At 42.4% G+C, this 69232-nt stretch overlaps 2 protein-coding genes and 1 long non-coding RNA gene across 5 annotated transcripts; 2 read left to right on the forward strand and 1 right to left on the reverse strand.

Moving 5' to 3' along the window:
* Nucleotides 1–32043: 32043 nt before the first annotated feature.
* EGR2 (early growth response 2) lies at nt 32044–58041 on the reverse strand. 3 transcript variants are annotated; one of them, XM_065551888.1, is made up of 3 exons: nt 56848–58041; nt 34319–44061; nt 32044–32549 (listed from the first exon to the last, which is right to left on the reverse strand). In XM_065551888.1, the coding sequence occupies exon 2, from the start codon at nt 44054–44056 to the stop codon at nt 42875–42877; it is 1182 nt and encodes a 393-aa protein (XP_065407960.1). In that variant the 5' UTR covers nt 44057–44061; nt 56848–58041; the 3' UTR covers nt 32044–32549; nt 34319–42874. The 3 variants fall into 3 exon arrangements, with proteins under 3 accessions (XP_065407960.1, XP_005294377.2, XP_065407959.1); XM_005294320.4 differs by lacking the exon at nt 56848–58041 and adding an exon at nt 44626–46061; XM_065551887.1 differs by lacking the exon at nt 56848–58041 and adding an exon at nt 44626–46061 and having other exon boundaries at nt 33847–44061.
* Nucleotides 34596–38522, forward strand: ADO (2-aminoethanethiol dioxygenase). Its single transcript, XM_005294319.4, has one exon. The coding sequence runs from the start codon at nt 34596–34598 to the stop codon at nt 35316–35318; it is 723 nt and encodes a 240-aa protein (XP_005294376.1). The 3' UTR covers nt 35319–38522.
* LOC135972743 (uncharacterized) lies at nt 47721–53486 on the forward strand. Its single transcript, XR_010589236.1, has 2 exons — nt 47721–47993; nt 48536–53486. It is a non-coding gene; the product is annotated as an uncharacterized LOC135972743 (long non-coding RNA).
* Nucleotides 58042–69232: the final 11191 nt, after the last annotated feature.

Consider the following 69232-nt stretch of genomic DNA (forward strand, 5'->3'; position numbering starts at 1 on the left):
TTTCATTTACACTATCTACAAACATTTGTGCAATTGAGATGAAGCAGCATGAACGTCTGCAGAAAGCAAATTTCAAAGTTACACATTTGAGTTTTCAGGAAACTATAGATTTGCTCATGAGTATTTGTTCTGGAAGTGACTGCGCTTTCATACAATCAGGAAACAGAAACAATACCATATTACTTATATGACCATTCAAAACTAACCAAATAGTGTGGGTACTGATTGCTTGCAGAAAATAGTTCACAATCAATCCACAGAATTTTAAAAAAATTACTTTTTTTGATTACTTTTGAGTAAGTAAATGTTGGGAAATTGTGATCTGTTCACAGATATTCTACAAGCAGAAAGAGAGGCTAGATTCAATGGATAAATTATTCATGTAATGTGAATTATTCACTCAGCTCAAATAATTACTCTTTTCTTTTCGTCTCACCCTATCAGCAAGGACAGAGAGGCTATATATGAAGGAAAAAATCTTGTAGAATTCTGAGAAAGCAATTTGCTAAGGATGTAGGTTTTGGAGAAAATAAACAATTGATTATTGTTTGTTTAGTCTGAGATAACTGAAAAGTCCCTTAGGAGCTGCTTGTAAAAAGTAAGCCAATCTCATGTAATCTGGCACAGTAGTGAGAATCATATGCCACTATTAAGTGGATTTTTCAGAGAAACTATATAGATGCCGATGTTTTATAAATAGTCAAGTTGGGACAAGAGAATGAGAGTGAAGTGTGGACATTTTACAGGAATCTGGATTAAGTTGAAAAACTAGGGCCTGATTCTCATTTACAGCAAAACGCCTTTACACCATTCAGACAGTGCAAATGGAAATTTAAAGTGGGTGTAAATGTAATTTCTCCTGCTATGTAAACTCTCAAATCCAATATAATGCACAGTATTTAGTTTACTGAGATGTTGTGACAGTTTGGGGAATATGTCTATGTAAACTGACAATTTCTTTTTTGCTTTATGAATAGCATTTATGTTTGCAGCTTTCAGTGTGGATTAGAAGTTCCATATTATGGCAGGAACAAACCATGTCTGTGAATCTGAAACAGCTCCGTCAAAGGGACCATCATCTTTCAGTGACTCCCCTATGAGAACAATGGGTTTGCTAAAAAGAGGGATCAGGCTAAAGGAGGCTGGTTCTACCAGTTTGCCTCCAGGGCACTGGGACTTTAGCCATTTGACAAGAGCTTTGAAGTCGGTTAGCAAGTCACTTGACAGAGGGGTGTGAAACCAGGGTCTGTTCCAGAGTCTCACTTTCTCACTGGCTGAACATTGCCAGGAAGCAGAAGAACTGCAGGAAGAAGAGAGAGGGAAGGGCCTACCCACTTCACACACGAACTGGGCCTAAGGACTCACAGAAGAGGTGAGCATAGGCTCAAGAGGAGACCAAATAGGTGTTTGTTGGTTTTATATAGATCTGCATATCTCCTCTATTGTCTAAGAATAAAGCGTAAGAGTGTGTGTGTGTGTGTGTGTGCGTTCCTTACTTTATCTGCTACATGTCTCTGAAGAGTTAAACTATACAACACAAGGTGCGCATGAGAGTAGCTATTGAGTAGTGTGCATAAGCTATAGGGGGAGACTTGGGAGGTCAGCACTGGTCTTGGGGCCTAGGCAGCTAGAACCCAGGATACCCCATAGAAAGGATGGGTTGCCAGACAAGGAGAGTGCACCCCAGGAGTGTACCTAAGCGGCCAGACTCAGAGACAGTGTCTGGAAGCTGCTCAGATCCAGTGGGCTTGCAAGTATGTAGGATCCAAAGGTTGGGTCCAATACAGCAAGCTGGCAACCATCCACAGGGGGGACTTAGCCAAGGCTGGAACAGACGTAATTTGAACTCTTCTTGTCTTCAATACTGTAGTTCTTGTGTGGGTTTCTGGACTTTTTGATTTCTTATCAAGACTTATTCAGATTCTTATTGCATTTCTGTAACAATGAAACAACAGATTCTTATTGCATTTCTGTAACAATGAAACAACAAACAAACCCCACCAAACACTGGGGCATTACAAATTGTTAAGCCAACTACAGTGCCCCAATCTAGCCAAAAGAACATCCAGTTCTGGGTAACCAAGTGATACACAGAATTACTTTCTGATGACCAGCAAGCCAGGAATAAACAAAAAATTGACTAAAAAGTCAATATCATTATAACCATTTTTAGAGAAGGACTGAATCTCCAATAGAGATGATTCAACACATGGCTCAGCTATGAAAGGAATAATTGTCAGCATGGTCCCTAGAGAGCCCATCTTGAAGAAGTCAAGCTCCAAATAAAAAGCGCAGCAATGTCTTCCTCTGAAATCATAACCAATCTATTTATCTCTAGTCAGTTACTGAAAGAAATCTAAACAAGCTACTTATGCAGTCACAGGTTTGTTGTCCCACAGAACATTTCAGACAGGACATATTTCTCAAATAGAAATCAGACTACTCATTCAACCTCAAAGGAAATTCCACATAAATATACAACTACAGTCTGAAAGCATGCAAACATTCTTCCTTAGCTTCAGTCAAAAATCTGTAATTTGGCCAAGATTCCTCTAGTAGCTTTATTTCATTCTTTAAGAAAAGAAGAATGGCCATACTGGGTCAGACCAATGGCCCATGTAGCCCAGTATCCTGTCTTCCAATAGTGACTGGTGCCAGATTCTTCAGAGGGAGTGAACAGAACAGGGCAATTTAATGAGTGATCCACCAGCTGTCTTCCAGTCCCAGCGTCTAGCAATCAGAAGTTTAGGGACATCCGGAGCATGGGGTTGCATCCCTGACCATTGATGGACCTATCCTCCATGAGCCTATCTAATTCTTTTTTTAACCCAGTTATACTTTTGGCCTTCACATCCCCTGCCAACGAGTTAACAGGTTGACCATGCATTGTGTGAACAAGTACATTCTTATGTTTGTTTAAAACCCGATGCCTATTAATTTCATTGGTTGACCCCTGGTTCTTGTGCTATATGAAGGGTAAATAACACTTTCTTATTCAGTTTCTCTATACCATTCATGAATATATAGACCTCCGTCATATCTCTCCTCAATCATCTCTTTTCCAAGCTGAACAGTCCCATTCTTTTTAATCTCTTCTCATATGGAAGCCCTTCCATACACCTAATCATTTTTGTTGTCCTACTCTGTACTTTTTTCCTATTCTATTTTTTTTTTTAGATGAGATGACCAGAACTGCACTCAGTATTCAAAGTGCTAGGCGTACTATAGATTTATGTAGTGGCATTATGATATTTTCTGTCTTAATATCTATCCCTTTCCTAATGGTTCCTATTAGCTTTTTTTGACTGCTGCTGCACACTGAGTGGAAGTTTTCAGAGAATGGTCTCTTTCTTGAGTGGTAACAGCTAATTTAGACCCCATCATTTTGTATGTATAGTTGGGATTATGTTTTTCAATGTGCATTACTTTGCATTTATCAACACTGAATTTAATTTTGTTGCCCAGTCACCTAGTTTTGTAAGATACCTTGGTAGCTCTTTGCAGTCTACTTTGGACTTAACTATCTTGAGTAATTTTGTATCATCTGCAGACTTTGCCACCTCACTGTTTACCCTGTTTTCCAGATCATTTATTAATATGTTGAACAGCACTGGGCCCTTTACTGGTCCTTGGGGAGACCTACTTTTTGCCTCTGTCTACTGTGAAAACTAACCATTTATTCCCACCCTTTGTTTTCTGTCTTTTAACCAGTCACTGATCCATGAGAGGACCTGCCCTCTTATCCCATGACTCCTTACTTTGCTTTTGGTGCGGGACCCTGTCAAAGGCTTTCTAAAAGTCCAAATACACTATATCCATTGGATCGCCCTTCTCTACGTTTGTTGACCCCCCTCAAAGAATTCTAATAGATTGGTGAGGCATGATTTCCCTTTACAAAAGCCATGTTGACTCTTCTCCAACATCTCGTGTTCACCTATGTGTCTGATCATTTTTTTCTTTACTATAGTTTCAACCAATTTGCCTATTAGGCTTCCAGGCTTGTAATTGCCAGGATCACCTCTGGAGTTTTTTTTTTTTTAATCAGCATCACAATAGCTATTCACCAGTCATCTGATACAGAGGCTGATTTAAACAATAGGTTACATACCACAGTAGTAGTTCTGCAATTTCATATTTGAGTTCCTTCAGAACTCTTGGGTGAATATCATCTGGTCCTGGTGACTTACTACTGTTTAATTTATCAGTTTGTTCCAAAACCTCCTCTACTGACACCTCAATCTGAAAGTTCCTTAGATTTGTCACCTAAAAAGAATGGCTCAGGTGTGGAAATCTGTGACATTCCCAGAAATGAGAATGTGAGTGAATTTAAGAAACATGGAATATTGTTCTTTGAGACAACTAACCAGTAAAAACAGCACAATTATATCCCTTAAGCTTCTACACATCAACAAGGCCTATAAACATTTTTAAATAAATAAAAAACAAAATCAGAAAACAAGCTTGGATACGATCCACACAGTCCACACTGGCTGAGTCATCATGGGGTAAAACCACCATGTCTACAGATGGAGAGCCCAGAACTATCTGGTGTCTAAAATAAAAAGCATATACCACTAATTTGGTTTTGACTTTTGCTGGTAAATTCCCCAGCACATGAAACATGGGCAATATCTATGTATTAATTTTGTGCATCAACTTTTTTCTCCTGATCTATCTCAAAGCACATCTAGTCTTTTTCACTTTCATCATGGCATTTTCCTTCTGGAGGGTGTAATTAGAGATCTTCTGAAGGTCTAGTCAATGAGTCAATATGTCGAGGAGCAGCGATGCTGGCACCTCCCTTCACAAACCTTCAGCTTCTCTTACCCCCTCCAGAACATGTACATTATTTATTCAACATGTCCAGTTTCCATCCAGAGTTTCCTTCAATAGTCTCTGAGTTGCTTTTTGCTATGTGATTACTTCAGGGGAGCTATACCAGCTGAGAATATGGCCCACTGTTCTTGTATAAACAAGTACAACAAGCAGATCATCCAGCAGTGGCACACAATCATTTCAAAAGAGGCTGGGAATTTCTTTGATATGATTGTTAAGATTTATCTGAACAAATGGTAATGAAATTTAGTAAAATACATTTGTATTCTGCTTATGCACTGTAGCAAGCTTCAGAAGCCAAACTCTTTTGTATGCTCGTGGCTTGTAGGAAAGGTAATAACTGCTATTGACAAGATCTGGTTCTGTATAATTTTTTGCCATGATGATTTTCAAACTACGGCACACACACCCAAGCAAAAAATATTCTAGGAATGTAATCCCTTTTTTTTACTGAATCAATCATTATATATATACACCAATTATTTGATATATTACTGTCAACTATCATAGGAAGATGTTCTGCTGACTCTTGCACTCAGCTGATCTCTATGTCTGCTACGGTTCATACTGATGCTTGAAGATACACTCCTTATTAAGTCAAGTATCAGGGGGTAGCCGTTTTAGTCTGTATCTACAAAAACAACAAGGAGTCTGGTGGCACCTTAAAGACTAACAGATTTATTTGGGCATAAGCTTTCGTGGGTAAAAACCTCACTTCTTCAGATGCATAGAGTGATGCATCTGAAGAAGTGAGGTTTTTACCCATGAAAGCTTATGCCCAAATAAATCTGTTAGTCTTTAAGGTGCCACCAGACTCCTTGTTGTTTTTACTCCTTATTAAGGCACTCAGTTGTAACTCTTTTGCAGATACACTGTAAACTACAGGAGGAAAGGCTGGCTGGTCCCATGATTAGAGTGCTAGTATGGGACTCAGGACACCCAGGTTCAGTTCCCTGCTCTGTCATAAATTTCCTGTGTGACCTTAGGCAAGTCATTTAATCTCTCTATGCCTCAGTTTCCTATCTGTAAAATGGAATTTCCCTACCTCATAGGGGCATTCTGAGATTAAAGAATAAATTAGCCAGACACTATGGTGATGGGGCCATATAAGGATAGTAGATTCTCCCAGCTCCATTGTAATTACCTATTATAGACCACAAATTGTTAGTGTTCAATAAATATTTCTGTTCCGTATTTGGGGGGGAAACGGATGATGTCATATCATAGGACAACACTCTTTCCATTCCACTCGTATCTCAGGAGAATGTTAAACAGCAGCAAGTCTGGATAACTTGCATCCAAGAATTTTAGAATAGTTGGCTGAGGAGTTCACTGGCCTGTTAATGTTGATTTTCAATAAGTCTTGGAACACAAGGGAAGTTCCAGAAGACTGGAAGAAAGCTAATGTTGTGCCAATATTTCAAAAGAGTAAATGAGATGACCCGGGTAATTACAGGCCTCCCAGTCTGACATTAATACTCAGCAAGATAATGGAGCAGCTGATAAGGGTTTTGATTAATAAAGAATTAAAGAAGTAATATCATTACCACCAATCAACATGGGTTAATGGAAAATAGATTCTGTCATACTAACTTTTTTCATGAGATTGTAAGTTTGGTTGATAAAGATAAAAGTGTTGATGCAGTATACTTAGATTTCTGACAGGCATTTGACTTGGTACCCGCATGACATTTTGATTAAAAAACTTGCAAGCTATTCAATTAACATAGCACATATTAAATGGATTAAAAGCTGGCTAACTAATGGGTCTCAAAATGTAACTGTAAACAGGGATTCATCATTGAATGAGTGTGTTTCTAATGGTATCCCACAGGAAACAGTTCTTGGCCCTACATCATTTGATATTTTTATCAATGTCCTGGAAATCATCACTGATAAAGTTTGCAGATGACACAAAGATCAGGGGAGTGATACATAAAAAAAGAGGACAGAACAACCTGGTACAGGGCGACCTGGATCACCTGGTAAGTGGGTGCAAGCAAACAATATGCATTTTAATACATCAATGTACATGTGTACATATAGGAACACAGAATATAGGTCATACTTACACAATGGGGATGCTGGGAAGTAATGACTCTGAAAAAGATTTGGGGGTCATGATATAATCAGCCGAGCAAAAGCTCCCAGTCCGACACTGTGACCAAAAGGGCTAATGTCATCCTTGAATGCATAAACAGGAATCTCAAGTTGGAGCAGAGAGGTTATTTTATCTCTATATTTGGCACCGGTGCAACTGCTGCTGAAATATTGTGTCCAGTTCTGGTGCCCACTATTCAAGAAGGATATTGATAAATTGGAGAGAGTTCAGAGAAGAGCATGAGAATGATTAAAGGATCAGAATACTTGCCTTATAGAGATTGAACTCTAGGAGTTCAATCTATTTATCTTAACAAAGAGAAGATTAAGAGTCTATAAATCACAGTCTATACATACCTACATGGAGAACAAATATTTAATAATGAGCTCTTCAATCTAGCAGAGAAAGATGTAACATGCTCCAATGGCTGGAAGATGAATCTAGACAAATTCAGACTGGAAATAAGGCATAGACTTTTAACAGTGAAAGTAATTAACCATTGGAACAACTTACCAAGCGAGGTGGTGGATTCTTCATCACTGACAATTTTTAAATCACAATTGGATGTTTTTCTAAAAAATAAGCTCCAGGAATTATTTTGGGGGGAAATTTTCGCCTGTGTTATGCAGAAGATCAGACTAGATGACCACAATGGTTCTTTCTGGCCTTGGACTCCATAAAACTCAACATGTTTGACTCCTAAGATGTATGTTACAGTGAAGACTACTCACAAAGCTCTGAATGAGCAACAGAATTTTTTCATAAATCATATCTGAATTGAGTTCAGCTTTATAAACATGAACTTTAAAGGCCTCATTTATTATGGAAACGATATTCTTTCAAAACCATAATCAGTTATCTATTGAGTTAACTGACAAATGGCAATAGTGTTCTATCTTAACACTGAGCAGTACGAACTGAGCAGGCCCTTTAAAGTACTGTAATATGTTCCAGTATTGTCTGATCCCTAAAGAAAAGGCTAGAAAATCACACAGGTTTGTCTTGTGTGCTTCTCAATAACTCTTAGCCTTTGGGCTATCAGCTTCAATGGGATTGCCTGGGCTGCATATCAGGACAGTATCAGGCCTTAAATGTTTAGTTACATTTACCTTTAGCCAGGAACCAACTTTTCGTAGGAGTTTTAATCTTTAGGAGGATGCAGACACTGCATGTCTTTAACTAGCTTGACTGTCATTGTGTCCTTCATTCAAAAAAGTATAAAAACCACATCTCCTTTATGTTCCCTGTTAAGCTAACCTATGTCACATATTCTATAAGACAAAACCATCCCTTAATTGTCCCTATGAAGCTTCCTCCACCCAACGTTCTAAATCAGTCCTTGCTACCTCCCTCTTTAGTACTCTGGCTAGGCAAGGTGGCGCTGACAAAAGCTACTAAAAAATCCCTGACCAACCATACGAGAAAAACAAAATTACTATATTGTCAGCTCTGCATAACCTATCTCCACTTCTTGTAAGTCTTACTTCACCTATCTGCAGACCAGTTAGCTCCCAACAGCTGTTTGTTCCGCTGCCACTTCTCAAAACCTTACCCTAAACCTGCCTTTGCTGCTAGATAGGAGGCAGCCAATATAAATAAATTAATTAATTGAGATATCCTATCTCCTAGAACTGGAAGGGACCTTGAAAGGTCAAGTCCAGCCCCCTGCCTTCACTAGCAGGACCAAGTACTGATTTTGCCCCAGATCCCTAAGTGGCCCCCTCAAGCATTGAACTCATAACCCTAGGTTTAGGATGCCAATACTCAAACCACTGAGCTATCCTTCCCCCCACAGCTAGCACTAGCTATGGTGATATGCCAAAGCTATCACCAGCTCAGTATTAACATTCACTGCTGCTTTATCTGATTTGTAAATTAAAGGGACAATGTCTGGTTACAAATCAGAAATTCTTCTTTAAAATAAAAAAATTCCTTTACACAGCCTTGCAGCAACAACATTAGTTATTCTCCTTCAGCCACAGTCAATGTGATGCTTTCTCTGCACCACTTCTCCTTATGACCTCTTTGCCCATGGTATTCCTTGTGGTTTCCATTTCTCTCAATTCTAAGGCCTGGTCTACACTAGAAAATTAAGTCGGCTTGACTACGTTGCTCAGGGAGTGAAAAATCCACACCCAGGAGCAGTGTAGTTAACCCGACCTAACCCCAGGATAGGCAGCGGTAGGTCAAGACTGAAGGGCTACAATGGGGCAGCTGTGCTGCTGTAGCAGCATAAGTGTAGACATACCCTAAGTGCTGCTTGCATCCTTAGTAGGACTGAGTAAGACAATCTAGGTGAATTCCTGCATTCTAACCACTTCCTACCCAGGCTTCTTAGAGTCCCAGATGTTTGCTCTCTTAAAAGAAAGCTTACTGAACCCATCTTACTCAGCACTAGTGACTGAAACCTTGTCTAGGGAGAAGCATTTTACAGGCTGAAAATTGTATATCTGAGATGAAAAAGTCTGTTCTGAGCCTCCTGCTGTCAGTTCCCAATCCTGCCAAAGAGACATTTATGATGTGAGCAGTATGGGACCCCAGCAAACCTATCATCACCTACTTTAAGTTTAACAGACATACAAAGAACTTTCATATTCCAAAAGTTAAACCTTTCCTTCTAAAGCAGCTTGGGAACTGATTTTAAGGCTTACTTGGGCACTCAGACTGCCAGTGTCACAAACAGAACTTTTCAGTCCAAGTTCCAGATGCACGCTTGTAATTTTGTTTCAAACCCAACATAGTAGGTTCATGGTAAGAAACACATTTTAATATTTCAGACAGTTATTATTTATTGAGTCTGTCAATAATAATTTAGATCCCTGTCTGCATTCTCACATTCTATTTAATTACACACTTCTTCCCTTTATTACTGCCTTTCTCCTCTCTCTATTCTTCTCCTTCTGTTCTTTTACAGATTTTTGCTTTTGTTTTATTTTGTGATTTAAATTATTAATAAACTTTGGGGGCACAGTTACACCCAAATAAAACTGGAGTAACTCCCCTGACTTCAGTGAGTTATTCTGGGTTTACACCGGTGTATCTGACAACAGACTTTGGCGTTTAATATTGAAATAAAAGAGAAAAATATTTTATAATAAACGTCCAAAGTTGCAATACAGCTTGCCTTATTCTCTGTGAGCCCAACCCAAAATCCAGTGAAGTCACTGAAAAGACTTCCATTGACTTCAATGGATATTGATTTAGGTGCTAAATTTGTTAATGAAATTGTTCAAACACTGATACTACTCACAGGCTACATTTCAATGTTAAACTTTGTGACTGTATTGCATTCACTATTAACTATGTAAGCACTGTATCTTTTGTGATTACATGTTTTTCAGTTATGCAACATGAAAAAATACTGGTTTGGGTTTAATTTAATCCAAAGAATCAAATTTAAATATGAAACCTTTTAGAAAACCGAGACCCACCTCTAAATGCAAAGAACAAACATTTGCATTACCTATTTATATTAAAATATGCAGAAATTTCCTAAGTACTCAGCCAACTTATAAATTTTTATAACTTCTTCAAATTGTTAACATTTTTTAACACACAGCATTATTTCAGCTCTGTGAAGAGCTCAATAACAATCCTTCTGGTCTGGAAAAAAAGGAAAGAACATTAAAATAAAGAATGCAGAATAAATAAAAACAAAACAGTACTAGCCGTACAGCCACACATACAAAGACAACTTTCATGGTGAGCTCTAAGCAATTATAATAACACAATGTGCTGCATGTTGATTTCACCAGTGAAAAGAATTTCTCTAGTTATTGAAGACTTTCCTGGCAGAGTTTCAGAAAAAAATTCTGACATTCTCCAAACTGACTTCTGTGCAATGCAAGTCATGCACATTTTAAACACTGATGAATAATGCTGCCATTCTTCTATGAACTGTTAACAGCTGTAGAAACTATTATAGCCTGCTTAAAAACATGTCTCTGTAGTCAATAGTCTCCAGACACTTAGCAATACTAAAGCTATTCCTGGGGCTAAACTAGAATTGAAATGTGAATACAAAGTTTGATTTATGTTGGAAATGAAACAACAAACATCTGATCTTTCCTTTTTTTAATAGCTATTCATACAAACATGAGCATCAGTTGCATAACTAGAAAGTGATGTACCAAATTTACTGAAATTAGAAAAAAGGGAGACCACCCACAGTTACTTTCAAGAAGAAAAGATTTGTCAGGAATTAAAGGTCTCTGGAGATGATGGTTGGTACTATCATGACTGCCTAGTATTCCACTCAGCCCCAGGGAGAGCATGCGTCTCTGTAATGCGAGGTTGCCCAAATCAAATTTTCCAGTAGTGCGAAGAATAGAAAAGTGATCATCAGTTTCACACCATATCATGGAGCTGTTGATTTCTAACTGATCACAGAGTCAATGGATAAATTAGTTCTGACTCATCCAAGGGGAATGCATCAATCTTGTGCAGTGTTGCTGTTTTCCTTCCTCCCCCACCGCTCCCCCCAAAGCAAAAAGTGGGAGCAAAAGGAATGCTTGGGCTTTCTCTGATACTTCTTGGATAATGACTTGGAAAAGGTGGGACGAGACCTGGATGGGGCAGGCAGAAGAAGTAAGACGTCTGAAGTTTCTAACACATTCTATCAATTCCCATACTTCATTAAACTAGTACAGAAACTGCATGCAGAGTCCAGCCTTGATTCCTCACTCAGGTAAACTCCCGCTGAAGTTCTTTCCTTTCTTCCTGTGTCAATGGCTGACTTCTGAAACTCAAGAAATTAAAATCATTATCATCATCATCTTGAATTTCTGAAAGATCTGGGGAAAAAATAATTAGATCTTTACCTGGGTAGTAACATAGCTAACAAATCACAGCTACCCCGCTTCCTAAAGCAGAAATGCACACAACCCAAAAACCAGTTGGGGCTACAAGTAATGAGCACCTGAAGCTCCTGGTGACTTTATTATGGGTGCTCAGTATTTCTGAGTGAACAGGAAAGATGGTCTCATTGGTAAGTCACTGATCTGGGATTCTAAGATCTGGGTTAAGTTCCCAGCACTGCTTCAGATTCCCTTCTCAATCTTAGGCAAGTGACCAAATCTCTCTATGCCTCATCTCTAAACTGTGGATGATAGTTCCTTTCTGCCACCTATTGTCCCTCTATCTAGTCTGTTTAGATTGGAAGCTCTTCGGAGAAAGAACTCTTACTCTGTGTTTGTGCAGTGCCTACACAATGGGGTCCTGATCTCAGCTGGGGCCTCCAGGTGCTACTGTAATGTAAACAAACGTTAAGAATGATGAGGCCAATCAGTCCCTCAGAACTGGTTTGGTGAGCCAAACATAGAGCCCACTCCTGCAGTTGTGCTCACTCAGACAAAACGCCTACCACATTATGAGACTAGTAAACTGCTAAGTCCAAATCCCTCTGAGGCAGTTGGTCCAGCCAGCCATCTCTCCTATCACATATGGAGTAGCTGTATTTAGCAGAGAGATCTGTCTTAGGCCCTAATTCAGGAAAGAAATTAATCACGTGCTTAAATCTAACCCTAATCAGGAATTTCTTAAATACATGCTCAGTTGTTTTCCTGACTAGCGATGCTTTCCTGAATCCAGGCCATAGTGAGTTCCTATGTTGGAACATCACTTGAGTATTTCAGTTTTGATGTTTTTATCAGTTAATGAACTATGTGTCTTTGAATCTTTCAGGGTTGAAAGACTGATCCTCAAAATGCTCCCAAACAATTATATTGGAAAGTGGCTTCTTCCTACACACTTTTTATTCCTCAGCAGCTATTTCTAATTAATATCTGGAGCTGTGAATCTCTTTTTAACCAGTAGCTGTTAGAGTGATTGTAAGGCCATGTTCTAATTTCTGTCTGATTTTGGGAGGCCGCCATGGCTAGGAGAAGGAAAGGAGTTATTGTTACTGCTGCTGCCAGTTCTAGGTTTGGTTTTGTAAATTAATTGTTTTAAAGCATCACCCTGGAGTTTTCCTAGCAGTGCTATTTGATTAGTGAATTTCCAGTGTGTCTCTTTTCCCCCATATGTGCAAGGCACTCCTCAAATTTCTCCAGCAGAGCGGCAAGCAGCTGAGTAATCTCTGTCTGCCGTCAGGACTGCTTAAATGTTGTCAAGCAGAGCTCTCTATACACATTCCTACTGCTTGGCTGGGGAAAAAGCTGTGATCTCGTCCCACCCATAGCAAACTCTGGGCAGGTCCACTGGGAGCCATCAAAATTAACCTTATGCTGGCATTGGTGAAAGGTTAGGACGGGGATAAACTCTATCAGAAGGACTGAATATTTATTGAGTGCACCAGCTGACTTCAGGGAAAATCTTGCTCCCTTGATTGCCTCCCATTAAAACTGTGCAAGACTGGCAGTTGTCCAGTGTCGTGAGCTCTGGCTAACACTAACATTGCCAACAATTGCTCTCATGTGATCAGTTAGCTCCCTCAGAACACTGATGACCCATGGATGTGATGGAACTTCAGGACCCTGAGACAAGGCAACTATTTAATATATGGGCCCAATTGTAGCACAGACATATTGTAGCTCCTATTCTCTATAGCATCAAATTCAAACTCTTACAGCCTGATACAGAGCCCACTGTGTCAATGGAAAAAGTTCCACTGACTTCAGTAGGCTTTGGATCAGTCATCTACAAGACCATACATCAGGGATTGGCAACCTTTGGCATGCAGCCCACCACAGTAAGCACCCTGGTGGGCTGGTCCAGTTTATTTACCTGCCACGTCCGCAGGTCTGCCAATCGTGGCTCCCACTGGCCGCGGTTCGCTGTCCCAGGCCAATGGGAGCTGCGGGAAGCGGCGGCCAGCACATCCCTCGGCCCACACCGCTTCCCACCGCCCCCACTGGCCCGGAGCGGTGAACCGCAGCCAGTGGGAGCTGCGATCGGCTGAACCTGTGGACGCGGCAGGTAAACAAACCAGCCCACCAGGGGGCTTACCCTGGTGGGCTGCGGGCCAAAGGTTGCCGATCCCTGCCATACATAATCCTGTTCTTACCTACATCTTTGCTTTCATTTCCCCCTACTCACACTCCAGCTCCCTCTGCTCTTCCCTTTTACCAGCTGCTATTTTGTCTCTGTTTCCCATCATCAGCAATGTGCCATATATATATCATGCTGCTCTCGATGCCCAGAACACTATTCCTGGACCTGATTCAGCTCTCACATCACTGTAAAACTGGGATAACATCTCTGCCAATGAAGCTATATGGATGTAAAACTGAATCAGGTCCTGGTCTTATTGGCCAAGCATCCTCTCTCTCCTCCTCTAATCTCTTCAGGCAACCTCTCCTTGCCTTTTGCTCATAATTAGTAACTACCAGATGCCCAACTCCTTAGCCATTACTGGATATTTTGTCTTGTGTTTGTTATTCTTGCCTTATCTAGACTGTAATTTTTTCAGAGTATGGGGCTTTTTTGTGTTAATAACAGAAAGAGATGATTGGATGGAGATTAAAGCACTGACAGCGGGGGGGAGGGAGGGAGAAGGGACATTAAGTAGCAGATTTCTCCCCCAGAATTGCAGGAGTTGAGGCAGACAGAGCGAGAGTGAGTGTTTTTGGGAGGTGTGGGGGGGGTCACACACTGGTTCTTGCAGCTTTAATGGACACCTGAAAAATAGTGTAGATATTCAGAAACCATAACAACCTGCACGTTAGAGAACCTTAGAGATGGATTAAAGTACAGAAACGGCAAAGGAAAAAAAACCAGCAAGTTTACTAGCAGCCTGGTCTGGGGTTATTTAGTCAATTTCAGTTATGTTTCTGAGTACAGCACAAACATAATGCAACATTGCTATTAAAATTCTCAGAGCATTTGCAAGTGAAAAAGAAACAATTAACTCAACACATTTCCACAGCCACTCATTTGCAATTGGGATATGGGGTACCAAATAACCCTACAGTAATTACAAAATAAAGGCAGACAGTTCCAAACAGTAAATTCTCACAGGCATTCGTTCCCTTAACATCAACCTGATTTGAAGCTTGAGTGCATGTACAGAATCTGAGCTGTAGTGTATCAGGTTAAACTAAGTGAGAAAAAAGATCAGTTTGTAGAGTTTACAACGGGAGGCTGACCTTGGACCAAAGGAATTATTAGCAGGTAAGGACTGAATGTAAAACTTATGCTTAAAAAGGGAATATCAGAAAGAGCAAGAGGGGTCTTTTGTAAAATAAATAATATGGGCCATATAATCAATGCTGTATCATAATTCATACACACAAGGGGCAATGGCATGGGCAATATTCATTCAGTCATTTCCTAATTTGAGAGTGTTTGACTATGCAACCTTTTAATCCTTTTAAATCCAGAACTTTGTATTTCCTAATTTTTCATTGTCTAATTTATAGATGAGAGAAACCTTAACTAATGTTAAATGAAGCTTTTTGTTTGTGGATTTCCTTAGTTTTTAAAAGAAAGAAAATCTTTTTATATAATAAAGCACTTATACATTTGTGGTCTTCAATGTGTAATTTGTTGCCATTGTTATCTTTGTGAAGTTTCATATTTCACCACTCAGTGCCATGTTGACCAATATATTGAAAGCAATGAAACTATATTCAAGCAAAATATGTTGTTTAAAAATGTAATGTCTGTTTTACTGCAACTTCTAAATGACATTTTGTTTTAACTGTGTAACAGAAAGTGGAGTAGGGACTCACAACTATGATACCTATAGTTTAAAAACGTGGGTATTCAGAAAGCTGGAGCCCCCAATTTGTAAGAAGCAGATAAGCTATATCCATGAAAAGGAGCTGGAATTTTGTATCTTATTTTTCATGTAACCCTTTTGAGGAAAGTAACACACGACCCTCTGTATGGTGTTACTTACCCAGTACAAACCCAGAGGAGCACAGCAGGCGCTTAGCCAAACTCAGCCTGCTTTCCTTATAGTCCCTCCTGGGACCCTTTTTGGTAATCATGTTCTGGGCAGTCAGAGGTAAATCAGTTATCAAAGGCAGCCGTTGCCAGGGCAACCAGGGCAATAGTGACTTTCCCCCAGTATGCAAATAAAGTGATGGGAGTGAGTGCGGAGTGGCTGATTATCTCTGATGTCACAGTAATACTGCTCAGGCAACAGCAATGGGCAACAAATGTGCACTGTGTAGAAAAATCAGGCGTTTTCAATGTTCCAGTTTTCCCAAATATCCTAAAAAACCAACACCACAAAATACACAGTGGAGATCATTCATTACATGTATTAATTAGTGACTGAAATTTGGTTCAAATTCCCCATGGCATGTTTACAAAAATGGGTTCTAAAAAAAGGTGCAACACTGAGTTACAGACACAGTTAAAAAAATGGATGCAATCTTAACTCTGGTCTTGCCATACGAGACCATAATGTATCTGTGTAGGTATTCAGACTGCATTCATCACTGTATTAAAGAGTTATGCATATGCACATAAGGCTCATAACACTACCAACACTTCCCAGTCTGACTAGCAATATTATATTATTACAGTCCTCTGTCTTCCATGAGCAGACATTGCTATCTGTGACAAACTATCCAATAATTCTGGGAGCAATAATCTCTGAAATCTTATATTGACAATGTTACACACTGTACATCACTCTCAGGAAACAGTCATTATAAGAAACTTAATTCTAAAATATCTACTTTCCAATGATAAATCTATTAACTAATAATATTTCACATTTTACTGTAAGCCTTAAAAAGAAAATATTAGTTATTAAAATCAAGATACACAAATTATAGTTTAAAAAACACTCCACATATCAGAGTTAAGGGTTGTTGTGTTTGATGGAATGTGTGTTTCTTTATGGTTGATAACAGTAGTGGCCTGGTTCCACAGCTGAGGAAGCAGATGGGCAAAGATCGTTCTAAGCCTCCTTTGTAGCTCCTTGACCCTGGGGCTAGCTAAAGGCTGATGACAGTGGAAAGCAACCTTGGGTTTCTCTTGGGCCTGGTCTACACTGGAAGGGGGAGAGGGGGATCGATCTAAGTTACACAACTTCAGCTACGTGAATAACGTAGCTGAAGTCGACGTACTTAGATCGACTTACCGTGATGTCTTCACCGCGGTGAGTCGACTGCTGCCCCTCCCCCGTTGACTCCGCCTGCGCCTCTCGTGGCGATGGAGTCCAGAAGTCGACAGGAGAGCCCTCGGGGATCGATTTATCGCGTCTAGACTAGACGCGATAAATCGACCTCCGCTGGATCAATCGTTGCCCGCCGATCTGGCGGGTAGTGTAGACATACCCTACGTTACACCCTGCTGCCCACAAGAGATCAGTCCAGCTCTGGTCATCATCAGAGCATAAAGGTGCCCTGGCCACACAATACCCCAAAAATGCCCCTTGTACTGGATTTCCATGAGCCATTACACCAGCTCTATGCCGCCTGAGGACTTCCCTTTACACCATGGAAATCCTCCGGGAGCCAGTTATCCAACTTTCTGGCTGCTATGCGCTATTGGAATGTACAAGGCAGATGGAGGAGAAGAACTGAGCTCTGAATATTTATGCTCATGTTTATTATGTGGATAGTGAGAGATGTAGGTTGTCCTTACCTATTCACTGTTTACTTTATGCTTGGGTTTAGTAAGTTGTGTGACAGATGATCGCATTGTTGTCTCTTAGCAACGTTAACAGGTTTCTGAAATGATGATTTTGGGTTTTAGAATTTGTACTAAGCCCTCTACAGTAGTTAGAGGTGATTCATGAACAGCAAAGAGGTGATTCATCCCCCTCTCCCTCCCTCCACCCCAGTTACGAAGTGATATCATCAGTTTGTATTTCCATAAGAACAGCAGAGGAAAACCTTTGTTTCACTGAACAGTATAATTTTGTATGCCACTTCCATCTCCAAACGAAAGTATTAGAACTACAGATGGTCATTACAAGCTAAAGGGGCAAATTTTCAGTATTATGGGTAGTACATTGGATCTGCAGCATTCACGGTCACTCCAGCTATGAGAGTATAAAGATATTCTCATGTATTAATAAGCAGTGGTGGAGAAATCTCAAACATTTCAGCATTGATTTAGGGATAAAACTCAAAGTCTGGATACTTACTACAACTGTCTCCACCCAATCAGATTCTCCCTCCCTCACCCAATCCATCTGTCTAGCCCAATATGATCCACAATCACTTTTTCTCTTTCCCTCCAACTCAGGGGCTGCGGGACAAAATTTAAAGTGGGGGGACTGTGGTGTGACTCATGGGAGGCCAGGTCCTGCCCAAAGGTGAAGGGGTTCGAGAGTGAGCCAGCACTGCACTTATCCCACAGCAGTTCCTGTCCCTTATGGCTGACCTGCTCCCTGGTCCGGCCCATTGGCTCTCACTGCAGCATGCAGGCAGGGCCCTTCCCCCATGACATCTTGCTCCCTTCCCGGCCCTGGTGCCACTGGATTGCGTGCCCTGACTTGGGCTGTGGCAGGTAAAAAGTGGTTGGGCCATGCCCCGGGTGACCCCTTCTTGCCCCGGCTCTGCAGCCTACTCTCCCAACTACAATCAGTAGATGATCCCACCATCCTAAGAACAGCTGCATCCATTGCTCAGCAACATCCACTGCTCAGTGTTGCCCCACTAACACACCATTTTCCTAGGTTGGCCCTCTCATCTCCCTGATCCACAATAGTGTCCCCTCAGCCCAAAACAGGTCCTCAATCTTCCCAGAAATTGCTGATCACCAGGTTCTCAGCAGTCTGGCAATCTCAGCTAGACCCACAGCTGTTCTGTATTCACACTATGTATGCTCCAGGGCTTCCCCAAGGCAGAAGTGCACAGGATTGCCTTGCATACCGCTGACATGGGAAATCCCCACAGCACTTGAGATTTGAAAACGGCATTTAATTTAATATCAGAAATTAAATTAACCAAACGCTAAATGTGTGTGAGAGACAGACAAAGAGAGAGAAGACTATTAGGTTTCCATGTACACATTAACTGCTTTCTTCGAGGTTGACATTTTGGGTAACAGTTCTTATCAGTTTTAAAAGCCGTATGTAGGGCTGGACACCACACTGCTTTTGCAGTCATTCTGGGTGATGTCAGCCTGTCATCACCCATGAGCCCTAAGTATACTGCAGTTTGCCATGCCTTGTAATTAATGATCTGTCCTCTGCAAAGCAGACAGCAATATACGTACAGCTGAATAGCTACTGTGTCAACGATGACAGGCAGACATTGCCCAGAGTGACTGCAATTTTCTTTCAGTAAAACTTCTTATTCCTTCTTTGTAGCTTTTCCTTGGGTGCCTATTTATCTCTCTGATCCCATGTGCAAAGATGCTAAGATAATGACCTATAATCCCATAGGTTCATCTATTTGCACAACTCATGCCTGGTTCACACACTTTCCCTCTAATGCTGACACAATATCTTATGTCAGCATTGTTAGTGTTAAAACACACAAGGGAAAATAACCCTGCCCTCCCCCATGGCTGCCAGTGCCTGGTCTGTCACCAGAGGTGGGAGAGGGGCAGGATTTGTGGAAACCTCACAAGAACATCTGCTCCACCTGTGCTCCATCAACCTCTGCAAGGACACCCTGCATAACTCTGAGCAGCAGGGCCTGGGGGCTAGACAGAGTCAAGGCAGGGGTGGGTCAGGAGAGGAATGGAAGCAGGCATAGGCGCCGACTCCGTGGGTGCTCTGGGGCTGGAGCACCCACAGGGAAAAATTAGTGAGTGCTCTGCACCCACCAGCAGCCAAGCTCCCCTCACCCCCCCGCCCCACCTCCCCCTCCCCTGAGCGTGCCTCCTCTGTCTACCTCCCAGCGCTTCCCACCACCAAACAGCTGTTTGGCAGCACTTAGGACGTTCCAGGAGGGAGGCGAGAGAAGCTCAGGGGAGGAAGCAGAGAAGAGGCGGGGCACGGGCGGGGACTTGGGGAAAGGGTGTGGAATGGAGGTGGGGCAAGAGCGGTGCAGGGATGGGGGAGCACCCACCGGGAACAGTGGAAGTCGGTGTCTATGGAAACAGGGGCTGATGGATCTGCTGCTACACAAATCCAAAACTGTCCCAAAACTCTTGAAGCACAAGAGCACATGGTGTAAAGGTGGGTTTAATCTACCTCTTTACCCACTGCTCCTGAGATGAGCTATGATCTGGCCCATTTAGTGAAATTATTAATTTTATATTTGGCATCTAGATTTCTTGATGATGGGTGCTTTAGAAATACACAGATCAGATTGACGAACAATGGATCTAGAGGTGGTGTTTAAAATAAGATGTTTCTGATATCTCAGTGTGTGTCATCTGATGCCAGACGCAGGGAGTTAGAACTTCTCATGAGAACTGTCCATTTTATCAATTTCACCTACTGAAGCAAGTTTAGCCACTAGCTATCCTTTCAATTCAATACCTGACTATAGACCCAAAGAAAAGTCATTAATTATTATTTGTATTGCAGTAGCATCTAGTGACCTGGTTGTGCGAGGTGCTGTACAAACACATGGTAAGAGACAGAGCCTGTGACCCAAAAAGCTTACAATCTAAAAAGACAAGACCGACAAAGGGTAGGAACAACGAAGAACTGTGCTCCTCAAACACTCAGTTGGGGAACTGAGACAGGCTGATTAAGAGACTTGCACAAGTCACATAGGAAGTCTCTGTAGCAGAACCAGGAACTGAAGCCAGATCTCCTGAATTCCAGTGCAGTATCTTAACCACAAGATCATCCTTCTCCCACATCCTTGTCATCACTAACTCTATATATTGTATGTGATCAAAATGGAACTCAGTCACAAGTGGAAAGTGAAACTGAACCTTACTTTGGCTACAATATATATGTTCTTGCAATAAAAAGCTAAGAACCTGAATTGCCACTCACTCACACCCATTTAACACCAATGTAACTCTGTTGAAATCAACAGAGTTATTCTTGATGTACACTTTGAGAGGGTGCTGTTAGTATCTATAAACTGAGCCCTTTGAAAGCCAGCAGCCTGGTCACTTAGAACACTCAGGACCCTTGTTGTGGTTAGAGTAGGAGGGACTCAGGTAGTTTGTGTTTGGAAGAGGTGAAGGGATCACTTGTATCTCCAGGGAGCCTGATGAGCTAATGGAGGTAATTAGCTCACCAGCTAGATGCCCTGAGAAGACTGCAAGCAGTATAAAAGGCCACATAACTGCTCCTATATGGTGATGTACCTAGAGCATAAACAACAATAAGGACACTTGATGAAGGTTCTATAGTGGACTGTTTATACTGGTTAACTCACTCAGACAGCTTATCCGGGTTTCCAGACGCTGGAACTCGTTCACATACACAAATATACATGAGAGGAAAATCAGATCGATAGCTTGACTTGGAAAAAAGATAATTGTGTCTCAAGTTGATAAAAATAGGTCTAGCAAGTAGGCAAAATTCACAGAGAATATTTCATCCTGATGAAACAACTGCCCAGTACTTTTGCCTGAGTTATTTCTGTTTATCTAACGCTGATTATGCTAGGTAGGCCTGGGTAGTAGCAACCATAACACCTGTTTTTAAAAGAAAATTGTTAAAGTTTTTGTTCGGATATCACTGCCCTATATTTTCTTCCCAAATCCTTCCCTCTTGTTGAACACATGATGCTTTCCTGTTACATATAGTAATAGATGACTTTTCCAGTTTGTACAAATTATACTGTATGGTGGATACTATAATGTCAATTACACAGAAAAGTGCATTGTTCGGTTATTCCACATAACCTGAAATCCACAGAAGCAGAAACCTAAAAGAGACATACTACTGTTTTATATGGGCACTTTCCAATGGTGCCAATAGGATTGGTGCTTCTGGCTCAATGACAGAATATGCTCTACACATTTTCAAACATACCCCATCAGTTTGGACTCACATATCTGCAAAGGCAAAAATCTGGATCTGTCTGCACTAATATCATTTTGTCTAACTACTAGTTTTGCATGTAAAAATTCTGTTTGCAAAAGTAGAAAATATCCTTGTCAAACTGTGGAAAGAAGTTTTAGAGGTTGAAAGCATTTTGAAAATCTGACCTCAAGTGCCAAATTCATCTCTGGTGTAACTTCCCTGTCCTCAAATTATTTAAGCCAGGGATGAATAAATTTCTAACGTCCACTAAACAGATCATCCATTTTTCTTCTGCAGGGATGGTCAAAATATGCTATGGGAAAAGATGGTCAAAGTATTACGAAGGAAGGGAGTTTAATATAACTAGGCTTCTAATGAAATTTTCAGCTTCTGCCCATAAATTCTAAACAATTCTATAATTTTAGTTACAGTAAAATATGTTTGTGACATAAATGAGCAATTTTTTCTTTTAGTCAACTCCCTTTTTCCTTTATGGTTACAACTCATCCCCATTGCAGTTAAATATCACTAGAATTCACACAAATTCAGACTGATATTAGATAATGGATACAAAAGCAAAATAATAAATCAAACATTTTTGTATAAAAAAAATAAAAAATCCATATCACAAAGTAGGTAACAGATGCTGCTCTAACTCACAACAGGGACTAAACTGGCCCCTGGCCAGACTAGTGAATCTGTACCAAACAACCTGTATTAACACCAATTAAATGTTAATTTCACCTTTTATAAATCATACATATATATAAAAGCTGATTTCAGTCCCAATACACACAGACCAAGAAGGAACTATTATCAATGGATTGGATTTTGATCTCATTTGCCCTGGTTTAAATACAAAGCAATCCCACTGAAGTCAACAAAGATTCTTTGGATCTACACCAGTGCAATGAGAGCAGAATCTGGTCCAGTAATTTTTTCACCAAAGTAATAGTGTTGGCAGTTACTGGTTCTGTCAGTAACAAGTGTGGATTGAAGGGTTTGTTTGCTGATTTATATGCTGCCAGCTCCACTCACTTTTGTTATAACTCTTGCAAACAGAATTCCACGGTATCCCTCCAAGGCCTTAATTTAAAATGGATCCTGTTTCAACGGCAGACCAAAACAGGTTACTTACCCCCATTAGTTCATTTTGCTAACAAGCATCACTCCGACTAGGGAAGACAGAACAAAAGAGAAATGTGTTTATACCAGTATTTACACACAACAAAATGAAAAGAATCCAATCTCAGACAAACAAAATGTACTAAATATTTCCTAGTACTAAAAACAAACAAGATAATCCCTTTCTTCAGTCCTCCCAATGCTAATAGATAGAGGCTTGTGTAATAAACAACCTGACCTCTCCAGCAATTACTCCGTCCTCAAAACTTCAAGCCACGTTTTCTCCAAGATATTTACCTCAATGGCACTCATAGGATCTGTGGGATTCACAGCTCTCTAATACTGTTTCTTCAGACCTCATTCTCTAAGCTAAAAGCAAAATCCACCTTTAGCTTCAGCAACTGGCCAATTTAACCTGCCACCAACCAGCTCCCAATTCTAGAACTCAAAGGCATATCTGAGAGCAACCAAAGAGTTTCCATGGCGACTCCCAATGTCACCTCTGTAAATATTACTGTCAGTGGACACGGACCCCAGTCATATGACAGGAATATTAACCTCTGTGACATTGGCCCAAGTCAAGTGACTGATGACAGAAAATAAGGATGGGTCTCTAACCAGCACTCCGGTGTGTCACTCATTTATTACAAATGTAATGACTAGTGAGTGTAGCATTCATTACTGGGCACTGTGTTACCCTCCACATCATCGAGCCAGTAGATGGTTCCTCTAATCCTCAGAGTCCAGGAAAAGGAAAGGTGTCTCGAGAGAGCTGACAGCTAGGTGAGAGCAGGAACAGCAGACTGGAGGTTGCCGCAGCAGCAGGAGAGCTAGAGGGCTAAGAAAGCACAGAAGGAGAATCCAGGGCAGTGGCCTGCAGGCAGGAGGTTACAAGAGACAAAACTCTTGCCTCGAGACCCCAGTATTGAGCTGCCCACAAGGGCTGGGTTAGGAACGATTGTTTTGGTCATTGATTGTAATTGCACAGAGGGCACGTGCATCTTTTATTTCTGACAGTCCTAACAGAGCAACCCCCTTACAAAAAAAAATGGTGCAACTGTTTAAGGGAAGCCAGCGACAGCTACAGCGGGTAGAGCTGAGCGCTTGAAGTACCTACAGTACTGGCCTCCACACTCATGATGCAGCCAGCGTGCTAGCAGACTAACAGCCCACAAAACTCGCAGCAACCCCCTGCAGTGGGATCAGTTGCAGAACTTCCAGTGTCACAGTCTATATTGCCTTGCACCTTATATAGTCGTATTTACACCTGCACAGAGGGAGGTAAAATTTGACCATTCTGATTTAGCAGCATTTTACACTGTATAATGTAAATTATGCAAATGACTCCACATGGTGCAAGGCAGTGGAGAATCCAGACCCTTGAATGTTGCAGAGTACCAGCTCTCCTACAAAGGGCCCAATTGTACCATTCTTGAATAACTGATTTTCAGAGAAAAACTTGCCACGTTGCAATGCAGTGCTTCCTGAAAAGAATTCATACGTCTTTCTACTAGAATTTGTGCCGGTATTTTCCCAAAACAGGAGATTCTGGTTCCTAAGAGGCATATTTTCAAAGCTTTGAGTGAGAGATGTATGTACCAACTATTAATACAGTCATGATACTCTGGGACATGAGATATATGAGGCCCAGGGCCTGATTCGCCTCTAGTGTCAATCACAAGTACCTCAAATGAAATCCGCGGAGTTTCACCAGTGTGACTCTGGTGTGAGTAAGGAGAATCTGATCACTATTTTTAAAGCAGGGTATTCTCACTTGAATAAAGGGAATAGGATGATACTATTATTTTAATCCTACAGCTACTAGGTCAGTGGTTCTCAAAGCTGGTCTGCTGCTTGTTCAGGGAAAGCCCCTGGCGGGCTGGGCCGGGCCGGTTTGTTTACCTGCCACATCCGCAGGTTCGGCTGATCGCGGCTCCCACTGGCTGCGGTTTGCTGCTCCAGGCCAATGGGGGCTGCGGGAAGGGCAGTCAGCACATCCCTCGGCCCACACCGCTTCCCGCTGCCCCCATTGACCTGGAGCAGTGAACCGCAACCAGTGGCCGCCGCGATCGGCCGAACCTGTGGACACGGCAGGTAAACAAACCGGCCCGGCCTGCCAGGGGCTTTCCCTGAACAAGCAGCGGACCGGCTTTGAGAACCACTGTACTAGGTGACACAGCAGACGCAATGGTAGCCCTGCACTTAAAACTTTTCATGAACCAAGAATAAATATAAAAACCTACAGGCCTGATCCTATGCCACTGAAATCCATTGCAAAACTCCTGATGACTTCAATGGGAGTAGAATCATGGCCTAGAGTAACACAAATGTATTTCTATATTGCAGGTCTCTGAAAGCAAGCAAAGTATACGCTCTCTTCCTGACGCGATTGTTAATGGGAGTAACATACATGGACTGAGACACAAATATAAAAGTCCGACTGTAAATGTTGGCAGTTGATGAGAATTATGAAGCAAGTCCTAGTGAGTGTTCAATGGCGCCTTTCCTCGGACATTTAGAGCAAAATCTTGTCCTGTCATTTGAAGGTGAATTGTGGGGGGAGAGGGAAGAGAGCTGCTTTCCCCCCAGCTCACTCACTGGGCAATACTTTCTTATAAGCACCTCATTCTGCACCATAAAAGCCAACTGGAGTTTGCCCATTGATTTTAAAGGGTGCAAGATTGGGAACTAGGTGAGGGGCCCACCAAATAAATCTGCTGAATGAAACCATCAGATCTAAGGAGGCATGGCTTAGAAAACTACAGATGTGATCAGCCTCTCAGCCCATTTGTAGGGCTGCTGTTCACAGCAAGCACTATGTGGCATCTCATGCTGCTTCTTCCTTTTCGAAGCAGCAGTTAGCACCACTACTGAACACATTGTACTCAGTCAGCCACGCTGACCCATCTGTCATTACTCTCTCTCTATATATATATATATATATATAAAACCAGGATCTGAGTTAAGAGCTTTTGTACATAAAATCTATTTATGTAAATGACTCCTGTACATTATATTACTTCTGAATGCATCTATGTAAACTAAATATCATCTGGTTTAAATGCAGCCAGCAATAAAGAGGCACAAGGGAAAAATCGAAAGCATAGTACTTTTTTTTTTATTATTAATTGTGTCTTTACTACTGTCAATTACAAGACTAAAAAAGTGTCTCATTATTATGGTGTGCAGTACATTGCAAGATGATCCAATTTAATTAGATGAATTCTCATTTGTTTCTAATTACATTCTTCATAAAACAGTATCTGGACACATTCCTGTTGATATATTTTTTATTTAGATGATTATGCAGTAGTAAGGAAGGAGGAGAATATAGCTTTTTATGGCCTCAAAGATTCATGCAAGTTTCTCTAGTTTTGATAGTATCTGAACACACAGTAAAACGAATGTCAACTAAAGGAACACTTTACTAACTCCATGGATGCATGCCACAGGCTTAGGCTGCAAGATTCAAAATGAAACTTACTCAGTGTTCATGGATCTTGGAAGAACTAATAAATCCTTACTTGAGCATCCAAACCTCTGACTAGATACATATCTGCTTCGGGCAGTATCTTCGGGGCCAAATTTCTTTCCACGTTTACCTAGCATTTGTTATTATGGCTTTCCCAGATCACAGGATTTTTGGCGTTTGCCAGAGAAAACCTCCAGGACCCATATTTATGATCACCTATGTAATCTGCCCATCTTTAAATAAAAAAGGACACTGCACAACCCTTGGAAAGTGACAGAATTTCAACTGAAAGTTCTTTCCCTGAAGAAAGAGGGGTATTTTTCCCCTTTCTCTCCTATATTTTCTCTATTCACTGTCTCATTCAAATAAGGCATTACCTGGTAAAGCTTAAGCATCAAATTGTGTCAGCATCGCTGCAGCACTGGGGGGCAAACGCCACACCCTCTGTTATGGCTGGAGACATTCTTCCTGCAAGCAGAACACCTCCAGGATCTATGAGGCAGAACATGAAGGTGCAGCAATGGCTAAATACTTTTAAAGGAGCATGCATTTCCCCCAGAACCAATCCTGGACAGTCACAGTGCAGAAGGTGGGGCAGGACCTTGATTGCCTTATTGTATATCACAGCAGTCTAACACTCTTCTCTGATGTAATCAGAGATATTACGCCTGATTCTGATCAGACTTTCTCCAGTGAAATCAATGGAGCTAAACTTATCTGAGAACAGAATGGGGCCCATTCTCTCTCTTAAGTCATGCACTAAGGACCATCCAGCTACACTCACCTTCCTCCTCTAAATCACAAGTCCTGCTGCAGGCTGTTCAGTAACAAGCTGTCAACATAGCTCTCATTACTAATGTGTTTTATATAGAAGTTAATTGTGCCTTTAATTCAGAGGTCACAACAAATGATGAGCATAACAAAGTGGGAATTACGTGGCTAATGATATACAGGATGTATATCAGTGAGGCAGTGGAATAGGCGTGTGGGAATCTAGATATATATGTAAGATCTGTCTGAAGTCTGATATATGAACCCAATTCATGCCTTTTGATTTCAGTGCAGTTACATCAGGGATAAATTTGTCCTGCTTAATTTCCTGTTTCCCCAGTGCTATATACATTTTCCTAAAAATAATTGATAACTGACTTTATTTTACTCTGATCCACAAATTGGGTGGAGGTAATATATTTTATTGGATCAACTTCTTTGGCAAGAGAAACAAGCTTTCAAGCTACATAGAGATTTTCTTTTTCTCTGTAAACCATTACTGGAGAGACAGCAAATATTATGGAAATGCTGTTGGCTCTCTCTCTTTTTAGTCTTGTTCTCCTAATCTGAAGCATATGTGGCTTGTGTTCATAGTCATCCATTCGACTGGTGGCTGCTATTTTTAAAAAGTTGTGTTGCCTTACAAATTCATTGACAGGAATATTGCTAAAAAAGCTCAGCTTTCTAAACAGATATCACTTTGTTGAAGATTGCAGATCTGTGTTTATACACAGCAATGTGAAAAATTGTCTAATTTTAAATTATTTAGCCAATGATTTAATACCTTGTGAGATGGTCCAATGTTGTGACATTTGATTAACCATAGCTAACAATTGACATTATACAATGAAATGTATATGTCCATTCATGGTCATTGATCTACCTGACCAATACCCGTATCTATAACTTCTATGAGCTGATCGCACCCGTAGTAGTTAATCAGTGTCAGAACAAGTTAACAGAAACTAGGAAGGAGGTCCTAGAAAACAGTAGCAGTCAGTGAGTGATACTTCAGGAACAGAGGGGAAGTTCTAGAAGAAGGTGGCAGTTTGGAAAAGAAAATTTGAGAGAGAAACTGGCAGTCTTTGGGAAGGGCTCTGAAGAAATAGAGGAGGAATGGCAGAAAGAGGATGGGAAAATGCAGAAGAAGGACGATGACAGCCGTAAAAGCACACAATGCACATCTAAGCACGATCTATGTCTCATGGAGGAGGGACAGAGCAGGAAACCAAGACTGGAGCTGGATTCTGATTCACACTGGTTTTACAGATCCTGGCCATCACATTGACAATGCAAAGCAGTCTTAAGTGCCCTGGACATTCCCCCTCCATAAAAGTAGGCTGCAAAGTCTCTCTTTTCCCCCCCACATTCAAGGTGGGTGAGGACCGGTGAAGAAATCAGCTTTGAAGCAGAAAGTGGGATTTGTTTATTCCGTTGGTTTGGCTTGGTTCTGTTATGGGTTGGACTTTTATATTAATATTCTGAAAATGTGTATGTGATATATTTTATTTGATGTACATGCGCCATAAAATATTGGAAAGGCACTGTGTGTCTTTGTTAGAAACTGAAATAAATATATTAAATAAAAATATTAAACATCAAGAGGTGATCAATTGTAGAAAGTAAAATTTATCATCAACATGGCCTGGGGAATCCTGCTGCAAAGATGAGGCATTATAAAATGGTAACAATAATAATAATATACACTTCGGTAGCGCCTTTCATCCAAAGAGCTCACTGGAATTTACAAATATCACTTAAGGTTCACAAGCTCTCTGTAAAGTAGGTGTGACCCAACGACCCCTTGATGCCAAATTAATTTGGCAGAGGACACAGAAGGTGCATAGGGTTTTACAAGGATTCCATCGGTTGGATATCTGCATAATAGTTCACCAAAAGGAGGCATGTCAGGTCTCTACCCAGAGCCAAAATCCCACTGGTCATCATAATCATTATGAAATGTATGCAGAGATAATATTTAAGAAGTAATGTATCTATATTGAAAATTATGGTCTTACGGTCTTGGAGTTAAGGCAGGTCACCAGGAGGTGATGTACCTCTGAAATGTTTCTTTCAGGCAGAAGGTAACCGACACCCATCTTCCTGTCTGGTCATTTGTGTACTGTGTGCCTCACACTGCATGCTTATTTGTATACTCAGGTGTGGACTGAGTGAATGTGAAATCTACAGGAAGAAACAACAAACTAGGGGGTGTCCTGTATATGAATAAAGACAAAGGACATGTCTGCTGTTTCTTGGAGTGCAATGAGACACAATGAATTCTTCATTTAGAAGGCAAACGGACAGCAAGTTTGTCTCAGGAAAGGAGAATCACAGCCAGCCTGACCAAAAAGCGCTGCAAGAATTTTGGGTGAGCAACATTCTACAAGCCATAAGAGTATCTGGTTAATTAAGTATAGGCTCCAGAATGCATACTTCTACTTAATACCACTTGATTCTCTATGCTCTGTTAAATAAACTGAGGCTTGATTTCACTATAAATAGATCTAAGTGCTGTGTGTTAAGCAGAGCAGTGATCTGAGGTGCAAGTAGTAAATTGAGGTGTACTGTTTCTTTGGAAGCAGTGAATCTGTGAATACTGTGAGCGTCCAGTGGACACTCCAGACGTTCAGAGGGCTTGAGGGTTGGAACGTGCCCATCACTAACCTGTGGAGTGATAGTAGGGCCTGCGAAACCTAGAGGGAAGTGCTTGTGTTGCCTGAGGACAGTGGAGTTGTGGAGCTGACCCATGGCAGACACAGTACAAGGCTTCCTTGTGCTAAGGGCAGGTGGTAGCAAGGTACCTCACAGCCTTCGGTACCCCCAGGAAGCATCACAGTAGGCAAGTATTATACACAGGTTTACAGAGTGATAAAGTGAGGTACAGAAAGGTTAAATCAGTAGCAGAGCTGAGATTAGAACCCAGGGGTCCTGGATCCTGGTCTTCTGTGCTAACGTTACTCAGACTTCTTAAATGACCCTATGAACTTGGCATCTCTACTCCAGTGAAACTGTTTCACCTGGCAACACAGAATAGGAACCGATGGGTAGAAGAGTAAGCATTCAAGCAATTATCTAGGAGCATAAAATGTGATCGTTGAGAGCGTAAATGTCCAAACAAATGTTTGTCCTGAGTTAGCGTGTCTATGACTGAAAGGATCTATCATTAATACTGTGCTCTTGGCTAGAGTAACTGCTAAAAATAATTGCTTTTACACCTCCATAATTGTTTGGTCCTGCAGAATAGAGCTGAGTAGGAGGGGGGCTTCAGTATGGCATGTACCAACCCTTCTAGCAGAGTTCCACATGCAAACCAACTTTCTGATGAATGGATTGTCAGCTTATTAACCCACGTACTATGAATACAGACAGAAAGGATCCAGCGCCTCTAATGCCTGCCATCATGCATCTCCTAAACACAAAGAAAGAAAGATGCCTGTTCACAGACTGTAGGCACTCTGGCGGAAAACTCACAATCCATAACAGGTTTCAGAGTGGTAGCCGTGTTAGTCTGTATCAGCAAAAACGAGAAGTCCTTGTGGCACCTTAGAGACTAACAAATTTATTTGGGCATAAGCTTTTGTGGGACGATGTGGGTTCTAGCCCACAAAAGCCTATGCCCAAATAAATTTGTTAATCCATGACAGCAATTCAAACACCAACAAACTGGTGACCACTTCCCCCCCCGCCCCCACAACAAAACAACCAATCAATAAATCATAAGTAAAACACCCCCTCTCAATTCCCACAAAGCACTCACCTTCAATTGAAATCTCAAAGCCCACCAAACTCAGATTTCTCAGCCCTGCCCAGAACCTAATTAATAAAAAAGGGCTTTGCAACATGACCTGTAGAACATGAGCAAATTCCAAAGTTGAGCAGCCTTCTGGAGAATATCCTGTCACAGCTCCTTCTCTTCTAAATGGAAAGATGTGGAATATGCATCACCTGATCTCCATCCAGTGCCCCAAACAGCACTTATTTGGCATTGAAGAGAGTGAGTTTTGAACATATTCCTCCTCTCGTTATCTGGTTAAGAAACACCTTAAAATCAGAGTATTTCTAAACTTTAGGTAATATGCCGTGAATAAAAAAATACACTTTAAAATCTCTCTCAGCCTAGAGATGAAGGACAGATAAGAAAGGAGAGGAGAGAGCAAACACTGCTAGCTACAAAAAAAGGAAGCTGTCAGAACATTAACTAAAGAGGTAAAGGATTTAATATTTCATTAACTTTGGGCAAGTATTTTTAGCTATATAATAAACTGAATTACTTAAGAAAAAGAAAATTGTGGTTTTGATGGAATTTTTTAATACAATGATTTGTGTGCGCATGACAGTATCTTACCTTTCTTTGGGTCATTGCAAACCTGCAATACTTAGCCTACAGACTTGTACCTAACATTACACCATACACCAGGGGTTCTCAAACTGGGGATCGGGACCCCTCAGGGGGTTGCGAGGTTAATACGTGGGGGATTGCGGGCTGTCATCCTCCACCCCAAACCCCGCTTTTCCTCCAGCATTTATAATAGTGTTAAATATATTAAAAAGTGTTTTTAGTATATAAAGGGTGTCACACTCAGAGGCTTGCTGTGTGAAAGGGGTCATCAGTACAAAAGTCTAAGAACCCCTGCCATACACGATGCAATACCCCAGGCAGGACAGACACCATATAACTTATTGCTAAAATCATATCTCATTGAGTAAGTGTATCATTCGTCCACAAAATACATTCTTCATTTTTAAATTAAGTTGTTGAATTTGACAAGCTGTATCCACTGGTTTCTTATTCAATGTAATAATGACTCTTAAAAACAAACTCTGTATTTGTGGATAATCTAAACACTATACCCAGATGTACAGAATCCAACCTATGTATTATATATATTTTTTTAACATTAGCTTTAATAAAATTTTTACCATTCAGCCAATCTTTGCAGCAAATCAAAATCAGCTTGTCTTCTTTATTATATTCTAAACATACAAATAATTTTTTTAATTTCAAAAGCATTCAAATAACTTTACAATATTCTCTAGGCAGAAGATAAGTTATTCTGTGCACGTGTAATTGTAAGAAGGTAATAAAACAAATATTAGTGCAAATGTGTTCACTGAAAACACATATACTTTATGCCTGTTACCAAGTTGTGCAATACAATTACAACAACTTTGTCAGGGGCTGAGCAAGAAAAGCACTATCAACACAGGAGTTGTTTCTTATCCTATACAAGAATATATACAAGCAGTAATTAATATTTCATAGAAAATAATTATATGTCATGTGCCAGCAAGGTAGATGCACCTTTTTTACATCAGATTGTGAAACAGTCCCACTTCTGTACCACCATGGCATGACTGGGTAAAAAGACTGCCACTCATCCCCATTCGACAATATTCAGAATCTTCAAAGGTCATCATTTGGAACCAATGCTCTTGTTGATGATTAGCTTCTGTTAATGACAGGCAAACAATTTAATCAGACATAAAAAAAGAGGGTAGAGATACCCATGAAGAGAAAAAAAAAGAAAATGCTTGCAGTCGCCAGCTACCTGTACTAAGCAGACAATCAGATTCTCTAAAAGAAGATAAAGTGTTAGATTTTTTTAAAAGCGACAAACCCGAAGTTCTTAGCAATAAAGCTTATAGAATAAAATAGTTTAGTTATAACAAATGAATAGGGACTAATAATAATATCTACATAGTCGTTTGCAGAATCACAGCAATTTGCAAACATTAAATGACATATCAACTTTAAATCATTAAATTTCAAAAATAAATTAAAAAGTAGTTTCAGGGACTGCACCTCCCCCTGAGCTCTTTGCCAATTTTTCTAGATTTACAATTACATTTTCTTACGTTTAAAAAGAATACTCTCCCCCATTGTTTTGAGAAAGTTACTTTCCCCTTTTGTTTATGTCGTTCTAAGGGACCAGTCCTGCAAATACTTATGCACCTGAATAAATTGTTTTAAAATTTATCCAGTTCATCTGCATATTTGTTTGGACTCTTGATCCTACATTGTGATCCACAAAGGGAGTCTGCTATTAGAAAAACTGATCACAATGCAGGACTAGTGACTAGCTGACTACCCAGAGGAAACAGTGCAAGTGACTGTACACAAAGTGTTGTGCATTGCACAGAGTAAATAAACTGAAAAGAGAGAATATTTGTTCTGTCAATTTAGGTGTTACTTATAACAACATCGGGTAAAAGAAAGTTCAGACATGAGTATGATTTTTAAGTTATTGGTGTCTCTTTAATGAAGTAGGTCCCGATCTTACAATTAACTGCACACAAGAAGACCTCTGACTTAAAGTCAATAAGACTCTGCACAGGTACAGAGGTACAGCTGCACACAATAACTTGCAGGATTGAGAATTTAAGCCTCATAACTCCACTGTGAAATAGATAGATAAATACTGTTTCCCCATTTTATAGATTGTGAAACTGAGAAAAACAGTTTACTGGCAAAAGTTTTAAATAAATGATCACTAATTTTGGGTACCCATCTTGAGATATTTAGGGCCTGAACAATAAAAATCAGGCCCCTGGGTTTCTCAAATTGGACACCCAAATATTAAGGCTGCAGCATTTGAAACAAATGCAGAATTCCTAACTGGGAGAAGAGAGAGCTGCTCACAGAAAAACACAATAAGTGCATGTACATGTTACTAGTCAGCATTGTAAATACTTATGCACCTGAATAAATTTATTTGTGCATGTCCAATAATCTGATTTTGCCATTACCTGATTGAAAGAACAGGTCTAGGCATCGTAACCTTGGGATTGTAGCTACACCCAGCTCCCGGGGCTATTGAAAAAAATTGAACCACGCCTCTCCTCCTGAGTTTCTGAAGGTATTTATATCTATATATGTTTCAGGCTGCAACACATCAAGAGAAAGGGCGTCCCGTGCACTCAAACAGCTTTAGAGCTTTTCTTTACGGTGGAACCTTTGCTGTGCTATGTAGTTGGTGTCCTGATCTGCACCCCCAGCCCAGCCGTGTTCTGATTGCAACAGCAGGGGACACAGGTGGCCGCATTCCTTGCTAAGCGCTTGCATTTCTAGGACGTCTAGTTCTTTCAGCGCTTCGCTGCCTGGTGCCTTTTAGGCCCTCGAGGACTATGAGCTCAATAGCCCTCTTCCTGCAGCAGAAAACGCACCGGCCCAGTCCCCTGGGAGATGTAGTTTTCTCTTCCACCCTGAAAGCCTCCTTACCCGGCAGTGCCTATGCCTGCGAACGCGGCAGCTCAGCAGAGCCAGGCAGTTCCCAGCCTACAGCCCCCCAGCGCTAGCCACGCGTTGCCCATCCGGCAGGGACAAGACTGGGCACTGGGCAGAGCCTACTGGGTGGGGTGGGGAAGACTACAAGCCCCATGATGCAAGCGGCCGTGCGCGCCGGCGCAGACAGGCGCGCCCTGGAGTAGGGGTGGGGAGCGCGGCGGAGAGCAGCGCCCGGACGGGCACTGCCGAGTGCGTTAACCTAGGAGCGACCATGCCCCGGGACAACATGGCCTCCCTGATCCAGCGGGTGGCCAAACAGGCCCGCATCACCTTCCGGGGCCCGGCGCCGGGGCCGAGCTTCGGTGAGAACCTGCACCGGCTGCAGCAGCTGCTGAACGAGGTGCGGGCCGAGGACCTGCACCTCGTCCCGCGGGGCCCGGCGGCCGTGCCGGGGGCGGGCTGCTCGCGAGCCGGGGCTGGGGCCGGAGCGGTGCCGCCGGTGAGCTACATGCACATCTGCGAGACGGAGAGCTTCAGCATGGGCGTGTTCCTGCTGCGGAGTGGGGCCTGCATCCCGCTGCACGACCACCCGGGCATGAACGGCATGCTCAAGGTGCTCTACGGCAGCCTGCGCATTGCCTGCCTGGACCCGCTGCCCCCCGCCGCGCCGCCCGGCGCCCGCCGCCGCGCCCTGCTCCGCTCGCGCCAGCTCTGCACGCCGGCCTCGCCGCCCTGCCTGCTCTCGCCGCACACCGACAACCTGCACCAGATCGACGCCGTGGACGGGCCGGCCGCCTTCCTCGACATCCTGGCGCCCCCCTACGACCCTGAGAACGGCCGGGACTGCCACTACTACCGCCTGCTGGAGGCGTCCGCCGGCCCCGCTGCCGATCCCCACGCCCTGCCCCGGGAGGTGTGGCTGGTGGAGACCCCGCAGGCGGCGGATTTCTGGTGTGGCGGAGAGCCCTACCCCGGGCCCAAGGTCTCCCCTTGAAGCCGGCGCGGCCCTCTCACGGTGAGGCTGCGCCAGAGCCCTCTGAGGACGGACCGCTCCCCCCTCCCTCGACTACTTCTTCCCCGGTAGGGATCGTGTGGGGCCGCTGGAATAGGGGGCCCCTCCTCCTCCTTCTCCTCCTCCAGCAGGAGGTCGAAGAGCCGACAGCAGCGGGACGGGAGGATCTGGCTTGTGCCGTGGCTCACTCGAGATGTCGCAGCGGCTGCACTCGCTGTACAAAAGCCATAGCCACGATTCCCTTCCCAGCCGCCTTTGAAGTAATGTTAGTCACTACAGCAGGCCTATCTCCTAGTCCGGGGGTGCGGAAAGCCACTCCCCAGCCTCCCTGGGGCAGTTGGATGCGTTGGGAGAGTGTATGTGTGCATGTGTTGGGCTATCATTTTCTCAGTTCAGCTCATCAGTTCTAAGAATGAAGCATCCAGCTGCTGGGGCCATGGGCTGCACTCTTCTAGGGTACTGTTTCTCTACCAATGGATAATTGCAGTAGAAACAACTTTTTATGCACAGACCATGCCCCAGAGGAGCTGATTGCCACTAAACTAAGGGTGAACAAATCTTGTGTGTTTCTGCCAATGGCCTACACAGGAGAGCAGTTTCTGGGGCAGATTATGGTACCATTTCCCTGTCCAAATCATCAGAAAGACACCAGCCAATTAACTCACACAGGAAACCCAAATCATAACCCTGGGTGATTTGGTGTGCTTGATCAAAGCAGTTATACAAACTTAGCTGCTTAATGGTGGCTGAGCATCTCCTACTCCTGACTAACGAGAATAGCAATATCCAGCCAGAACTACTGCTGTTAATGACATAGACTGTATTTGCACGAAAGCTACAAAACTAAAACCTCTTTGTGCTTACTGTCAAGCTTTTTGAGTGGAGGGCACTAAACGACCCAGTGGATTTTTTTTCTCCTTTTGACTGATGTGAAGACTTGCAAAAGTAGTACTGTTTAAACTTCCACACAACAGAATGTTAAAGTAAATATCAGTATTTTGTCTAACCACTTAAGAAACCCCTCTTTCATCCCCCCTCCTTCCTAAAGTTAAGAGAATAAATGCAATAAGAAACTTCACTCTTCTATAAGGCATGTTTGTAAGTGATCTGAAAACTCAAAGGTGGTATTTCCAGCCTGTCTAGTCCCACTGACAGTGACTCCTCAAATGCAGCTTCCCTACTTTGTGGGTAGGAATAGAGAGTTTATCCCCACAACCCAAGGTAATAAACAAATGGGGAATCTTCTGTGTTTGTTGGGGACTGTCTCTGAAATGAGCATCAAGAAGATCTATATGGAACTAGCAAGACACTGAAAACTCTTGGGCCAGGAAATGCTACTAGAATTAACACTAGCCATTTCTAAGGTTACAGTTAATTATAAATTAAGGTTTGTCACATTTTAAAGGGACATTGTCAGATAAACTACTTTAAACATTCCTTAAGTTACATAAAACATAAGATTAAAACTGAAAACTTGTAAAATTCTTTGCTATTTATGTTTGTACATTTCTTTGATTAATGAAAATAGAACAGCTTCTAATCAATTTCACTTTAAAGCGCTCATGCAGCCCTGTGTTAGGTGGAAACACTACACAAAGTTGTTGTTTTTTTAAACTTCATTGCTTTTTAAATGTTTTGTGGGAATTCTTCTAGTGGTCTTAGAGCTGTATATAAACACAATCCTTTAAATTTGGGACCAGATTTGACCTGAGGACATCCCTTGAAAGTGAGGCCTACATTTTGATACATAACAGAACATTACAGGCTTTATAAGCCTTGTGTTTTCTCTCTTTATAAAGATTGCTTTTTCATAAGGCTTTTCATAAACATATGTAAAGGAAACAGTGAATTTTGCTTTGCTATGGTGTAAGCAGTTTTGAGGTTTAGTTTGCCTGTGATAGAGAGTATGACCTTTCTAACAATGGAGATACTTTTTCTATTAGTGAAATATTCTGTTTATACTACAGGGAAAGATTTTATGTGCCTGCATATCTTAATACATACTTTCTACCAGAGACCCAAACTTGGGTAGCCTTGACTTTCCTAGTCTCGTAGTAGTGACTTGAACAGAAAAAATATTGACTTAACCCCTTCATAATTGATATACGAACCTGTTCTGGAAGTTTTCCCTTCACTATTTTTTCTTTGCTTTGTGCATTTTAAAAGCAGGTTTGTTTTTCCTGTATAGTTGCTTATGTATGAGTTTTAAAATAATCCTTTTGTGGCTGTGTATTTAACAATACTTCAAGGAGCTTGTTCTTGCCTGCAAAAGATTGGATATGAAATGCACTGGAACACACACTACATTTTCAAATCTGTTTTCTGAAAAATGGAAGATGTTATTTCATGCAGTTTTCATTTATTTTTTGGCACTTCAAAGTGCCTGATTTCTACAGCTGCCATACTTGCTTCTCCTGGAATTCCATTGCAGCTCAGCTTTAAATAATAAATATGCAGTGAGATCACATGTTCTCTTATATTTAGGGGTAATGCAGTTCTTCGGTATATTGTAATATGAGTCTAATTCTCTGTTCTGTAACACTAATGAAGACCTTTTTTTCAGAATTCCTTATGGAAAACAGTGTGTAGGGTGCAAGCAGCTCTACTGGAAATACAAACTGCTCCAAAGAGAATTTTTATCTAACCTGTTTTAGTCTCTCTTGTCTTTCTGCTCTCTCTTTTTGCTGTCAGTTTTACACCATATGTAAAAACTAGTCATGATGTTTAATGGGATGTGACTTTAATGCATCTTTAATGGTAGTGATCCCTTACCTTGCGTGATTGTTGCCAGATCATCATAGCAGAAGCTTTATTAAAGTGGAGCTAAAAGGACCAGTATTAAAACAAGTCCTAGTGCCAGGAAGAAACAAACAACTAAGATGCATTAAAGAAAAGCCTTTTTGTTTAACAGGTTTTGCAACCTTCATATACTTAGTAATTAGAATTTACTTCAAATGCTCTTACTAACTTTAAACGGAAGGCTCAAGTCTGTATTGCTGTTCTTTCTCACTGCAGCGTGGGTATTGTAATTTTGCAGTTATGAAAACACTGCTGTTGATGATGAACTATAGAATAAATACAGGATATCTCACAGTTGGCCTATGATTATTTTCCCTTGCAAGTGTAAAAGTCTTATGAACCCACCTGGGTGAAAATAATATATATTTTTTCTTTTGCAGTCACAAAGGTCTGTTGTGAATTACTTTTAAATTAATTCATGTATAGTTTATACATCAGAATGAGTCTTTCCTGTTATGTCAGTGAAAATGCCAGGGCACTGTGACATTAATCTAGCTGTATCTATGGCTTCCTTTCATAAACTTTCTACGCTCCAAATCTAGTCAAAGTGCTGTCTAGTCTCAATATTTTGACATTTGAGGACAGGTGTAAATCTGAGTAAGAATGTAGTGTCAGTTGTTTTAAAGTTTCTGTTGTAGCCACATTGATCATCTGTAGTTTTTCTCAAATCAACCTATTTATTATGCATCCTTTTTCTGTCAGGTTTATGCCTCTTTTCTTCTTTAAGTAGGAATGTAATCTTTTAACATGTTAAATTGTTCTGACTCAAGAGTATATAATGCACTAATACAACTGCAGTTAGATCTGTGGTATATTTTGGACAAACTAGCCATTGCAGAGCTGCAGTCATAGTAGGAAAGCTGCCCTGCCCTGCCCATGAATCAGTGGGGCTTTGGAACTTTAGCACATTGAAAGAACCAGATCACTGACTATCTGTAATACAGTGAGCTACTGATGCTAAACAAGAAAGCTTTGTTGCATTCAACATCCATACAGGTCTTGGAGCTCCTATGTTAAATCAGTCATTAAACATTCCACTGTCTTTTGGAAACCACCTCTATATGGTATGAGATAGCAATGCTGAAGTATACTGAAAGCCATGGTGCAATGAAAAATGAATTCCCTCGAGTACCTATGATCTAGTACCTATTAATGCTGGCAGCTATGTTTTCTCACAGCTGTGTAGTTGTTGTTGGCTATTAGCAAATAGAGACCTGATTGATTTTGTTCAGCTTTGACTAATTACAAACTTATTTCTTGTTCAGTTTCAAGTCACACACAATAAAAAGGTCCTGGTCTTTCAGGTGCGTGGTGTGAGCTGCTAAGGAAAAGATCAATCTCAGGAAAAAAGGAAACAGCTTTCAATGTTCAACTCTGTTCTAGGGGAGATTGTCAGCCTTTTTACTCTAGGATGCGTTGAGCAGTTTACAGTGCCAAAAAGCTGCACTGAGCTGAAAGTTGCATACAGCTGTCTTGTGGTAGAGCCCTTTAAGGAAGGTTTTTAAAAAAACCAATTATATCTATTCTGTTACCCACCCACCCCTTGAATTATTGGAGTGTAAAGCAATTAGTGGTCCTGTTTCTTCCCACCCATGCTTTAAACTTTTAATATACTTCAGGCAAATAAGTGAAGTTTGGAAATGGCAGAAAACACATTATAGCTATGCCTACCAATCATGTTAACTTTTGCAGAACTACTGCAGCTTTTACAAATCTACATCAGAAATTACATAGCAGCAAAACATTTCATATAAAGACAGGCTTTGTGTATTATGCATGTTACTTTAGTTTCTTGTTCACCTGAACCCAGTGCAGGTAGCGTACCCAGTTCAGTACTTCCCACTGTGGCTAACTCCCCTATAAAATTAATGAGGGGTTTGCCAGTGTAAAGAGCTGAATTAGGACCTCATAGTGTATGCCAAAGGAGCTTGGTTCTAACTAAGTATCTACCCAACCTATGGAGGTATTCACACAGAACCTGGGCTTAGGGAAATTAAAGATGGCTAAAGTAAATGAGACATGTGGATAGTCAGCATCTCTTCAGATCAGCCTCAACAATCATATAGTATAATCTAGCATATCTGAATAATGAAAGAAGAAAAACTACATAGTAACTTTAAATGTTATGTGATTTTCCTTCTGCAACGGTCCACATCAAGATTTTCGCTATCATACACATACAGCTAAGAATTACTTTCAGGAGCAGTTTGCTGCCTCTGACAGTAAAAGGCTCAATTCTGATTGAACAATATCAGCTTGTTTTGAAATTTGAGTCACCTGATTTAATTAAAATAAGTACTAGATATGTTTTCAGGTAATCTAAAGAAAGCACATACACACTTGTCTATAATATATTATCAGCTATTTCACAAGAAGGGGTGTACACAGTGAACGTGCAAACAAGCTGTACAGCATGAAAGCGTGCCAGATTTTCTGTACAATTGACAAAGTAATTCCTGAACCCAGGAAGAAACTCCAGTAGTGAGTGAGATGTATTCACAGACAGGTCAGGTGAGCAATGTTGTTGCTACAGCTGGTAAAGCTTTTACCTTTAACTTTTGTTTTTAGGCTTGTTGGGAAGTTGTGTGAGTCTTTGGCAATTATTTGAGTAAATACTGGGGAGAGCCATCACATTTCTTTGATTCTGTAGCCACAATCTACCCAGCAGTATGGCAAGAGAATTTAGGGAACACTTAGGTGACCATTGGATAGGGACTTGCAGGTTGGCTGTGTTTGGTGAACATAGCCCACAGATGGACTGCCAGTGACGGGTGCCACAAACCCATCGAAACAGGTGATCTCTAAGCCATCACTGTCTATAAGCTCTGCCCTGGTGCAATTCCACTTTCAATGGCGTTATACCCAGGGTGAACTTGGCAAGTGGTTAACAGTTGTACTTACAGCTAATCTTTGCAGGCCTGTCATAGCGGCTAATATCAGAGCACTTTGTTCTAAACAAATGCTACTCAATTGCGGCACTTGTTTGTGGAAACTGAAAGCTCTTTGCACCGTGACCGCTCTTGAGCACTTTCCACAAAGCCGCACACATCTTGACTCGTATCTCAGCTCTGAGACTAGCTTTCTCCGAGTGGGCACTAAGATGATGGTATTTATTTTCCAGAGCCCACTTTGGGAGTTTTAATTAGCCTGCTTTAAATCACGGAACAATAATGAGTCAAGATACAGTTCACCGGTTTAGATTAGCATTTCTATTTATTCCTAGGGGAAGTCCCCACCGCTCTACCAGTTGCTTGTTTGTACACTGGGGACGGGGGAGTGTTTGCATTTCCGTAGGGGGTAGTTTGCACAGTGCAAAAGAAAATAAAAAAAGGGGGGTGCTGGTGAGTCTCCCCAATCGGAAATAGCGTCTATTATTTGAACCGACTCCAGGAAACTCACAATCCGTACAAAGTGTACGTACCCAAACCACACGGCCCGTGCTCTTTTGGAGACGGAAGGCTACAGACAGGGTGAAATCCTGGCTTAATTGAAATCATTGGGTGGGGAAGTGGGGTGTCATTAGCTTCAATTGGGCCACTATTTCACTCAAAATCTAAAATACAGATGAGTGATTGATGTATTTTACAGTAGAACTGTACTGTGAGTCACCTAAAATAAATGTTATATACCTATTGGAGGTGACTAACCAGTGCCTTGGTCTGTATAAACCTAAAGAAACAGTTTTCAACTTAGCATCATTAAGATATTTGTCTCCTTTTATAAACGAGTTAAGCACCGAACCTATTGTTGAAAAAGTATTTATTTACAGAATACTCATAAAGAAACCATCTCTCCTTTGAGTTCTGGTTAGTGGTTGTGTATTATTAGACTATACCATTTCTATTTCAGCTATTGTTCCGAGCGGACAATTGATGTGCCAACTCTAGCAAGATTATTTACATCCTCATCTGAAATCTGACTACAAATGTAACACTTTTAAGTCACAAAAACAGTGCGTACAAAAATATAGTTTCTAAAAAATACAAATATTAATGGGCAGAAATGTACAGCCATACTAAGATCAGGGACTGAACACGTTTCTGTCGTAATTAATAAGGCAACCCATTTACATGCAGACACTGAAACACTGTCTACATCACACAAGGCACCAAGGACACTTCAACACGTTTGCATGCATCCTAACAGCAGAGAATATACGTACATCCCACCTTCAATAAATTAACTTCTCTGACGCTCATTTTGATAGATCACATAAATGCTTTGCCTCCCCCCTTCCCCAAAGGCTGAGAACTCAACAGTGCACATCAAAAAATACACAAAATCGGAGTGAATATACGCTGAAAAATAGCCATTTAAAACTCTGGAAACCACCTGTCCCTTGTCCCGTCCCATCAGATTGCACTTCTGTGCTCCAAGTTAGTTGCACTGATATTGCTGAAAGGATTTACATTTACACGCAACCACTTGGATTCCTAGTCAAGGGCCCCAGAGCGTGTGCCCGTCCCCGCTTCCTCCTCACGGCACATCAGCCCCAAGGCAGTGAACGAAGCTATAAAGTGCACAGCGGTTCAGCCCGCCGCCAGCCGAGCATACACGGTCCCCCCAGTGCTGGCCAGGCCGCGCTCTGCAGAGTCAGTCCCCAGCCCCTCTGCGGCTGGATCCAGCCCCTCTCCGGCGGCCGGGGCGGGAGGTGTGAGGGCGGGCCGGGCCGGGCAGCGCTCGGCGCTACGCCGTGGCGCCCGGGGAGCAGGCGATAGTGCGCGCGCAGGGGGGCTGCCTCAGGGCGTCCTGGTCCTGGAGGCGCAGGCAGCCAGGCTCCCCGAGCCGACGGCGCTGCTGCTGCTGCACACGGCGCCTGGCGGGGGCGCGGCCGGGGCGCTGGTCCCGCTGGAGGAGGAGGGGGCGGCAGCGCCCTTCCTCTCCTTCTGGCGCAGGTGGATCTTGGTGTGGCGCTTTCTCTCGTCGCTGCGGGCGAACTTCCGGCCGCAGAAGTCGCAGGCGAAGGGCTTCTCGCCCGTGTGCGTGCGGATGTGGGTGGTGAGGTGGTCGCTGCGGCTGAAGTTGCGCATGCAGATGCGGCACTGGAAGGGCTTGTGGCCGGTGTGGATGCGGATGTGCCGCGTTAGCTCGTCCGAGCGGGAGAAGCGGCGGTCGCAGCCCTCTGCCGGGCACGGGTAGGGCCGCTCGTGCACCGGCGTCTTGCTGGGCCGGTTCGGGTACTTGCGGGGCCGCAGGATGGGCCGCAGGGGCAAGTTGTGCGGGCTGTAGGCGCTGGCGGGCAGCCGGCCGCCTTCCCCGCTTCCCCCTGCTGCCCCGGCCCCCGGCCCGCCCAGGGTGAAGTTGCGGATGGTGGAGAGCGGCGTGAGTGGCGGCGGGACCCTGAGGGAGTCCAGGGGGCACGGGAAGGGCTTGCGCTCGGGCGGGGCGTGCAGCTCCCGCTGGCACTGAGCGGGCGGGAAGAAACCCGGGTAATCCGGGATCATAGAGAAGATCCCGCCGTCCGCGGCCGCTTTGGGGGAAGGGTAGGACGGGGGCGGGTGGTAGGGCAGAGAGCCCCCGGCCGAGGCGGGCAGGAAAGCAGAGGAGGGGTCCTGCTGGTAGAGCTCCCCGCAGCCCGAGTAGGGAGGCGGAGGTGAGTACAGGTGCTCCAGGTCTCCGGGCTGGTTCTGAGCCATGCTGCAGCTCAGAGCGCTGCTGGCCAGCGGGTTGGGGGAGGCAGAAGAGGCTGTGGAGGAAGAAGTGGCCGATGAAGAGGGGGTGCTGACCCCCTGCAGGATCCCAGCGCTCACGATGTTAATGATCCCCTCCGGATAGCAGCCGGCTCCTGGGTACTGAGGGTCGATGGAGAATTTGCCCATGTAGGTAAAAGTTTGATTGCGGGAAGCAGAAACTGCTGGGGCAAAGCTGCTGGCATAAGGCAGATCCAGGGACCTCTTGTCACTCATGTCAATATTGATCATTCCATCTGGGAATTAAAGAGAGGCGATCGGTCAGTGCACGGCCACCCTCCACTCCCAAGGACACCTGGCTGCTTTCAGGACTATGGCTTCACCATGTTCTTCGCCCTTCTAAAAAGCATGTTATCAATACGGCCAAATACTGTCTTGTAGTTCACTTCCAGGTGTCCACCTGCCTATATGGGGCGGGGTTTTTCTCTCCCTCTGGACGCTTTAATTTACAAGGGACATATATTGCACTAATTTCGAGGCTCGCCAGTCTCAACTTTATCTTAGTTTAATGCACACACAAAATGGATTACAGAATGCCTTAGAATAGCCTGACCACATTGCTGCGGACAACTTGCTGTAGTCCTTTACACTGTTATTTCTCAGCATGCAGACGTTAATCGAATTAGAAACAAGCACTCAGAGTTATGTATACATTAACACATGTTGCCACTGACCTAATCAGCAAATTCTTTTCTAGTTTTCTTTCTGTTTCGCTTAAATGTGATCAGCAGCGTACAATGGGACCGCAAATCAGACAAGTAAACACCCTGCACATGCACAGCTTAAAAAGTGATGCTTACCTCCTGTCACACTGCTCATCTGGTCAAACGGTCCTCCTAAGTCAGCATTGGGGAAGATTGTGACCGAAGTTGGCAATGTGGTAGCGATGTCATCCACAGGGTAAATGTTTTCGGATAGCTGATGCACAAAACCACTGAGAGTTACTGGAATTTTGTCTACGGTCTTGGCAGTCATCATTTGGTCAATAAACAACCTTGAAAACAACTTTCACTACTTGTAGTGTTAATACTGTAGGGTTATTTGTTTCTTCCACGCTAAAAAAAATCAAGTAAATTTATACTTAAAGTCTGTTACTGCCTCTGTGTTGCTCTGTAAAAGCCCAGTAGTTGCTGTAGTGTTATTGTAACAGTCAGTGTCCCTTGCAGAGCTGTTAATCACTTGCAGCTCTCAGTAGATGGAAAGTGTTGCAGTAAGTATTTATGGGGAGGCCCTGAATGCCCAGGACGTCACTGCCCATATAAGGACTGAGGAACAGGGAAGGGCGAGCCGGGCGGAATCATCACATGGGAGATTAACATGCGGTCTCTCTGTAGTCGGATCCAGGCCCGCTGCAGCTGCTCCTCTCACAGGCAGGCTGATGCTTGGCCGCGGATTTTCGGCAACGGACCGTAACTTTTTATAAATATAGTAATAGATCCAGTGCACGCAAATCGGGAAAGCCTGTGGGAGGTGCTTGTCTCGCTCGCAGAGCACGAAGCACCGAGCGAGGGATATTCCGGTTTCTTAGGCTCTTGCCTAAAAAGGCGAGGATCCGGTCCCTGAGGGCTCCGCCTCTCCATGCCTTTTTAGGAGTCGTTCCGGAAAATTAAACTTCGGAAAGAAAACGAGCGGAGCCGAGACAGTACAGTCAAACCCCTACTCACTTTTTTTATCAGCTTTTAACCGCAAGCGACGAATCAGAAAATAGCTACATTCACGGAATCTGACTTCTTTTTTCTGAATTGCTGGTGGAAAGAGACACTGATAAGAGTGAATGTGGTATTGCTTTTTTGGAAAGTGTGTAATCTATTTATACTGTAGCGAAAACGGAACTTTTTCTTGTTGTTGTTGTGGCTGCCACTGAAGGAGAGTAACAGAATAACAGCAAGGCTGAGCTTAATGTAGTTTTGTCCCAGCAGAAAGAGCGGAGGCCTCTTAACCAAACCCTCCAACTATAGATTCCCTGGATTTCCAATGAAGCTGGCTCGTGTCCTAGATAGGGGTGTTCAGTTTCTTTAGGAGATTGACCCAGAGTTGGAATAGTTATGGTCTTTCTCCGGAATGATCTCCTCCAAACGTCCACTGAAGTAACTGGTTTCTCTTAGATAAGGATGTAACTAGTTGAGAAGCCTTTGCACTGTTCTAGATCTGTATACTTCTCTGGTCACTGCAGTTGCGAAATACATGCTACATAAGACACTTTTCTTGCATCTCTTGATGGAAAACCTGGTTTCTATCGTATTTTTAGAAATTAGTTATTGTACTGAATTATTTTGTAAATAAAGCTGCCGATGGGGATAACTTTTTCCTTAATGATACATAATCAGTGATCATTTTACAGGGTTACTTCGACCAGTGCAGTTTATTTTCATTAGATATAGAGGATCAAATTCTGCACTGCCTTACACAGCCTATTAATAGCCATACAGGATGCAAAGTAGCGCAGATTTGGGCCTATGATTTGGATAGGGACCTGATAATGTCCGCTTCCTTAATCTAAACATAAAACAAACTTGATACCGGCAAGTTTGAAAGTAGAACACTCATCTGCAGAGGATTATTACAGCACTCTTACTCCTAGAGAAAAATATAGCTAGCAGGGACAAAACAAAGGGACTTTTATGGTCCTGAAATGTATGTTCCCAATTATTTTATTTTGCCAAACAGAAGGTACTAAACTATCTCCCCAACTTATTCTGAAGAGAAAACATTTCTTTCCAATAACGGCATCTCAGAACACAGTTAATAAGGACGAGCTGGCTTTTTATTGGGAAAACAGAAGAGAACAAGATAGATATTTCAGTTTTCAGCGTGTGGTAACTAGCGTGTAAAACTTGCAACCGCACTGCTGACAGTCTCCACTGGAAAGATGATCTATTCGTAAAACTTCTTGCTCAAGCGCCACGCTGTGGAAAAGGTGTCAACTGCAGGTTAGACGAACTATCACCCGCCTTGATAGCACTACGGAAAACTAAGCACATCATAAAACCACTTTCTGATAACGTGCATGCACATAGGGCTCCCCAGTTTTCCTGAGAGATTTCATATCAATTCTTTGCTTAGTTCGATTACTTCTTAGATATTATATAATTATTCACGGTAGGGCTTTATTTGGTCCCTAAGTAAATGTTTATATAAAGAGTTATTGAAGAATTGTGGAGTTAATTTTCAAAGGCACAGTGGGAATTTAGGCAGCCAACTCCCATTGACTTTCAGTCGGAGTTGAGCATCTGAAAATGTCCCCTTTGGGTCTTGTAATAGGCATGCAATCCCCTTAACGTTTTGAATAGTATTTGTTAAACGTCTATACCTCTGTACAAGGGAGAGATCTTACCAAGCGCGATCAGCTTCAGGTGATAAGGCATCGTGTCAAGAAAGCATAGCCATCCTGTGCCGGCAGTTGCGGGAGACCCACACACCCAGTAGACACCAAAGGCAAGAGTGAGAATGGAGGCAGATTCCTATTTCCCTCCTTGATGAGCATTTAAAATTATGCAAACACCCCCTAACAATGCTGGGCTCGCATTTCTGCAAGGATATGGTGCAAACCCGGACTGGTTGGCTTCCATAGAACCATATTCACAAGGTTCCCCGCCCCCTCCCAAACACTATTTACATGGGTTTTAGACTACTGCAGCATCTGTTGTGGCTTTTCCTCAACGCAGATCTCTTCGGGATTGCTTATAAAGTCAAGGATCATAGTAAGGGACTAACTTGCAAAATCTTCACTAAGCATTTCAGGGTTACATTAGACTGTTTAGCGAGGACGTGACTATACAATAAAATGAAATCTGATCTCCTTTTACCTTCCTTTAATATGTGGGTAGTTCAAAGACAATGTATTTCAGCTAACCAGCATGGCAAGCAAGCTGTGGCTGAGACAAGTCTACAAGAACAGGGCATGCCACGGCTAGATGTGTGTTTTAAGAGTCACGAGATTACCATTAGGCATTTCGTCACGCACACTTCCCCTTCCCAGTAAATTAAACAATTCCTAAATGTGCCTCTTTGAACAAACACTGAGTGCCCATGTAAATCCGGCTACACAAGAGCAGCTGCTTCATGATGTTTAATACATTAAAATAACATTGGGAACACGTGTTGCTCATTTCCACTCGAATTGGAGTGCTTTCTGCGGCAGCCAGTGTTCACACACGTGGGTGGACAGGTAGGTGCTTTGATTTTTCTTTTAGTTGTACCTGCATCGTTCTTTCCATAGCCTGAGGGCGGGAGGGGAGATTAGGGTTGGCACTAGACTGTAAAGCAAGCAGGAGCTTTCGGCTTGCTGATGAACTCCCAGCTCCCCCTGCTCCGGAGTTAAGGGACTGGGAGGTGCCCCCTATGGCCGGGGGGACCTTGCGGGTGAAATCCTGGCTCCGGCAAATCCCATGGCAAATCCCCAGTGACTTCAATGAGGTCAGGATTTCACCCTGCCTGGTGTAAAGGTTCCCTGAGCCTGGGGCAGGGAGCTCAGCCTGCGCACTGCCCCTCAGACCGGCATTCTCAGCGGATGCTGCAGCTAGGGGAGTGATGGGGACGCAGCTCTCCACACTCACCTGCCCCCAAGGACTACTGGGAAAGGTCCCGTAAAACTCGGCTGCTTCAATCCCGCATCTCACCCAAGGGCGGGGGAGCTAGTGCAGCAGCTGCCCGGGCTCACCGCTCCAGAGAGCAGCTGTGCCCACACAGAACGCGCGTTCCCTTTGCCAGGTGACCCGAGCCCGCGCCGCCGTGAACGCTAGCGGGGTTAGCGCTCTGCGGCAGCGCCAGCTCCTGAAGAATGCGGCTACAGCTGCACAGAGACACCCCGCCGGAGCCCAGGGTGCGGGAGAGGAGGAGCTGCCACACAGACCTTACAAAAGTGACGCTTTAGGCACGGACTTGCTCTTTCACCATTAGCGGCCGTAGAAGTTTGCAAAGCTGGAAATGGAGGGAGGGAAAGAAGGCGGCCGGTGTCAAGATACTGAAGACCATCATCTGAACCTTATAACCTATGCTTCCAGGCCCAGGCCTATCCTCTGCAGGATACTCAGATGAGGCCTTGTGGCAGCTGAGCAGAAATGGGGGTGGGGGTCCTTTGCATAGTGTACAAAAGAGTGTCCAATAGCTTTTGGGTAGAAATTCTCTCACTTTTGGAAACAGAGAAATCAATACTGCAGAAGAGCACGGGTGATGGAATCATAGACATATAGGCCTGGAAGGAACCCTACTCTGAGGCAGGAACGAGTAATCCTAGATCAGTGGTTCCCAAACTTTAACAACCTGTGAACCCCTTTCACTAAAATGTCAAGTCTCACAAACCCCCTCCTAAAAATGAATATATCCAGGGATTTTTCTCCTTTACCTGAGTATAAATTATAAAAGTAGTAATCTTGGAAATATAAAATTTGTTTTTATGACATGCTTATTACATACTATTTATTATTATTCATCATTACAGTATTTTATTACATTATGAAAACGGCAACACTCTTCCAAGATCTCACTTTCCTTTTGTAGTTTGTATCATTTTGAATAAGCCTGTTATAAGACAAGGTTCCTATGTTTCATCAAGGAGTATCAGATGTGAAACAGCATGAAGGTATTTAAGAAGACAACTTGAAGAGTTCCTCCTACACAAGCATTCAGGTCTTGAGCAGTCCAGGCAAACAATGCACATTACAACAAAGCTTAAACTTGTTCTTCATAATAATTTAAAAACAACACTAGCAGCCTATTTAATTTTAAAAACTGCAAAAAATATCCACCTTCCTTTCCATTTCTTATAATAAGGAGTCTTGAAGTTTAAATCTCAGTGTGATAGATATGCTTGCTTTGATCTGCTTAGCTCTTGGAAGTCCAGGGGCTCTGGGCTGCTGGCCCTATGGAGTCCCTATGGACAGCTCTGTCCACCATTAGGGAATTTTTTCCCCGAGAACCCCCTGTAACTTTTCGTGAACCCCAGTTTGGGAACCACTGTCCTAGATCATCCCTGACAGGGATTTTCTTTAAAACCTCCAATGATAGGGATTCCACAACCTCCCTTGGTAACCTATTCCAGTGCTTAACCACCCTTAATAGTTGGAAAGTTTTTCCTTACATCTAACCTAAATCTCCCTTGCTACAGATTAAGCCAATTACTTTTTATCTTACCATCAGTGGGCATAGAGAACAATTGGTCACTGTCCTCTCTGTAACCACGTTTAACATAGTTGAAGACTATCAGGTCTGCCCTCAGTCTTCTTTTCTCAAGACTGAACGTGCCTAGGTTTTGTTTCATTTTTATAAGGCCTCTAAACCTTATATTATTTTTGTTGCTTTCTTTGGGGCTTTCTCCAATTTGTCCACATCTTTCTTAAAGGTGGCACCCAGAACTGGACACAGTACTCCAGCTGAGGCCTCATCAGTGTGAGTAGAGCAAGACAATTACCTTTTACAGACGACAGTCCTGTTAATAGACCCGAGAATGACATTAGTCTTTTTTGTAACAACATTACTTGGTTGACTTATATTCAACTTGTGACCTTCTATAACCCTCAGATCCTTTTCAACAGTACTAACATCTAGCCAGTTATCCCCCAATGTGTGGTTGTACATTTGATTTTTTTTCTTTCCTCAATTACTCAAGTACTTTGCACTTGTCTTTACTGAATTTCCACTTGTTGATTTCAAACCAATTTGCCACGATCATTTTGAATTCTAATCCTGTCCTCCAAAGTACTAGTAATCTCTCCCACCTTGGTATCATCCACAACTTTTATAAGTATGCCCTGATTTCCATTATTAAAATCCTTAAGGAAAATATTCTATAGTAGTGGGCCCAAAACAGACCACTGTGGGACCCCACTACATACAGCCTTCCAATTTGACAGCAAACCATTGACAGCTACTCTTTCAGTAGGTGCAAAACTGGTTGAAAGACCACCACCCCATAATAATTTCATCTAGACCACATTTCCCTAGTTTGCTTATGAGGAGGTCATGTGGAACTATGCCAAAAAAGTACCAAAAATTAAGATATATCACATCTACCACTCCCGCCCCACTCCCCCATCAACTAAGCCATGAATTCTGTCAAAGAAGGAAATTAGGTTGGTTTGGTATGATTGGTTCTTGACAAATCCATACTGGCTGCTCCTAGGTGCTTACAATTGGCTAATTTATTCCAGTATCTTTCCCAGTATCTAAATTGAGCTGACTGGTCTATAATTCCTTGGGTCTTCTTTGTTCCCCTTTCTAAAGATCAGTACTGCGTTTGTCCTTCTCCAGTTCTCCAGGACCTCACCCATCTTTCAGGAGTTCAGACATCATTACTAACTGTTCCACAATTTCTTCATCTAGTTCCTTAAGTATTTTAGGATGATTTCATCAGGCCTTGCAGCATTGAATACATCTAAATTATCAAAATACGCTTTAACCTATTCTTTCCCTAGTTTGCCTTGCATTCCTTCTGCCTTGTTTAATATTAATGTGATGTGTCTATTCAGGACAATATGGCAATCTGAGTTTTATGAAGATACCCCCTTATTACTTATTTGGGAATTTTTGTGGATAATTATATGTCCCTTATTATAGTATCCATATATTTGTTGTGGAGAATTATTTGTTTACCCAGAATAAGAAACTAATAACAGTTAACTCTAGGTTTCTGTATAGCAGATTAAAGCTATTGTTCTGTTAAAACCCAGCTGTCACCTCTTCGATTCAGCAAAGAAGTCACCTCGCCTCTCCACAAACTAGAGCCACTATCCAGCAGGAAAGGAGGTAATCAGAGGGACTGGAGAAGAGTCAGGCAACAGCAGCTTGACCACGCATGTTGTCTTCTGAAAGGGCCCAAGGAAGCATAGCAGGGGAAGCCACTGTGCAGCCAGTGCTGGGTGAGGCTCCTACAGACACAGCTATGTGTAAGGGTATGTCTACACTGCAGCTGGCTTGTGCCAGCTCACTTGGCCTCATGGGACTTAGCCTGTGGGGATGTTGAATTGCAGTGTAGACCTTCAGGCTCGGGCTGGATCCCAGGCTCTGAGATGGGAGGGTCCCAGAGCATGGGCTGCAGCCTGAGCCCAAAGGCCACCACCAGAATTAAACAAGCCCACAACCCAAGGCCCACAAGCCTGAGTCAGCTGACACAGGCCGGCTAAGGGTTTTTCATGGCAATGTAGACATACCCTCAGAGCCCTGATCTGTGGAGTTGAATTCCTGGCTGTAACTCCTTGCCCTTTAGCATTAGAAATAGTCCTGCTCTGAGTAGGTGTGGATGTAATGCTGCAGGGGCTTCTCCGGTTATATAACAATATAGATTGATATTCCAAGTTCCATGGACTTTTACACTTAAAGGAGAAGAGGTAACAATTGGGTATAAAAAATAATATTCCTAGCTGACTGCTCCCTATGGGGTAGAGGATCTGGTTCACTGTCCCATACATGTGAATTTGATAACCACTCTTAGGAAACCATGGACTGGCCCTCTGTTTACAAAGAAGGATACATTGACATGTAAAGAGCCTTTCCAGCCCCCTCACTTCCTCTCCCTATGGCTAGGGCCGGCTCCAGGCAGCAGCTCACCAAGCAGGTGCTTGGGGCGGCCACTTTGGAGAGGGGCGGCATGTCCAGCTGTTTGGAGGCAATTTGGCGGACGGTCCCTCACTCCTGCTCGGAGCAAAGGACCTCCCGCCGAATTGCCGCCGCAGATCGCAATCGTGGCTTTTTTTTTTTGTTTGGCTGCTTGGGGGGCCAAAACCCTGGAGCCGGCCCTGCCTATGGCTGAGACACTATGTTTTCTCTTGCTTTCTAGCTGTAATCCCTAAACACCTTCTCCTCTTGGCTACTCACCTCACTGGCCCCTACTAAATAACTCCTCAGTCTTTCATTCCCCTTTGGCCTGTTCCCCTCAAAATATAGCCATGTCCTGGCCTCCTCCATCCTCTGAAAACCCACTCTTGAACCCACTTGCTTCCTCTCCATTCTTCCCTTCACCTCTAAGCTCACAGGAACAGGCCCTGGACAGCCATTGCCTCAAATTGTATCTTTCCAACTCAACCCTGGACCCCTTCCAGTGCAGCTTTCACACAGCCCTACCTGGTAGAATTACTATACAATAATTACATTTCCTGTAAACACATAGTGCTTTGAAGTATGCTTTGATATTATCAGTTTTGTAGAGTACATAATATATAGTTAATATTGCTTTACATAAGACTTAGTTAAAAAGAAAATACAACGTACAATTTTTAGTAGAGGTTAGTTATTTTGATTTTAAAAATTCAGTTTGGTTTAAAAGTTAGTAAGTTATTGTAACGCTACAGAGAAAACATTGAGAGATTTGAATGAGAAGCAGTGTTTTCAATTATATAAAAAGTATAACAAGATAAAGATAAGAGGAATGCTAACAGCAATACTAATTATCACACAGAGAAAAATTGACAATGAGTTGTATGTTTTTTAAGTTGTTGGGGAAAAAATCATGTTATGGAAATTTGAGAAATAGCATGTGACTTTCTCTCTTATGCGTGGTATCACCCATTACAACAAGATGCCACAACTGTGTACCTTAGACGTTAGAGAAATACTGTACAAAATTGTATTGTACTAGAGAAATAGTATGTGACCAGTAATAAAACACTGAGTGATAATGGATACACAAGAGGGTAAAATTAAAGGTTCACATCCAGTAGTAATGTCACTATTTCCTGCTTTGAGTGTTTTGATGACCTTTAATGTTCTTTTAATATAGTTTCTTGTAGGAAATATTAACAATATTGAATTAAACCTCTCTAGGTGGCTAATATAACTTACAAAAATAGATAATATCAGCTGAGTCCACAAGTTAAGCTAAAGACTCTTCTTAAAGATGGGGTAAATTCCATCTACTGACTTATAGCTCGTAGACAGCAATCAAGTCATTCTTCTTTTCTCTGAGGGAGTTTTGCCTAAATAAGGGATGCAGGATCTAGCCCAGGGAAAGTTGTGTATAATTTACATATACTCTTCAGGAAGATTTTGATAGATGCAACACAAAAGGCATTTAGTGTAATTATGGTAATTGCTGCTTCAGTGTTCATAGAATATCAGTGTTGGAAGGGACCTCAGGAGGTCATCTAGTCCAACCCCCTGCTCAAAGCAGGACCAATTCCCAACTAAATCATCCCAGCCAGAGCTTTGTCAAGCCTGACCTTAAAAACCTCTAAGGAAGGAGGTTCCACCACCTCCCATTCCTATGCTTCACCACCCTCCTAGTGAAAAAGTTTTTCCTAATACCCAACCTAAACCTCCCCCACTGCAACTTGAGACCATTACTCCTTGTTCTGTCAATATTGTTACGCTTGTGTTTCATGCCGTTAATTCCTGTTTTGTTATATTAATTTGCCAGGGCTAGATTACACCTTTACTCACACGGATGAACCTTATACACCAATAGCTGCCTCCACTGACAAGAGACACCTCTGGTGCCATGCACACCAGCCCACATCTCCAGAGGCAAGAGGCGCTGCTCAGACACCCCAGGGAGGGTGTTTGGTGCAGGGCGCCGATCCCTGCTGGTGGCGCCAGCACAAACAAATGCCAAGGCAGAGCATCTTGCTGCCCTTGGTAACAGCTATTCAGGAGCAACTGCTGGTGCTGCAGGAAGGGGCTGCTGCTTTGTCCCCCCAAAACTCCACCCATGCTTTGGAGGCTGTCGTGGCCCCACAAAAAAATCTGCTGATGGCCACATGTGAACCACGGTGGCTATATTTGAGAAACACAGCCCTAGAGCATAGCAAATATTCCTTACTCCATGTATATTGGGTAGTTTAACATTATCAGCTTCTCACAATTATAAAGAGGTTTTTACCTTTTATTTAAAAGGCTTTACATGCTAACTGTATACTACAGGGGTAGGCAACCTATGGCATGTGTGCCGAAGGCGGCACACAAGCTGATTTTCAGTGGCACTCACACTGCCGGGTCCTGCCCACCGGTCCGGGGAGCTCTGCATTTTAATTTAATTTTAAATGAACCTTCTTAAACATTTTAAAAATCTTATTTACTTTGCATACAACAATAATTTAGTTATATATTATAGACTTACAGAAAGAGACCTTCTAAAAACGTTAAAATGTATTACTGGCACGCGAAACCTTAAATTAGAGTGAATAAATGAAGACTCGGCACACCACTTCTGAAAGGTTGCCAACCCCTGGTATACTATCAAGTCTGAAAGGAATGCACCACTAGCTGAACAAGAGCAAAGACAATCACAAGAATCAGTTCCTTTCCCCACTCTTTTAAAATGGGCCCTTTCATTTCTTTTTTTATATTCTAAGAAGTGATATCTAATGTTATATTGGGTTTTTATGCATCTGTACAACACCACAGCACTGCTATGAAAATAAGATAATTATTCTCATCTCCATAACTCCATGCGTAAGAACAATGGAAGAAGAAAAGGTTGTCCAGGAGTTGGCAACACTGGGCCAGTTTAGTGTCTCAGAAAGCAGCAGAATACTAAGTAGTCTTAGGTGGCAGGATTTTATTTCACACTTCGATCCTCTGGAAAGGGTTGAAACAAAAGCATCCTCTGCTATCATGGCATTATACAGATCAGTCTGTCTATGCTGCTTCAGCACAACAGGCCCCCTAAAGTGTTACCCAAACAGGGGGATCTACACATTCCCATTCCCTCTGGGTATTAAGTAGGCTAGTCCCTGTCCTCAAGGAAGAGCAAATAAAGTTAGTCACCAGGGGCTTTTGCTTAAAACATACCCTCACACCCACCCACCCTCTCCCTTTCTGGTTGACTGCAGGTTTTGGCCCATTCCCAGCCAGGGTAGAGGGAGGTTCTGCATCTCCTCACTGGAAACAAAAACAAACCCCAACAACCCAGTTTACCAACCCTTCTCTTTTATCCCTGCTCCCTCAGGACCACCAGCTATAGGGCCCTGTCTGCATAACTGGCAGCTGAGCTAAGCAGCTTCTTGTGGAAGGATAACCTGTTCTTCCCTCATGTTCCTCACCAGGATTTTAACCCTTTACTTGCCTACCTAGGTGCATGTTACTTATCCCTAATACACATCTAAGTAGATATAAAATATATTCATTCCTAAAACAGAGTTGGTCAAATCTGTTCACATACTAAAGGAAATGACATAATTAAATAATGGGGGAGGGAGAAGAAGGGGGGGGGGGGAAATCACATTCTGCCATTAATTATAGTACCTTAAAACCACACACTGTTTTTCATCCAAGGCTGCATGTTGTCTTAGGATGAATGCCTCTAAATTTGAAATAAGTAAGACTTATTGCAAGGATTTGGCTCAGAAGAGTCATAATGGTATCCTGTGGGGTTATTTAAATGTCAATAACCTTTTCTAATTCAGGCTATAGAAATTAAACAGCCCCTTGTGCAATCAAGAAACTACTAATTTAAATTTGTATGTCTGTAGACAAAAGTATAAAGAAGAAAACTTTCAGTAAAATGAATGCAATCAGAAAATTATAACTCTTTGCATTAAACCTAATTTTTGAATAAAAAACACTTAACAGGTCATTATTAAATGCATATAGCATACTTTCTTAATATTATAGTACATTATTTCAACCATAAATATTTAATTTGAAATCATGACACTTTTGCTTAGCTTCTGAAAAAGAATTATCCTATGGAACACGTGTAAAAATATTTTCAGTAAGTCACCAGTACTGTAATGAACTAGCTAGTCTGTATGTGTACTATTGCCCTCTACTGGATGAAATCAGAATTGTACCATACAGTGGCATAGGACATATACTGTTATTCATTATGGTGGAATCTTTTGTAGCTCAAATGGGAGGGACATATAGAACACAAAGGAAGGGTGGTTATGATTTACTGCAAAATGGCAACCATAACGTTGTAGGTGGTGACAAATTCGTTACACTATTTGGAAAGCAATAGTCTTTCTATACAAATAGCCTCAATGGACAGAAGAATCCATCCAATAGAGCAGGAGAGCCACACGCGGCTCTTTTACCATTAAAGTGCAGCTCGCAGAGCCTCCCACATCCCTGCCCCATTCTCCACCTACCAGACTGCAGGGGGAGGGGGGTGCACTCAGGACCTCTGCTTGCAGTATGGTGGTAGGGTAGGAGCTTCTGACCAGCAGGAAAGGAGGTCTCGGGGTTTCTGACTAACGGGGAGGGGGGTTTTAGGGCTTCAGCCCGGTGTGGGGTGCACCTGCCAGGGATCAGGGCTTCAGCAGGAGCAGGAGCAGGACTGAAGCCCCACCCCTGGCTTCCAGCAGGTGTGCCCTGGCTCTTGAACTTCTGAAGATTGTTGGATGTGGCTCAGAGGGCTAGTAAGTTTGGCCACTCCTGCAACAGAGTCTGAATTGGCTGATAAAAATATGGGCACTGTATAAGTCACAGTAAGAAAATACAGACACATTTTTACCCTTCCTACAATGTGGGGAAAATATAGAATAAAAAAACCTCACCAAAATTGCAACAATAATTCCAACACAAAGCAATAAAGGACCTTATCTCCAAACAGTGATACATTAATTATCCACATCTGGCTTGCAGTCCCTTCCCCCCTGCAGGTTCCCTCTCCTCTCCTGCAAGGTTCCTGTTTTAATTGGCTTCCTGTGTCTCATGTGACAACCTGTTTGTCAGGTTGCTGCACCCGTGCCTTAAGCAGAGCTTTATTAACCTTTCCCCCCTTAAGATACGGACCATCCTGGCATCTCTTGGCTATAATATCATGTTATTCAGTTTATAGGCAGTAAGCAAAGCTTTAGAGGGGCAGATAAGCCTTTTTGTCTGGAATTGAGGGGGTGAGATGCACATATAACATCTCTTCCCCTAACAGATCAACAGATAAATCAGCATAGAAAGCACATTGTTTTCCAAGAGTGCAAAGGAAAACAGGACATCTCCCTTTGGTGTTTTCCAGAAATTCCCATACCTTCAGGTGTGTAGAAGTTCACCAGTAGGCTCTTTGAATTGCCAAGAACTCATTGTACTTGCTCTGGCCATCAGGTTTTACTCAGAATTTATTTCTCCTTATCACTTCCTCCCCATTGGGTTTAACCAGTTTGTCCTAGACTTTGAAAACTATAATCAAAGTGATCCTTTCTGATTTGCAGGCTGTGGTAGTTCTGACCTTTCCACCGTTCTCATCAGAATCTGTTTTTCTGTTCTCTGTAGTATATGTGGAGAGCCACATCTTAGCAAAAGTCCATTCTGCTTCTGGAGAACGGAGGCAGGGGATGCTCAGTTTCTTTGTTAGAAGATTTATTCTATGAACTGGCATTTTTAGTTCAACGTGCTGCTGCCTGACACTCGCAAACAGTTCTTGATACTGATAAAACAACTACCAAATTTGAAAGCAATAAAACACACCATATTACTAGTTTTAAACCTCTGAGGCTAGATCCTCAGCTGGTATAAATTGGTCTAGTTCCACTGAAGTCAAGGGAGCAATGCTGATTCACAGCAGCTGAGGTTCTAGCTCCTCCTTTAATTCAATGTAAGTTGAACTTAGATATGGTCAGGTGGGTTTCATTTTACAAGGACAAAACTCAAATCACTCCTTTGTTTTGTTTAAGAATCCTGCCCTCCAAGGACATGGGCATATTTTACATGTTTCAGATTTCTTCTGCTCTACAACTATCCTCTCCTTTTCCTCCTTTAAGTAATAATCCTTGTCCTTTAAGGACTACAAAGGAAATAAAATAAGAGCATACATAAACCAATCCCCAATATTGCAAACATTTAAATGGAGCACTCCGGAAAAACTGCCAAAATTCATATGATAGCAAGTTAAAAGATGGATTTAATGTGCATTTTTGCTGTGATGGGGCCAATTGCATGCCTTTATGGCAAAAACACATACTAAACCAGATGTAATGAGGTAAAAATACACACAAGAGAATACCATCTGCCCCAGGTTCTTCCCCCTATAAACAAGAAGGGAGCAATGGGGGTGGAAGCCCCCTCACATTGGGCATACCTGGGCACAGGATTTTCCCTATCTGTATTTTCTAGGACTTTCCCTAACCCCTGAAAAACCCTGCCCATTGAATTCAGCCATATCCTCTATCTGTAAACATGTTCCCTTTTTATTTTGCATTTAAGTTGCTTTCATGCCTTCATCCTCTGTCAATTTAGCCTGTTTCCTTTATTTCTATTTTTGCTTTGTTTTTTCTGTGTCTATTGAATGTCTCTTTCTTTCCCTTTCCATTCATCTCCCTATCTTCTCTCTCTCTTCTCTTCCTTGGTAATTTCCTTCTCCTTTCCCCTTATTTTTGCTGCTCCTGCCAGCTAGCTGCATTTGGAATAATGTGGGAACAAGCTGTCCCTGTGATTTTTCTTTGAAAACACTACAGCAGAATCTCTCAAACTGCTTTCCACTAGCAAGTACAAATCAAGGAGAAGGTAGGCCTGTAAGACCAAATGGTAGTATGCACAAAATAGACCATTTAACAAACATCATAGGTTCTTCTCTGTTCCAAGAATGAGTAAATTCTCGGGATGGCTTAATTAACTATTAGTTTTTGTTCATTTATTTTTTAATTCTACTTGTCTGTGGTCATTCCTGTCTACAACTTGACAACCTATCTTTCTGGGGTTCCAGTTTGGCAGACTAGACCATCGCCAAAATGTGGGTTTGGTGCTCACATGCCATGGGGATGAGTGCAACATAAAAACTAAGACTAGAATCATCCAAGACAGATGTATATTTGTTCAGCACCATAAACTAAATGTGGTTGCATCTTCTGGCTCAGTAGTAGGATGCTGAAGGCACACATCTTTTGTTGTTTGATATGGCTGTAAAGTCCACTAGTCTGGGCAAGTATAGAAAAAGGTTGGGAAGAATAATTTCACCTAATAACTTGATTTCTCCAAGTCTTCTTATACCAACCCAGACATGCCACCACATGTTGCTGTGCTGTGAAGTTTCTATAGTGGATTTTTAGTTAGCTATACTTGATAGAGCTTTTTTAGTCAGGAAGCTATAACTCTCCGACAATGACGTATTAGGCTGGAGCATTTAAAATGAGAGAGGACAAAATTCTAGTAAATGTACAGTAGGGACCAATGCTACATGCCAGGGAGATGGAGTGTAAATGGCCTTAGGAGGTCTTTTCCATCTCTTATTTCTAGGAACATCTGATTAATTTCCAGCTTGGTAAACCAGCCGGGGAATGAGATCAAAGGGGAAAGACATCACGGCTTTGAATTTTTTCCACGTGCTACTAAAAGAACCAAACCTACTTAGCTGGTCTTATATAAGAAGGTTCTGTTGAAATCCTGTCTTTGATGCATGATCAAATATTAAATTGCATTTTATAAGACATTATGCTTGGAAGGATGTATGCAAAAGATACTAGTTCCTATGCCAAAGACAACAAAAAGTGAGATTGTTATAGAAAGACTGTACTGCTAACTGCCAAACAGGCGATAAAGACTAGTAACAATGCTGGACCATCATTACAGAATTGTTTACATACACTAATGACTACATTCAGTTTTATAAAGTAGCCCACACAAAGGGTCACTTTTTTATAGAGTTTCCTTTGTTGTGTCCACATTAGTTTGCAAAGGCAAAACTTCACATTTGTTTACAAAGATCAGACACTTGTATGACTGCCCATCTACAGGCATGCACAAATATGAGGCTAACCCGAAAATAAATAGTACAGAAGCAAATAAGTCAAAAACAGAAATTTGCTAAAACCTTAGAGAGACTGCCAAATGTTTGTTTGGACCGCTTCCAGTCTGAGCGCATGTCTCCTGGGGGCAAATTTGTGTGTTCTGTAAATACAAAATATATTAATTGTATTAAATACACTATGAAATATTATAAAGAATGAGCATATTTCATCATTAAAAGATTAGTTATCGCTATTTATTACCACCACAAAAACAGCTATTGCTTGTCTATGATAAGGGCTCATGTTTTGAAGACTGCTTGCAGCACCTGATAGCCATGTGTAAATCAAGGATTTTCACACGCACCTACTATACCCAGGCATATGCAGAACTCATTACTTGTGAATGTATATCAGATAAGTAAGTAAACAGAATGCAAAGACATGTAAATTTGAGCCTGAGGATATGTCTACACTACGGGATTAATCCAAATTTATATAATTCGAATTTTGGAAACAGATTGTATAAAGTCGAATGTATGCGGCCACACTAAGCACATTAATTTGGCGGTGTGCATCCATGTACCGGGGCTAGCGTCGATTTCCGGAGTGTTGCACTGTGGGTAGCTATCCCATAGTTTCCGCAGTCTCCCCCGCCCATTGGAATTCTGGGTTGAGATCCCAGTGCCTGATGGGGCAAAAAACATTGTCACAGATACTTCTGGGTACAGTCTCATCTCTCCCTCCATGAAAGCAAAGGCAGACAACCATTTTGCGCCTTTTTTCCTGGGTGAACACTGCAGACTCCATACCACGGCAAGCCTGGAGTCCGCTCAGCTCAAGACAGCAGTCATGAACATTGTAAACACCTCGCGTGTTCTCGTGCAGTTTATGCTGAGCCAGGACCAGAAAAACGAGGCAAGGAGGCAGCAGTGACAGCAGTGCAGCGACAAGTGTGATGAAGACATGGACACAGAATTCTCTCAAACCGCGGGCCCCGGTGCTTTGGAGATCATGTTGTTAATGGGGCAGGTTCTATCCGTGGAACGCCGATTCTGGGCCCGGGAAACAAGCACAGACTGGTGGGACCGCATAGTGTTGCAGGTGTGGGACGATTCCCAGTAGCTGCAAAACTTTCGCATGTGTAAGGGCACTTTCATGGAACTTTGTGACTTGCTGTCCCCTGCCCTGAAACACCAGAATACCAAGATGAGAGCAGCCCTCACAGTTGAGAAGCGAGTGGCGATAGCCCTGTGGAAGCTTGCAACGCCAGACAGCTACCGGTCAGTCGGGAATCAATTTGGAGTGGGCAAATCTACTGTGGGGGCTGCTGTGATGCAAGTAGCCAAAGCAATCACTGAGGTGCTGCTACGAAAGGTAGTGACTCTGGGAAATGTGCAGGTCATAGTGGATGGCTTTCCTGCAATGGGATTCCTTAACTGTGGTGGGGCGATAGATGGAACCCATATCCCTATCTTGGCACCGGAGCACCAGGGTACCCAGTACATAAACCGCAAGGGGTACTTTTCAATGGTGCTGCAAGCACTTGTGGATCACACGGGACCTTTCACCAACATCAACGTGGGCTGGCCGGGAAGGGTTCATGCTTGCGTCTTCAGGAACACTACTCTGTTTAAACGGCTGCAGCAAGGGACTTACTTCCCGGACCAGAAAATAACCGTTGGAGATGTTGAAATGCCAATAGTTATTCTTGGGGACCCAGCCTACCCCTTAATGCCATGGCTCATGAAGCCATACACAGGCAGCCTGGACAGGAGTCAGGCGATGTTCAACTACAGGCTGAGCAAGTGCAGAATGGTGGTAGAATGTGCATTTGGCTGTTTAAAAGGTCGTTACTGACTCGCTCAGACCTCAGCCAAACCAATATCCCCATTGTTATTTCTGCTTGCTGTGTGCTCCACAATCTCTGTGAAAGTAAGGGGGAGACCTTTATGGCAGGGTGGGAGGCTGAGGCAAATCGCCTGGCTGCTGATTACGCGCAGCCAGACACCAGGGCGATTAGAAGAGCACACCAGGAAGCGCTGTGCATCAGAGAAGCTTTGAAAATCAGTTTCATGACTGGCCAGGCTACAGTGTGAAATTTCTGTTTGTTTCTCCTTCATGAAAACCCGCCCCCTTTATTGACTCATTCTCTGTAAGGAACCCACCCTCCCCCTTCCCCCAGCTTGCTTTCAAAGGAAATAAAGTCACTATCGTTTAAAAATCATTTATTTTTTATTAATTGATTATAAAAAGAGGGAGAGAACCCGGGTGGGGTTTGGGAGGAGGATCGGCGGGAAGGAAAAGGCCAATAAAAAAAGGTTAAAAAAATGACAGCCTTTTGCTTGGGCTGTCCACTGGGGTGGAATGGGAGGGTGTACGGAGCCTCCCCCCGCCCCCGCGTTCTTACACGTCTGGGTTAGAAGGCTATGGAACATGGTGTGGGGGGGGAGAGGCTGTAGCGGCACTCTGTTATCCTGCTGCCATTCCTGAAGCTCCACCAGACACCGGAGCATGTCTGTTTGCTCACGCAGCAGCCCCAGCGTTGCATCCTGCCTTCTCTGATCTTCCTGCCGCCACCTCTCATCTCGAGCGTCTCTCCTCTCCTCACGTTGGTCCCTTCTGTCCTCACGTTCACTGGCTTCTTTCCTATACTTTGAAACCGTGTCCTTCCACTCATTCAGATGAGCTCTTTCACTGCGGGTGGATTCCATGATTTCTGCGAACATCTCGTCTCACGTCTTCTTTTTCCGACGCCTTATCTGAGATAGCCTTCGGGACGGAGGAGGGAGGCTTGAAAAATTTGCAGCTGCTGGAGGGAGGGAAAAAAGGAGAGAATTTTTTTAAAAGATACATTTTGCAGAACAATGCTTATACTCTTTCACGGTGACCAACACTATTCACATTACATAGCACATGTGATTTCTGTGCAAGGTCGCATTTTGCCTCTTAATATTGAGCGCTTGTGGCTTTGCTGCTAGAGATCACAGACGCAGGTCCGGGCAACAGAATTCGGCTTGCATGCGGCCATGGTAAGCCATTGTCTTTCGGCTTCTGCGCCCTCCTTTCCCACATACCAAGCAAAGCCCATTAAGTGCTGAGGTTTTCCTGTTAACCTTCAGCAGCAGAAAACAAACTAACCGCCCCCCCCATCCAATTCTCTGGATGATCACTTTATCCCTCCCCCCACCACATGGCTGGTATCAGGGAAGATCCCTGCTAGCCAAACGCGAAAAGCTCTGGGCCAATTCCCCCCCACACACCCGCGCTTGGCTAACTGCAGGGAAGGATTTCTTTTCAGCCACAGGCAAACAGCCCAGTAGGAACGGCCACCTCTGTCCCCTTAATTAAATTCCCGTATTTCAACCAGGTTACCATGAGCGATATCACTCTCCTGAGGATTACACAGCGAGATAAAGAACGGATGTTGCTTGAATGCCAGCAAACACCGGGACCATACGCTGCCAGGCTTTGTCATGCAATGATACCAGATTACTTGCTGCAAGCATGGCGTGGTCAAGTGTCCTACCATGGAGGACGGAATAAGGCTGCACTGCCCAGAAACCTTGTGGCAAGGCTTTTGGAGTACCTCCAGGAGAGCTTCATGGAGATGTCCCTGGAGGATTTCCGCTCCATCCCCACACACGTTAACAAACTTTTCCAGTAGCTGTACTGGCCGCGAATGCATCCCAAGTCCTCAGGGCAAAGTAATCATTAAAAAATGCTTGCTTTTAAAACAAGTTTTATATTTTAAAAGGTAAACTCACCTGAGGTCCCTTCCATGGGATCATGGTCTTGGATACTGGGTTGGGAGGGTACTTCAGTCAGGCTGAGAAAAAGATCCTGTCTGTTGGGGAGAACGGAGTGCTGGGTGCTCTCCGCAAGCTCCTCCTCCTCTTCCCCGTCCGCAGAATCCTCAGGTGTAGCTGATGAGATTACCCCCGCCTCGGAATCCACGGTCAGAGGTGGGATAGTGGTGGCGGCCCCCCCTAGAACTGCATGCAGCTCGGCGTAGAAGCGGCATGTCCGCGGCTCTGATCTGGAGCAACCGTTTGCCTCCTTTGTTTTTTGATAGGCTTGTCTGAGCTCCTTGACTTTCATGTGGCACTGATCTGAGTCCCTATTGTGGCCTCTCTCCATCATGCCCTTGGAGATTTTTTCAAAAGTTTTGGCATTTCGTCTTTTCGAATGAAGTTCTGCTAGCACTGAATCCTCTCCCCATATAGCAATCAGATCCAGTACCTCCCATACGGTCCATGCTGGTGCTCTTTTTCGATTATCGGCCTGCATGGTTACCTGTGCTGATGAGCAATCTGTGGTCACCTGTGCTCTCCACGCTGGGCAAACAGGAAATAAAATTCAAATGTTCACAGGGCTTTTCCTGTCTATCTGGCCAGTGCATCAGAGTTCAGATTGCTGTCCAGAGCGGTCACAATGGTGCACTGTGGGATAGCTCCCAGAGGCCAATACCATCGAATTGCATCCACACTAACCCTAATTCGAAATGACAATATCGATTTTGGCACTACTCCGCTCGTCGGGGTGGAGTACAGAAATCGATTTTAAGAGCCCTTTATTTCGAAATAAATGGCTTCGTTGTGTGGATGGGTGCAGGCTTAATTCGATTTAACGCTGCTAAATCTGAATTAAAGTCATAGCGTAGACCAGGCCTGAGTGTCAAAGATTCTTGCATGCTTGAACAATTTTTTAAAAAAATAATATAAAAAAGGTATACATGACTGTTACGGTCTTTGTTCCTTACATACTCTCAAATGTCTCCCTCTTGCTATTAATGATTCTGCTTAACCATATAGTGAAGTCATAATCCTGTACTTGCAACATCAGTGTGTTGTCATAGAAATTATTGTGATGTCACAAATTCAGCATTATAACTGCAAGTGCAGGATCAAACAGCAGGTGGGCTGTGCATTTAAACAAGGGTTGCATCAGCTTTGTTACTAATAATAGTAATTAATGTTTTCTATGTAGAATCCATGATGTGCTGGGCATTTTACAGACATTCAAAAAGAGATTAAACCTTGCCCTGAAACGTCACAATTGAAGGAAAGAGACAGAAGTAAGGCAGAGGAATAGCAAATCAGAATTTTATAAAAATCTATTAGAAACACATTAAGAATAATTATTGAACATTTTTATCACCTGCTATTTGAAGTCCTCTCTTTAAAAGTAACCTTTGTGTCATAAAATCTGTTAGAAAATTCAGGTTAATAAAAATACCAAAGCTTATAAGCAGAGCAGCAGAATGCCCAGAGAAGTTGACCAGTGTTTAGAAGTGTCCGCAGATAATGTGTTTTTGATCAGCACTCTCTTTATAATGCAATTTAAAGTTGACAACTTCGTATAAAATAAACTTAATGTTGCAGAAGGATTAAAATGCTGCTTTCTTCCCCACTCCCCCATCCTTATTACAGAGTGGGGGGAAATAATGCATGGAGAATAATACGTTAGCATCTAAAGAGTTTTTTCTTGTTTCTAAATCTAGTAAGGAGTCATTGTGTGTTTTGACAGAAGAATGAATCAAAATAATAAAGTGAATACAGAATTATATTGCTGTCAATAATTTAATTTACACAAAATAGCATTGTGACAAGGTAATTGTTATATATGATCCATCAGTCAGTATAATATTTGGAGAACGCATTATAGAAAGTCAACATTTAACTACTAAAATCAACTTACATAATCAAAGCTGTCAAAGAATCTTTATAGTTTTATATTAATTTGAATTTAATTTACTATCAAGGTGTCATTCATAGAGCTACTTACAATAGTTAATGATCTCTGTATTTCCATTATAAAATTCTGTTTTCAGAGGTTTATAACTTGGCTTTAAGAATTCTCAGTTCTGAAGCATATTTTGTTTTTCTTTAAAAACCTACTTTAGACATCTCTTAAACTTTTAAACTCTGCATAGAAAGTGTAGTTTCTCTTCAGTGCTGATTTTGTGGATTTGCATTAGCTGCTTGGGACAGGGTGACTTCAGTAAAAGAATGGGATTTTTTAGTAAGTTTATCAGGCCAATAGGAAGCCTCATTGCAGTAAAGCAGCCAATTTACTCTTTACTCCTCTGCTCTCCAGAGTTTTATACTGACTTCATCACTGTTGTATCAATGGAAGGTGCTCAGATAAAACTATCAACTGTCATATGTTGTGTTTGTTTTTCTCTCTCAACCTCCCCCCTCTCCCCCCACAAGAAAATTGTATGGAAAGCATAGTGTTATGCTTCGATAGGGTTGTGGTGTTTGTTTTTTAAATGTACATGCTACTCTGTGTTTATGTTAGAGAAAGCAGGGTCAAAGAAGTGCATCTTGTACATGGAGAGTAAGGTGGTGAGGTTTTGTGCTGGGCCTTAGTTCCTGAGAGTTTGTTCTACTAGCTGTAGCTGGCTCCTGAGAAAGCTCTGTCTCCTGCACAGATGAGCTGTACCCTTATGGCAGAAAATTCCCTGGTGTCTGAGCAGCAAAATTGTCAGTCACAGTCCCCATACTGGAGCTTGGGCCAGGCCACTGAGTGCTTTGAAGATAAGGACCGAGACCTTGAACTTGACTTGATATTCTATGAAAAGGCAGTGTATAGAATGAAGAATGGGAGGGATGCACATACAGTAGCCTGTATTGCTAAGGAGACATGATGAAGCATTCTTTACTAGTTCAAAGGGCTGATAGCTTCATGTCCAGGTAGCCTACATGGGAGTGGGAAATACATATATAACTGAGGTCAAGTCATCATCTATCAGGCTGGGATGGAGCCTCCTAGCCAAGTGAAGATGGTACAAATTGTTACTTGCAGATGCTGCTACATTAATATCAGCAAGAAATCCAGAAGCATTCCCTAAACCTTCTTTTAGTTAGTAGTCTACAGAATGACAAGAAGACTGGCAGTTTTATCTAATGAAAACATTTACTATAGGCTGAAATCCTTTTAACAGACAACTTTTTTTTGGACGAGAAGTTTGCTATTTATGATATCATACTTTTGGAAGTGGAAGAGAAAACAACTATTTTGGAAGCATCTGCAAGGAGGCATGCTGTTCTGAGGATAGTTTATATACAAAAAGGTAATTAGATTTACAATGGATAGAACCATTGTTGACAGACTTATTCAACCATATCAGATTTGTGGAACGGCTAAACTATGTGACCAAGACTGATAATACTAAGAAGGCTGTGACTGAGTCTCTACAGGAGAACGTCAGAAATCTGTTTTTTTCCTGAGGATATTCAGTTGGAATCAAGCAAGACTGATGTCTGAATAAATTATATTCTCGAAAAACATTCAACATACTTCTGAATACCTGCACCATTAGAGCTTTTTTGTATTTTTTTGTAAAACAAGACTGTGGCTGCAAAGAAGACTAAGTTCAAACTTTCAAAACGTTTACATTTGTTTCATGACTGTCCTATGTATAAAGGGGAGAGAGTAGAAGATGAAGATGTAAAGACATACCTAGGAGCATGCACATCTTTTCCCCACTAGAATGAAAATGGTGTGGCCGGCAAGCCTTTTAAAATGTTCTTTTGTACTGGGAGTCAGTTCTTGTACATTAGATTGTTCTCTCATGGAAAAATCAGTTAGACCAACTTATCTTTACTCAATATTTTCTTGCTTCTGTCTGACCTGATCAGTTTCGCCTCTCATACAGGTAACTCTACTACATGATCTCCAAGGTGCACACCCACTTCATTCAACAGCATTCCAAGCACTGCAGTGATGTCAATAGCTATTGGCTCACAGCCAGCATCCCACACATTTCCTCTGCACCAAAAAATGCCTTAATTCTTACCCATTGCCTTTCAAGTAGATAGTGAATAAATCAGTCACAAAGAGCTTAGTTTTTAACTTTATTTCTCCTTCAGAAAGATTTGAAACAGATGGGAACTCATTCTGACACTTTTTTTGAGGGTCCACTACCAGCAATGAACAAGAATGAGGTCTTGTACTGCTGTAGGGTCCTGTAACACAAAGGGAAAATGCCGACTTCCAGATATCTGTTACATATTCACGTAAAGAAAGTTTGTGTGCATTGTAACTGCAGATTGGGTGTGCCTCCTTTCCCTCTACTCATGCAGGCAATTTTGTCAAACACTTCTTCTCTCTGTACTTAATTTGCTTTGAATTATTTCATTTGTCACACATTTTTAAAACACTGCATTTTTCAGCATGTATATTGAAGCACGATCAGGAAGGCAAAAGATAACACTGCTTCTGACGGAAGTTTTCCATCTGAAAAACTAACAATCGAAAAGAACACTTATTGGAATGTTGATGTTACCCGATAAGCAGATCAGTGTGTTCCACTCCTAATGTGGCATGAACAAGAAGTAAGAGTTCCATTTTGGAAACCTGATAGTGGAATATGGCCTGATTCGGCCACCCCTACTAAGCCTAAGTAGTACATTACTATGCAATACACGTACCTATTCATACTTACAAAACCCAAATACAGGTAAACGACACAAGGACCAACATAGATTGAAGACAATATGGACCAAATCCACCTCTTCTGTAACTCCATTAGAGAACATTGGAGTTACACCATGGATGAATTTGACTCTATATCTGTTAGTGTAACCAAGCAGGAGTGAAAAGAAGTACAATGATCATGCATGAGCAAACTGGGGGTCTCAAGATTAGGACATGATGCATCAAAAAGCCCGTTATGTGTCATAGGCCAGGGAGAAAAAAATGGGTCTTAATACAGGATATGAAAAGGGTCAATAAGCCATTTAGACAAAGACTTTTTTCCCCTAGATGATGAGGTCAGCATGGAAGGAGGATAAACCATCCTCTGAAATAT

The sequence above is a fragment of the Chrysemys picta genome, chromosome 7 (genome assembly GCF_011386835.1).
Source record: "Chrysemys picta bellii isolate R12L10 chromosome 7, ASM1138683v2, whole genome shotgun sequence".
NCBI lineage: Eukaryota > Metazoa > Chordata > Testudines > Emydidae > Chrysemys > Chrysemys picta.

Excerpts from the sequence above, each read along its gene's own strand:
- ADO (XM_005294319.4), top strand. The coding sequence starts at position 34,596 with ATGCCCCGGGACAACATGGCCTCCCTGATCCAGCGGGTGGCCAAACAG.
- EGR2 (XM_005294320.4), bottom strand. The coding sequence starts at position 44,803 with ATGATGACTGCCAAGACCGTAGACAAAATTCCAGTAACTCTCAGTGGT. Across the intron at positions 44,062-44,625 it reads GATGAGCAGTGTGACAGGAG|ATGGAATGATCAATATTGAC; the intron begins GTAAGCATCACT and ends TTTAATTCCCAG.